General features: G+C 43.5%; 1 protein-coding gene and 1 long non-coding RNA gene across 2 annotated transcripts; one reads left to right on the top strand and one right to left on the bottom strand.

Annotated features, from left to right (window-relative positions):
* Window positions 1–18,855: 18,855 nt before the first annotated feature.
* On the bottom strand, window positions 18,856–26,987 carry LOC142475181 (uncharacterized). The gene is made up of 4 exons (XR_012790776.1): window positions 26,484–26,987; window positions 22,746–22,800; window positions 22,176–22,263; window positions 18,856–19,719 (listed from the first exon to the last, which is right to left on the bottom strand). It is a non-coding gene; the product is annotated as an uncharacterized LOC142475181 (long non-coding RNA).
* Window positions 26,988–40,734: 13,747 nt separating this feature from the next.
* On the top strand, window positions 40,735–43,162 carry LOC142475180 (uncharacterized; the record flags this gene model as incomplete). Its single annotated transcript, XM_075581153.1, has 2 exons — window positions 40,735–41,431; window positions 42,260–43,162. Coding segments are annotated over exons 1-2 (1,147 nt in total), but the record flags the coding sequence as incomplete, so codon positions are not given.
* Between the last annotated feature and the right edge of the window lie 17,986 nt (window positions 43,163–61,148).

Here is a 61,148-nt window from a genome sequence, read left to right as displayed (position 1 = left end):
TTATCTGGAATATGATGGTGCTGGTTAAGTACTTGGAGAGACTTATGGAGTCTTTTATACTCTGATTAAAGTCGAAATAAATGAAAGTCCTCGATTTCAGGTCATAAATGTGTCCCCGGTCAAGGGAAAGTGATAAACAATCAAGACACTCCCCTACAGACTTGTAAAGGTATTTAGAGACCCGTTTTGTGGTTGATCCCTTTCATACACTCAAGCATCTACGTGACATTTATCAACATGGCTTTCTTTCTATTGTACTCTTTTTCCATAGGAGAAATTCTCTACCCGCAGATTAGTGAAGTGCTCAGGGACGAGAATGCGGTAAACACTCCCTAATTGGAATGCATGTTAAATGTGGTGAGAGATAATATAATGTGTACAGTTGCATTTATGCTTGTACTGTACTTCTTTTACATCTGACATTCAGCTCTCGTGACATGTTTTACAGGAACATTTATCACGACTCCATATATTAACCAAACTGTGATGGTAATAACAACAGCCAAACCAGGATTTGATACTAAACATTGTGCCTTTAAAAACAAAAAACAGAAACAATGCACATTTATGCTTTCAAACAAATAGTTAAGAAATGAAAAAACACATGGATTTTTACTGGCTGCTCAACAGCTAAATCAGGTTTCAAATTAAACTAAGGAGTACTGAAGAAAGCTTATGTTACTAAATCCTTTGTTCCATTTTTTAGAAGTTACCGTCATTTCACCATACCTGGTGTTGGTCCTTTGTACTCTTCTAGGTGAGCTCCAAGTATTGGGACCTCTTGGGCTCCAGCTGTATCCCCTCTGAGCCAAAGAACCTTGAAGCAGAATGAAAATTCATATACCGAGATTTGGTCATAGGAATGACAGGCTGTCGTAATTTACTTCTGTTGTAAACATGTTGTTTTCATTGGAATTAGACAGTCAATACACATTTGAAGTGAGATAATATCATAGGTAAGTTGGCAAGAGAAAACTGTGCTGTGATGAGTAACAAAATAATACCTATAACAGAAAACCTGCTGCACTGCACCTTCCTATATCGATGTTCTCTCTTGGTCATCATACCATAAATATGTCAGTATATCTACTCGTTCCATACTCAAAAATAATTCAAAACGTGTGTGAAGTCTGCTTCTCAACAGGTTAACTACAGATTTGACAATCAATTAGGTAAGATTGTTTTTCTCTGTACCTGTTCCCAAATCTCTGTCACCCAGAGTACACCAAATTATTGTAAAATGAACTTGCACTGCAAATTGATAATGAAATACATTGCTAAGTGTTCTAAACAACTTACCAGAGGCACTTGGACTCAGAGATAATGTACGATTTGAAAGAGCAGGATATTCATTCTGCAAATCAAATAGTTCTATATTATGCAAAGCACAGACTTATTATTTCTTACCTTAACTACTAAACATTGCTAATAAACATTATTTGAATTTAAACCGGTCACCAAAAGAACAGGAAATTTGGCATACTTTCTAGGAGCACGTGCCGTCCGACTTAAGAATGTAAACTGGCGATGCAATAAGGATTAAGCAATATAACATTGTCTCTTCAACTTTGTTAGCCCTTCACAGTTTAAAGTACAAAATTGAGACCACTGCAACATTAAAAAAAAAAAAAAAAGCTGTGTGTGCTGAGCACGCGCATAGTAAGTGAAACTTCTTTGACTTTTGTCACAGAAATTGTATTTGTGTTGGTGATGTTTTAATTAAAAATCAAAATACAATTTCAGTTACAAAACGCAAATAAATTTGACTTAGAATGCGCGTGCTCGGCACACATCCCATGTATTAGCTATTTGCACTAAGTGTGAATTCCTTGTGTGTATGTGTGTCAGTGTGTGTGTCAGTCAGTCAGTCAGTCAGTCAGTGTGTGTGTGTGTGTATGTCAGTCAGTCAGTCAGTGTGTGTGTCAGTCAGTGTGTGTGTGTGTGTCAGTCAGTGTGTGTGTATGTGTGTCAGTCAGTGTGTATGTGTAAGTCAGTGTGTGTGTCAGTCAGTGTTTGGGTGGGTCAGAGTGTGCGGGGGGGTGTGGGTGAGTCAGTCAGTGTGCGGGGAGGGGTGGGTGAGTCAGTCAGTGTGCGGGGAGGGGTGGGTCAGTCAGTCAGTGTGTGGGGAGGTGTGGGTGAGTCAGTCAGTGTGCGGGGAGGGGTGGGTCAGTCAGTCAGTGTGCGGGGAGGTGTGGGTGGGTCAGTCAGTCAGTGTGCGGGGAGGTGTGGGTGGGTCAGTCAGTCAGTGTGCGGGGAGGTGTGGGTGGGTCAGTCAGTCAGTGTGCGGGGAGGTGTGGGTGGGTCAGTCAGTCAGTGTGCGGGGAGGTGTGGGTGGGTCAGTCAGTCAGTGTGCGGGGAGGTGTGGGTCAGTCAGTCAGTCAGTGTGCGGGGAGGTGTGGGTGGGTCAGTCAGTGTGTGGGGGGGTGGGTGGGTCAGTCAGTGTGTCAGTCAGTGTGTGGGGGGGGGTGGGTGGGTCAGTCAGTGTGTGGGGGGGGGTGGGTGGGTCAGTCAGTGTGTGGGGGGTTCAGTCAGTGTGTGGGGGGCGGGGGTGGGTGGGTCAGTCAGTGTGTGGGGGGGTGGGCGGGTCAGTCAGTGTGTGGGGGGGGTGGGTGGGTCAGTCAGTGTGTGGGGGGGTGGGTGAGTCAGTGTGTAGGGGGGTGGGTGGGTCAGTCAGTGTGTGTTCAGTCAGTGTGTGGGGGGGTGGGTGGGTCAGTCAGTGTGGGGGGGGGGGTGGGTGGGTCAGTCAGTGTGTGGGGGGGGGTGGGTGGGTCAGTCAGTGTGTGGGGGGGGTAGGTGGGTCAGTCAGTGTGTGGGGGGTGGGTGGGTCAGTCAGTGTGTGCGGGGAGGTGTGGGTGGGTCAGTCAGTCAGTGTGCGGGGAGGTGTGGGTGGGTCAGTCAGTCAGTGTGCGGGGAGGTGTGGGTGGGTCAGTCAGTCAGTGTGCGGGGAGGTGTGGGTGGGTCAGTCAGTCAGTGTGCGGGGAGGTGTGGGTGGGTCAGTCAGTCAGTGTGCGGGGAGGTGTGGGTGGGTCAGTCAGTCAGTGTGCGGGGAGGTGTGGGTGGGTCAGTCAGTCAGTGTGCGGGGAGGTGTGGGTGGGTCAGTCAGTCAGTGTGCGGGGAAGTGTGGGTGGGTGGGTCAGTCAGTCAGTGTGCGGGGAAGTGTGGGTGGGTGGGTCAGTCAGTCATTGTGCGTGGAGGTGTGTGTGGGTGGGTCAGTCAGACAGACAGTGTGCGGGGAGGTGTGGGTGGGTCAGTCAGTCAGTGTGCGGGGAGGTGTGGGTGGGTCAGTCAGTCAGTCAGTGTGCGGGGAGGTGTGGGTGGGTCAGTCAGTGTGTGGGGGGGTGGGTGGGTCAGTCAGTGTGTGGGGGGGTGGGTGGGTCAGTCAGTGTGTGGGGGGGGGTGGGTGGCTCAGTCAGTGTGTGGGGGGGGTGGGTGGGTCAGTCAGTGTGTGGGGGGTTCAGTCAGTGTGTGGGGGGGGTGGGTGGGTCAGTCAGTGTGTGGGGGGGTGGGTGGACACCACTACAAAGGAAAGGGGGGGAGAAGCTGGTACAAATTAACAGGGTCTGAAAGGGGGCCCGGGACCCGACTATATTGCATGTTTTCGCTTTCTCGGTAGTATCATTATTTGTCACTCCTTGCTGCCGCCCTCCTTCTCCTTCTGAACCGCAGTATTAAATGACATCAGAACGTCGTGTTATCATGGCAACGCGACACCGTCACGGTGACGTCAGCGGCGTCATTTTACGCTGTGGTTCAGATGGAGAAGGAGGCCGTAAGCAAAGAGGCGGCCACACATCTAAGTGCGGGAGAGAAAAGAGCTGCTAAGTGTCCCGGAAAAAAACATTTCACCGGGGCCCGAACTCACTCTTGGCAGCCCAGCATGTATCTACGATTAACCATATATACCGTACAATACCCAGGCAGGAACTTGGATAAAGGACACAGCACACTGAGTGAATCAAAAAAGTTTGTATTGTGGTCAAGAAATGATACCAATGTTTTGGTCAGCTATGGGGCCTTCATCAGCAGACGGAGACGTTGGTACCATAAATAAGTAAGATAAAAGTGACAGACCTCAGCAGAAAGTTGTGTGGAGAGAATATGAAAGGCTTCAGGGATAATCACTGTTGAGTCAAGGTCTGATGCATCTGAACTTCATAAAGAAACATAGAAACCTTAGAACCTTAGAACAACACTCCATTCCATTACTCATTGTACTATGACCTGCACGGTATTGTGATGTCATTTCACCCATTCAATATGTTCTCAGAGGATACCAGTAACTCAGACTAATCCACGGAGGAAACTTGGATTCACTTTACTATTTGGGATTACACATGGACTACCTGATTCCCACTCAGATTTTGTGATTGATACTACTGTAACCCCCTGTATCTGCTATCAGCACAGGACATGGCCCCTTTAAGAATTACATTCCACTGGACCATGTGACTGTGCTTAGCCAGTGGAGTGACAGTTGGAAAGGGAGCCGAGGGAGTGAGGCTACTACAGAGAGAGATTAGGGAGCCCGGCTGTGCATGAATTACACCAGGTTGGAGTGGGTGAGCTAACCCACAAAGGATTTAAACTGCAGTTATATTGCCATCAGTTTGATCTTTATGAAGCACCAGGCCTGCAACACACACACAGTTTATGAGCTGCAACGATTGTGCTAGCGCACCAGGATCTACAGGCCAGTACCCCATGATTGGGAGGCCAGACAGAAATAAAAGTTATTATTTGTTTGCACAGCGTTCGCACTGTTGGTATAGTTTGCTTAAATATGTGTATGGAGTGATTCTGAGATTAAGTCACCGTACTAATTCATATGAGATATGCAACACCACAAATTATAGCTATGAGAATATAAAAATTGTTATAATTCATTACCACTGTGTTGTATCTTGTCACTACAGTCTCACACAACATGTAGCTCACACTATAAGAATTAAACAATAACCCATAGGACTCAGGCTCCCACCTCAGTGATAGGCCATATAATCTGAGGTAAAATAAAGAGGGGTTATATGTATATAATATATATATATATTTTTTTTAATTCTCAATATATTTTAATACATAACACAAAAAAAAGCACACGCTTCATAGCGCGTAACTGTGTACAAAAATGGGTAAATTTATTAAGGAGAGTGTCCTTAGGAGATACACTTACAAAAGGTTAAAATAACATGTACATTGGAGAGAAACTGTATGGGGCGTCATCTACAGGAGCAGGGGGGGGGGGTGGGGGGCATAGTGATACTGTGCATCTGGTGTAGCTGCATCTGACTCCTGCCACGAGCCCTGCAGCGTTTCAAGTGCTCAAAAGAGCTTCCTTCTGTAATGCACCGTTGGAAATACAGGCAGAGCAGCTGAAAGGTAACGAGAACACAGTACCTCCTCCCACACGCCCGCCTGAGATGACGTCACCGCGTCTCTACGCGTTTCGTCACGTTGCGTGACTTCCTCAGGAGTTGATTGGTTGATGTGTCATAGCCAGTTTTATAGGGCAAAGTCCACGTAAACACGGCGAAAAAAGCTCAAAGAAGACTGGAATCAGCTCTGCTGATTCAACACACAATCGAAAACGGCTAATAGTATGATATTATTGTTAGAAAAATGATATAATCAATACTAAAATCGCATAAAATGCACTGTGTGCTATACAAAACTAACAAAAACAAACCAGTATAAATATTAAAGGTGGATACATTAGTGATAAATATAAAAATAAACACTAGCAATAAAAATCGGTGTATATATAATACCCGTAAATATAGCATAAACTAATCTAATCATTAGATCTTCAGTGGTGATAGAAAATAAATGCACTGTGGTATACAGCTACTTGAAGTAAAATTTATAATATTTGCAGTCCACCTACAATCAATGAGAAGCATTGATTTAATTATTTTGTCGAGGGAGTTTATGATTTTTCGATTAACTGGGTCAAAGTTACAAGATTATACAAAAATTGTGACAAGTTTTAGAAGTAGATAAAAAGGAATCTGTACGTTGCTTTGTATAGGGTTCCTGAAAGATTACGGGTAGATTTGGAACAGATATTAGCACGCATTAAAGAACTGCATCCGTTATAATAAAAAACAAAGAGAATATCCACCCAAGTTAAACTTCGTATCTCTGACCAACATTGTGTATATTTGTCAAGAGTTGGAAAACTTCAGAAGAATGTCAAATATTGAAAAGACCCAGAGCTAGATATTTATCCTGATCCCCTTCACCCATGATGTGATCAATGAAAAGTGTATGACCTAGATCTATATACAGATGAGGCGCGATACAAGTTCCCCGTGCATCACGTGGTGGACCGCGGCTCAAGTGCGGCCAAGCACGATCACAGCCCAGCGCAGAGGTAATTTCCCTAGAATTTTTAACGTTGCTGCCTATATCTATACTGTATATATTTGTTTATTCTCTAATTAAGTTTACGTCAAACCACTTATTTTGCTTAGGGAGTGTACAAAATACATATTGGGTGTTATTCATTCAATTGAGATGGAGCCGATAGAGGCACTATGGCACACAAACTCCCATGGATGTCAATGGCAATTTCCACTCGATGGTGCCATTACAGATGAATTAATAACCCCCATTGTCCCATCTGTAACCCCAGGGGATGCTATGTACAATAATGGTTGTGTTACCACTTATATAGTAATATTCTTTGCAAGTACCTAAGCAACTGAAGGTTCACATATCAACAAAATAACACTGCTGTACTAAAACCATGACGACACAGCACTGGTTGTTCCAAGAACAGTCTGACATTGATTGACCTGCTAAATCTGAAAGGAATTTCAAGATTAACTAAACCCTAGTATCTCTGCCTATGAAAAGAATATGAAAACCAGAAACAGGCACTCAAAACATTAATATTTGACATTTCAGTTACTGTACCAAAGTAATCTTTATCAAGCCTTAATGAATAAGCACAAGCAAAGCTCCCTTCATTACACCTTCTTCAATGTTATGGTTAGAGGTCCAAGAAAAATCAAGGTCTTGGCAATTAAAGATTGAATGCGTAATTGAGAAGACTCCCACCCCCTCATTAAGAGGTCCTTGATGAAAATAAAATTTTACTTAAAAGAAGTTAAAGCAGACATGTTTTAAAGTCTGATTACATTTGTTTAAACAAAGACCATTTCATTGCTACATTTTCATTATACCGCTCAACCCCCTTATAACGCTTTTCTTGGGGTCCAAAGAATCACATCGCGCTATAAGCAGATCGCGTTAGAAATAATGTATAATTGTATGCATTGTACAAGAAAGTATTTAAGATATCAATAATCGTGTTAAGTATTCATAAATAAGAAAAGTGGGAGCCACGCTTGCATCGCGGTATAAGCAGATTCGCGTTGTAACGGATCGCCTTATAATGGGGTTGAGCTGTATATATGTTTTGGTAAACTAGGATTGTGCATGTAAAGGCAGGCTACAGATTAAAAAAACAATACATTATGAGGCAAAGTAATACATTTTACACCTACGGAAGGGAATGCCAAACCAGTTTACATTCTTGCACCCAATACAAAATCCTTAGAATAATTCAAGGAGAACAAGTTATTGTAAAAAGTATGCCCTCTAACAGCCAGGTATATTTTATGCATCATTCAGTGTTGAATGAACGTGACTTGTTGCTAAATGCTGGCCTTATATATGGTGAGAACGTATAGTAGAGGACTTGCTATACAGGTGTAGTGTGTTAGGATCGTGCAGTAAACTTCAATTTCAGGAAATATAACTTTCTTGCTTTTTTTTGAGAACATGAATATTTTCACAAAATCTGGACATACAAAAACAATAACTATACAAGACGAAGTATTTTATATAGTAAACCACAAAGTTTAATGACAGTTCCACAATATTAACTCACAAAAACATTACATTGAACAAATACTGTATAAAAGTAACCATATACAGGTTTAGTGAACACAACCATACTGTTGAAAATATTTACATCTTTCAGCATAAATGTTGAGGTTTCCATAGTATTTGTATAACTGGGCAATCGGTGTTTTAAAATAATAATAAAAAATTTTTAAAAAAAGAAAAGAATCGCCACAATATTTAAAATAAGTATTACATTTGGATAAAACGGATCTAAATAGAAATGTTTTTACAATTAAGAAACAGTTGAACTAGACACACTAAGTGGCAGTTAAAATAAAAAAAAAACATGTACATTACAGGAATATCCCGTTATCAGTTACACAATTGCCTCGATTAAAAATGTATCCTAACATTAAAACCATGCTTTTCAACTCAACTGAATTTACTTGCTAATTGGAAGTAAAAAAAGGATAAAATGCGGCGAATTCAGATTTCCCCAAATCTGCATTTCAAATCCACTTAACACGTTAGTAATATAGCTGAGACTTCCTATCCACACAAAAGGTTTACAGGTTTATTCTCAGTCGGCACACGAAATACGCGTCAAGAATGGAAATGTTGGATTCCGTGATGTTACGGCGCATCTCATGACATGACCAACTGAGTTCTATGACAACATTTTCACGTGCGTATTATAGCTCCTGGGAGATAGGCGATGGAGAGCAATATCCACCTTCACCTACATAAGGGACAATGCAGAAACTGGAGACGTACAGCTGTGGACTCCCGTTGTAAAATGTGCAGATGCTTAATACAGGTGTAGCTAAACTAAATTTACCTATAAGCTAGGAAAGCCACAGGCTTGTGACCACAGCGTTCCCCGGCAGCAGGCATCGATAGTGCCTAGGGACAGATACAAGGAATGAACCCTCTCCCACAGGAAGCCGTGGCTTTTACCTTCCCTGGAGCCTAGGGATGTTTGTTTTTTTTCTGCCGTGGCTCCAGGAATGCTAGATTTGCCTACATTTGTAGGCAACCTAAAAGGACTTTAATGATTTACTCTTAGGATAAAATGCAACCAGCAAAGGGATTGCTTAAGCATGAATCAGTACAAAAATATACATATTTCAAAAATGATCTTGCAGTTCTCAGCAGCCGAGTCAATATCTTACTTGTAGCTCAATTTCCTGTAGATGCTAAAAAGAAGAGCAGTATTTTAGAAATCTTTAATATCCCATAACTCTTCACAAATACAAAGAGATGAAAAAGACAAATACAGGGGGTCTCTAATGCTGTTACTTCTTCACCCCCCCCCCCCCATATCTGGCATTCACTAATCTACCAGGATCTATGGAGCATGTGGTTAACTTAATTTATCATAACTAGAATGTACACAACTTTCACGTTAACCCTTAAGAGAAGTTTCAACAGTTTATACATTGGCAGGTTCTACGTATTCTATTTTAATGTCGCGACTGGAGATAAAAATGTTACACAAATGAGCAAAACTGGTCAATTTGGGACTTCCGCCACAAACAAATAATTAGTGACATTTCCAAATATTCGCCACGCTTTACAAATGTATTATTTACTACAAGCTCTGGTGAGATGCCATCTTCAGCAAAATGTACGTGAAATTAGTTACTGTAAATACAATCTGTGCGGCACAGAGACAGAAATACACCACATGCCTAACTGGAGTCAGAGTTGGTAGTAATACTGTAGTATTTGTGTATGAATGGGAGTCTTCTGGGCTGCATATTTCCATAAGGGAAACAGTAAAAATCCTGATGAACAATAGGCCTCAGCCCCTAGGAGAGTGCAAGAGAACCTGCCACGCCCTGGCTACTTTTCCCCCACTTCACAACTGCCACTTCAATGTGAGGAGCGTAGGGGGGATGGAAACTGAATGCAGAACACGGATCTCAGTCTCGCGATCCCTCTGAGCTCAAGCACAGTGCTAGGACATGTCAGTAGGGACCACCACAACCTGTTAGAGCCACCAAGAGAACCATATGATACCTCTAGCACCGATTGACTATATATATATATATATATATATATATATATATATTATATATATAATCAAAAAATAAATAGATGATACCGTTCTGTGGCTAACGAAATGCTTTTATTTGTGCGAGCTTTCGAGATACACTGATCTCTTCTTCCGGCGATGTTACAGTTTGTAGGACCGAAACGTTGGGTGTTTGTACCACTTACCTGCAATACATCTTGGAATTCAGGTTGCCTGGTGTGTGGTCTCGTTATTTCTGGAAAGCCTGCTACAAAGTCTGCCCCATATAGTTACTGGAGTAATAATTATGATTCAACATTTAATTATTATTCAATTGAATTTATATAGTCACAATATAGTAAATATTGCTTTTGTGTGCGGTATGATGAACACATTTAGTAAGGTTAATACCCTGGTTAAGTTCTGCCTTGCGTCTGTGTCAAAAGCTTAGGTTCCAAGTGCAGGCCCATGTACTAAAATATATAAGGGAATGCCGGCTCTCTAATTCTTTATATGAAAATGACAGCTGGGGCGACCAAGACGGATCGCGTGTACTCAGATTTGCAATTCTAAGGACGTTCTCTCCAAAGGATCCATTAAAACCAGATTTAAATGGAGTTACCATGGGGTTGGTATGTCTTTACAACTACAGGCTAGCAAGAATTAAATGTTTTGTACAGTATGTGTTGGTGTACAAACCAATGTACGTGGTTGTTATAATGATATTCTACACATTTTTACATGTAACCAGTTGCAGATACATTAATTTCACCCACAAATTACATTTAATATGTATATATCTGAGGGGTTATCTGGAATATGATGGTGCTGGTTAAGTACTTGGAGAGACTTATGGAGTCTTTTATACTCTGATTAAAGTCGAAATAAATGAAAGTCCTCGATTTCAGGTCATAAATGTGTCCCCGGTCAAGGGAAAGTGATAAACAATCAAGACACTCCCCTACAGACTTGTAAAGGTATTTAGAGACCCGTTTTGTGGTTGATCCCTTTCATACACTCAAGCATCTACGTGACATTTATCAACATGGCTTTCTTTCTATTGTACTCTTTTTCCATAGGAGAAATTCTCTACCCGCAGATTAGTGAAGTGCTCAGGGACGAGAATGCGGTAAACACTCCCTAATTGGAATGCATGTTAAATGTGGTGAGAGATAATATAATGTGTACAGTTGCATTTATGCTTGTACTGTACTTCTTTTACATCTGACATTCAGCTCTCGTGACATGTTTTACAGGAACATTTATCACGACTCCATATATTAACCAAACTGTGATGGTAATAACAACAGCCAAACCAGGATTTGATACTAAACATTGTGCCTTTAAAAACAAAAAACAGAAACAATGCACATTTATGCTTTCAAACAAATAGTTAAGAAATGAAAAAACACATGGATTTTTACTGGCTGCTCAACAGCTAAATCAGGTTTCAAATTAAACTAAGGAGTACTGAAGAAAGCTTATGTTACTAAATCCTTTGTTCCATTTTTTAGAAGTTACCGTCATTTCACCATACCTGGTGTTGGTCCTTTGTACTCTTCTAGGTGAGCTCCAAGTATTGGGACCTCTTGGGCTCCAGCTGTATCCCCTCTGAGCCAAAGAACCTTGAAGCAGAATGAAAATTCATATACCGAGATTTGGTCATAGGAATGACAGGCTGTCGTAATTTACTTCTGTTGTAAACATGTTGTTTTCATTGGAATTAGACAGTCAATACACATTTGAAGTGAGATAATATCATAGGTAAGTTGGCAAGAGAAAACTGTGCTGTGATGAGTAACAAAATAATACCTATAACAGAAAACCTGCTGCACTGCACCTTCCTATATCGATGTTCTCTCTTGGTCATCATACCATAAATATGTCAGTATATCTACTCGTTCCATACTCAAAAATAATTCAAAACGTGTGTGAAGTCTGCTTCTCAACAGGTTAACTACAGATTTGACAATCAATTAGGTAAGATTGTTTTTCTCTGTACCTGTTCCCAAATCTCTGTCACCCAGAGTACACCAAATTATTGTAAAATGAACTTGCACTGCAAATTGATAATGAAATACATTGCTAAGTGTTCTAAACAACTTACCAGAGGCACTTGGACTCAGAGATAATGTACGATTTGAAAGAGCAGGATATTCATTCTGCAAATCAAATAGTTCTATATTATGCAAAGCACAGACTTATTATTTCTTACCTTAACTACTAAACATTGCTAATAAACATTATTTGAATTTAAACCGGTCACCAAAAGAACAGGAAATTTGGCATACTTTCTAGGAGCACGTGCCGTCCGACTTAAGAATGTAAACTGGCGATGCAATAAGGATTAAGCAATATAACATTGTCTCTTCAACTTTGTTAGCCCTTCACAGTTTAAAGTACAAAATTGAGACCACTGCAACATTAAAAAAAAAAAAAAAAGCTGTGTGTGCTGAGCACGCGCATAGTAAGTGAAACTTCTTTGACTTTTGTCACAGAAATTGTATTTGTGTTGGTGATGTTTTAATTAAAAATCAAAATACAATTTCAGTTACAAAACGCAAATAAATTTGACTTAGAATGCGCGTGCTCGGCACACATCCCATGTATTAGCTATTTGCACTAAGTGTGAATTCCTTGTGTGTATGTGTGTCAGTGTGTGTGTCAGTCAGTCAGTCAGTCAGTCAGTGTGTGTGTGTGTATGTCAGTCAGTCAGTCAGTGTGTGTGTCAGTCAGTGTGTGTGTGTGTGTCAGTCAGTGTGTGTGTATGTGTGTCAGTCAGTGTGTATGTGTAAGTCAGTGTGTGTGTCAGTCAGTGTTTGGGTGGGTCAGAGTGTGCGGGGGGGTGTGGGTGAGTCAGTCAGTGTGCGGGGAGGGGTGGGTGAGTCAGTCAGTGTGCGGGGAGGGGTGGGTCAGTCAGTCAGTGTGTGGGGAGGTGTGGGTGAGTCAGTCAGTGTGCGGGGAGGGGTGGGTCAGTCAGTCAGTGTGCGGGGAGGTGTGGGTGGGTCAGTCAGTCAGTGTGCGGGGAGGTGTGGGTGGGTCAGTCAGTCAGTGTGCGGGGAGGTGTGGGTGGGTCAGTCAGTCAGTGTGCGGGGAGGTGTGGGTGGGTCAGTCAGTCAGTGTGCGGGGAGGTGTGGGTGGGTCAGTCAGTCAGTGTGCGGGGAGGTGTGGGTCAGTCAGTCAGTCAGTGTGCGGGGAGGTGTGGGTGGGTCAGTCAGTGTGTGGGGGGGTGGGTGGGTCAGTCAGTGTGTCAGTCAGTGTGTGGGGGGGGGTGGGTGGGTCAGTCAGTGTGTGGGGGGGGGTGGGTGGGTCAGTCAGTGTGTGGGGGGTTCAGTCAGTGTGTGGGGGGCGGGGGTGGGTGGGTCAGTCAGTGTGTGGGGGGGTGGGCGGGTCAGTCAGTGTGTGGGGGGGGTGGGTGGGTCAGTCAGTGTGTGGGGGGGTGGGTGAGTCAGTGTGTAGGGGGGTGAGTGGGTCAGTCAGTGTGTGTTCAGTCAGTGTGTGGGGGGGTGGGTGGGTCAGTCAGTGTGGGGGGGGGGGTGGGTGGGTCAGTCAGTGTGTGGGGGGGGGTGGGTGGGTCAGTCAGTGTGTGGGGGGGGTAGGTGGGTCAGTCAGTGTGTGGGGGGTGGGTGGGTCAGTCAGTGTGTGCGGGGAGGTGTGGGTGGGTCAGTCAGTCAGTGTGCGGGGAGGTGTGGGTGGGTCAGTCAGTCAGTGTGCGGGGAGGTGTGGGTGGGTCAGTCAGTCAGTGTGCGGGGAGGTGTGGGTGGGTCAGTCAGTCAGTGTGCGGGGAGGTGTGGGTGGGTCAGTCAGTCAGTGTGCGGGGAGGTGTGGGTGGGTCAGTCAGTCAGTGTGCGGGGAGGTGTGGGTGGGTCAGTCAGTCAGTGTGCGGGGAGGTGTGGGTGGGTCAGTCAGTCAGTGTGCGGGGAAGTGTGGGTGGGTGGGTCAGTCAGTCAGTGTGCGGGGAAGTGTGGGTGGGTGGGTCAGTCAGTCATTGTGCGTGGAGGTGTGTGTGGGTGGGTCAGTCAGACAGACAGTGTGCGGGGAGGTGTGGGTGGGTCAGTCAGTCAGTGTGCGGGGAGGTGTGGGTGGGTCAGTCAGTCAGTCAGTGTGCGGGGAGGTGTGGGTGGGTCAGTCAGTGTGTGGGGGGGTGGGTGGGTCAGTCAGTGTGTGGGGGGGTGGGTGGGTCAGTCAGTGTGTGGGGGGGGGTGGGTGGCTCAGTCAGTGTGTGGGGGGGGGTGGGTGGGTCAGTCAGTGTGTGGGGGGTTCAGTCAGTGTGTGGGGGGGGTGGGTGGGTCAGTCAGTGTGTGGGGGGGTGGGTGGACACCACTACAAAGGAAAGGGGGGGAGAAGCTGGTACAAATTAACAGGGTCTGAAAGGGGGCCCGGGACCCGACTATATTGCATGTTTTCGCTTTCTCGGTAGTATCATTATTTGTCACTCCTTGCTGCCGCCCTCCTTCTCCTTCTGAACCGCAGTATTAAATGACATCAGAACGTCGTGTTATCATGGCAACGCGACACCGTCACGGTGACGTCAGCGGCGTCATTTTACGCTGTGGTTCAGATGGAGAAGGAGGCCGTAAGCAAAGAGGCGGCCACACATCTAAGTGCGGGAGAGAAAAGAGCTGCTAAGTGTCCCGGAAAAAAACATTTCACCGGGGCCCGAACTCACTCTTGGCAGCCCAGCATGTATCTACGATTAACCATATATACCGTACAATACCCAGGCAGGAACTTGGATAAAGGACACAGCACACTGAGTGAATCAAAAAAGTTTGTATTGTGGTCAAGAAATGATACCAATGTTTTGGTCAGCTATGGGGCCTTCATCAGCAGACGGAGACGTTGGTACCATAAATAAGTAAGATAAAAGTGACAGACCTCAGCAGAAAGTTGTGTGGAGAGAATATGAAAGGCTTCAGGGATAATCACTGTTGAGTCAAGGTCTGATGCATCTGAACTTCATAAAGAAACATAGAAACCTTAGAACCTTAGAACAACACTCCATTCCATTACTCATTGTACTATGACCTGCACGGTATTGTGATGTCATTTCACCCATTCAATATGTTCTCAGAGGATACCAGTAACTCAGACTAATCCACGGAGGAAACTTGGATTCACTTTACTATTTGGGATTACACATGGACTACCTGATTCCCACTCAGATTTTGTGATTGATACTACTGTAACCCCCTGTATCTGCTATCAGCACAGGACATGGCCCCTTTAAGAATTACATTCCACTGGACCATGTGACTGTGCTTAGCCAGTGGAGTGACAGTTGGAAAGGGAGCCGAGGGAGTGAGGCTACTACAGAGAGAGATTAGGGAGCCCGGCTGTGCATGAATTACACCAGGTTGGAGTGGGTGAGCTAACCCACAAAGGATTTAAACTGCAGTTATATTGCCATCAGTTTGATCTTTATGAAGCACCAGGCCTGCAACACACACACAGTTTATGAGCTGCAACGATTGTGCTAGCGCACCAGGATCTACAGGCCAGTACCCCATGATTGGGAGGCCAGACAGAAATAAAAGTTATTATTTGTTTGCACAGCGTTCGCACTGTTGGTATAGTTTGCTTAAATATGTGTATGGAGTGATTCTGAGATTAAGTCACCGTACTAATTCATATGAGATATGCAACACCACAAATTATAGCTATGAGAATATAAAAATTGTTATAATTCATTACCACTGTGTTGTATCTTGTCACTACAGTCTCACACAACATGTAGCTCACACTATAAGAATTAAACAATAACCCATAGGACTCAGGCTCCCACCTCAGTGATAGGCCATATAATCTGAGGTAAAATAAAGAGGGGTTATATGTATATAATATATATATATATTTTTTTTAATTCTCAATATATTTTAATACATAACACAAAAAAAAGCACACGCTTCATAGCGCGTAACTGTGTACAAAAATGGGTAAATTTATTAAGGAGAGTGTCCTTAGGAGATACACTTACAAAAGGTTAAAATAACATGTACATTGGAGAGAAACTGTATGGGGCGTCATCTACAGGAGCAGGGGGGGGGTGGGGGGCATAGTGATACTGTGCATCTGGTGTAGCTGCATCTGACTCCTGCCACGAGCCCTGCAGCGTTTCAAGTGCTCAAAAGAGCTTCCTTCTGTAATGCACCGTTGGAAATACAGGCAGAGCAGCTGAAAGGTAACGAGAACACAGTACCTCCTCCCACACGCCCGCCTGAGATGACGTCACCGCGTCTCTACGCGTTTCGTCACGTTGCGTGACTTCCTCAGGAGTTGATTGGTTGATGTGTCATAGCCAGTTTTATAGGGCAAAGTCCACGTAAACACGGCGAAAAAAGCTCAAAGAAGACTGGAATCAGCTCTGCTGATTCAACACACAATCGAAAACGGCTAATAGTATGATATTATTGTTAGAAAAATGATATAATCAATACTAAAATCGCATAAAATGCACTGTGTGCTATACAAAACTAACAAAAACAAACCAGTATAAATATTAAAGGTGGATACATTAGTGATAAATATAAAAATAAACACTAGCAATAAAAATCGGTGTATATATAATACCCGTAAATATAGCATAAACTAATCTAATCATTAGATCTTCAGTGGTGATAGAAAATAAATGCACTGTGGTATACAGCTACTTGAAGTAAAATTTATAATATTTGCAGTCCACCTACAATCAATGAGAAGCATTGATTTAATTATTTTGTCGAGGGAGTTTATGATTTTTCGATTAACTGGGTCAAAGTTACAAGATTATACAAAAATTGTGACAAGTTTTAGAAGTAGATAAAAAGGAATCTGTACGTTGCTTTGTATAGGGTTCCTGAAAGATTACGGGTAGATTTGGAACAGATATTAGCACGCATTAAAGAACTGCATCCGTTATAATAAAAAACAAAGAGAATATCCACCCAAGTTAAACTTCGTATCTCTGACCAACATTGTGTATATTTGTCAAGAGTTGGAAAACTTCAGAAGAATGTCAAATATTGAAAAGACCCAGAGCTAGATATTTATCCTGATCCCCTTCACCCATGATGTGATCAATGAAAAGTGTATGACCTAGATCTATATACAGATGAGGCGCGATACAAGTTCCCCGTGCATCACGTGGTGGACCGCGGCTCAAGTGCGGCCAAGCACGATCACAGCCCAGCGCAGAGGTAATTTCCCTAGAATTTTTAACGTTGCTGCCTATATCTATACTGTATATATTTGTTTATTCTCTAATTAAGTTTACGTCAAACCACTTATTTTGCTTAGGGAGTGTACAAAATACATATTGGGTGTTATTCATTCAATTGAGATGGAGCCGATAGAGGCACTATGGCACACAAACTCCCATGGATGTCAATGGCAATTTCCACTCGATGGTGCCATTACAGATGAATTAATAACCCCCATTGTCCCATCTGTAACCCCAGGGGATGCTATGTACAATAATGGTTGTGTTACCACTTATATAGTAATATTCTTTGCAAGTACCTAAGCAACTGAAGGTTCACATATCAACAAAATAACACTGCTGTACTAAAACCATGACGACACAGCACTGGTTGTTCCAAGAACAGTCTGACATTGATTGACCTGCTAAATCTGAAAGGAATTTCAAGATTAACTAAACCCTAGTATCTCTGCCTATGAAAAGAATATGAAAACCAGAAACAGGCACTCAAAACATTAATATTTGACATTTCAGTTACTGTACCAAAGTAATCTTTATCAAGCCTTAATGAATAAGCACAAGCAAAGCTCCCTTCATTACACCTTCTTCAATGTTATGGTTAGAGGTCCAAGAAAAATCAAGGTCTTGGCAATTAAAGATTGAATGCGTAATTGAGAAGACTCCCACCCCCTCATTAAGAGGTCCTTGATGAAAATAAAATTTTACTTAAAAGAAGTTAAAGCAGACATGTTTTAAAGTCTGATTACATTTGTTTAAACAAAGACCATTTCATTGCTACATTTTCATTATACCGCTCAACCCCCTTATAACGCTTTTCTTGGGGTCCAAAGAATCACATCGCGCTATAAGCAGATCGCGTTAGAAATAATGTATAATTGTATGCATTGTACAAGAAAGTATTTAAGATATCAATAATCGTGTTAAGTATTCATAAATAAGAAAAGTGGGAGCCACGCTTGCATCGCGGTATAAGCAGATTCGCGTTGTAACGGATCGCCTTATAATGGGGTTGAGCTGTATATATGTTTTGGTAAACTAGGATTGTGCATGTAAAGGCAGGCTACAGATTAAAAAAACAATACATTATGAGGCAAAGTAATACATTTTACACCTACGGAAGGGAATGCCAAACCAGTTTACATTCTTGCACCCAATACAAAATCCTTAGAATAATTCAAGGAGAACAAGTTATTGTAAAAAGTATGCCCTCTAACAGCCAGGTATATTTTATGCATCATTCAGTGTTGAATGAACGTGACTTGTTGCTAAATGCTGGCCTTATATATGGTGAGAACGTATAGTAGAGGACTTGCTATACAGGTGTAGTGTGTTAGGATCGTGCAGTAAACTTCAATTTCAGGAAATATAACTTTCTTGCTTTTTTTTGAGAACATGAATATTTTCACAAAATCTGGACATACAAAAACAATAACTATACAAGACGAAGTATTTTATATAGTAAACCACAAAGTTTAATGACAGTTCCACAATATTAACTCACAAAAACATTACATTGAACAAATACTGTATAAAAGTAACCATATACAGGTTTAGTGAACACAACCATACTGTTGAAAATATTTACATCTTTCAGCATAAATGTTGAGGTTTCCATAGTATTTGTATAACTGGGCAATCGGTGTTTTAAAATAATAATAAAAAATTTTTAAAAAAGAAAAGAATCGCCACAATATTTAAAATAAGTATTACATTTGGATAAAACGGATCTAAATAGAAATGTTTTTACAATTAAGAAACAGTTGAACTAGACACACTAAGTGGCAGTTAAAATAAAAAAAAAACATGTACATTACAGGAATATCCCGTTATCAGTTACACAATTGCCTCGATTAAAAATGTATCCTAACATTAAAACCATGCTTTTCAACTCAACTGAATTTACTTGCTAATTGGAAGTAAAAAAAGGATAAAATGCGGCGAATTCAGATTTCCCCAAATCTGCATTTCAAATCCACTTAACACGTTAGTAATATAGCTGAGACTTCCTATCCACACAAAAGGTTTACAGGTTTATTCTCAGTCGGCACACGAAATACGCGTCAAGAATGGAAATGTTGGATTCCGTGATGTTACGGCGCATCTCATGACATGACCAACTGAGTTCTATGACAACATTTTCACGTGCGTATTATAGCTCCTGGGAGATAGGCGATGGAGAGCAATATCCACCTTCACCTACATAAGGGACAATGCAGAAACTGGAGACGTACAGCTGTGGACTCCCGTTGTAAAATGTGCAGATGCTTAATACAGGTGTAGCTAAACTAAATTTACCTATAAGCTAGGAAAGCCACAGGCTTGTGACCACAGCGTTCCCCGGCAGCAGGCATCGATAGTGCCTAGGGACAGATACAAGGAATGAACCCTCTCCCACAGGAAGCCGTGGCTTTTACCTTCCCTGGAGCCTAGGGATGTTTGTTTTTTTTCTGCCGTGGCTCCAGGAATGCTAGATTTGCCTACATTTGTAGGCAACCTAAAAGGACTTTAATGATTTACTCTTAGGATAAAATGCAACCAGCAAAGGGATTGCTTAAGCATGAATCAGTACAAAAATATACATATTTCAAAAATGATCTTGCAGTTCTCAGCAGCCGAGTCAATATCTTACTTGTAGCTCAATTTCCTGTAGATGCTAAAAAGAAGAGCAGTATTTTAGAAATCTTTAATATCCCATAACTCTTCACAAATACAAAGAGATGAAAAAGACAAATACAGGGGGTCTCTAATGCTGTTACTTCTTCACCCCCCCCCCCCCCATATCTGGCATTCACTAATCTACCAGGATCTATGGAGCATGTGGTTAACTTAATTTATCATAACTAGAATGTACACAACTTTCACGTTAACCCTTAAGAGAAGTTTCAACAGTTTATACATTGGCAGGTTCTACGTATTCTATTTTAATGTCGCGACTGGAGATAAAAATGTTACACAAATGAGCAAAACTGGTCAATTTGGGACTTCCGCCACAAACAAATAATTAGTGACATTTCCAAATATTCGCCACGCTTTACAAATGTATTATTTACTACAAGCTCTGGTGAGATGCCATCTTCAGCAAAATGTACGTGAAATTAGTTACTGTAAATACAATCTGTGCGGCACAGAGACAGAAATACACCACATGCCTAACTGGAGTCAGAGTTGGTAGTAATACTGTAGTATTTGTGTATGAATGGGAGTCTTCTGGGCTGCATATTTCCATAAGGGAAACAGTAAAAATCCTGATGAACAATAGGCCTCAGCCCCTAGGAGAGTGCAAGAGAACCTGCCACGCCCTGGCTACTTTTCCCCCACTTCACAACTGCCACTTCAATGTGAGGAGCGTAGGGGGGATGGAAACTGAATGCAGAACACGGATCTCAGTCTCGCGATCCCTCTGAGCTCAAGCACAGTGCTAGGACATGTCAGTAGGGACCACCACAACCTGTTAGAGCCACCAAGAGAACCATATGATACCTCTAGCACCGATTGACTATATATATATATATATATATATATATATTATATATATATATATATATATATGAACAGATGGCATTCTCGTGTATAAAAGTGATTGTAGGTGCTTGTCCCATAATAAGCAGATAGACAAAAGTATCCTCACCGGGCAGACTTTGTAGCAGGCTTTCCAGAAAGAACGAGACCGCACATCAGGCAACCTGAATTCCAAGATGTATTGCAGGTAAGTGGCACAAACACCCGACGTTTCGGTCCAGTTTGTAGGACCGAAACGTTGGGTGTTTGTACCACTTACCTGCAATACATCTTGGAATTCAGGTTGCCTGGTGTGTGGTCTCGTTATTTCTGGAAAGCCTGCTACAAAGTCTGCCCCATATAGTTACTGGAGTAATAATTATGATTCAACATTTAATTATTATTCAATTGAATTTATATAGTCACAATATAGTAAATATTGCTTTTGTGTGCGGTATGATGAACACATTTAGTAAGGTTAATACCCTGGTTAAGTTCTGCCTTGCGTCTGTGTCAAAAGCTTAGGTTCCAAGTGCAGGCCCATGTACTAAAATATATAAGGGAATGCCGGCTCTCTAATTCTTTATATGAAAATGACAGCTGGGGCGACCAAGACGGATCGCGTGTACTCAGATTTGCAATTCTAAGGACGTTCTCTCCAAAGGATCCATTAAAACCAGATTTAAATGGAGTTACCATGGGGTTGGTATGTCTTTACAACTACAGGCTAGCAAGAATTAAATGTTTTGTACAGTATGTGTTGGTGTACAAACCAATGTACGTGGTTGTTATAATGATATTCTACACATTTTTACATGTAACCAGTTGCAGATACATTAATTTCACCCACAAATTACATTTAATATGTATATATCTGAGGGGTTATCTGGAATATGATGGTGCTGGTTAAGTACTTGGAGAGACTTATGGAGTCTTTTATACTCTGATTAAAGTCGAAATAAATGAAAGTCCTCGATTTCAGGTCATAAATGTGTCCCCGGTCAAGGGAAAGTGATAAACAATCAAGACACTCCCCTACAGACTTGTAAAGGTATTTAGAGACCCGTTTTGTGGTTGATCCCTTTCATACACTCAAGCATCTACGTGACATTTATCAACATGGCTTTCTTTCTATTGTACTCTTTTTCCATAGGAGAAATTCTCTACCCGCAGATTAGTGAAGTGCTCAGGGACGAGAATGCGGTAAACACTCCCTAATTGGAATGCATGTTAAATGTGGTGAGAGATAATATAATGTGTACAGTTGCATTTATGCTTGTACTGTACTTCTTTTACATCTGACATTCAGCTCTCGTGACATGTTTTACAGGAACATTTATCACGACTCCATATATTAACCAAACTGTGATGGTAATAACAACAGCCAAACCAGGATTTGATACTAAACATTGTGCCTTTAAAAACAAAAAACAGAAACAATGCACATTTATGCTTTCAAACAAATAGTTAAGAAATGAAAAAACACATGGATTTTTACTGGCTGCTCAACAGCTAAATCAGGTTTCAAATTAAACTAAGGAGTACTGAAGAAAGCTTATGTTACTAAATCCTTTGTTCCATTTTTTAGAAGTTACCGTCATTTCACCATACCTGGTGTTGGTCCTTTGTACTCTTCTAGGTGAGCTCCAAGTATTGGGACCTCTTGGGCTCCAGCTGTATCCCCTCTGAGCCAAAGAACCTTGAAGCAGAATGAAAATTCATATACCGAGATTTGGTCATAGGAATGACAGGCTGTCGTAATTTACTTCTGTTGTAAACATGTTGTTTTCATTGGAATTAGACAGTCAATACACATTTGAAGTGAGATAATATCATAGGTAAGTTGGCAAGAGAAAACTGTGCTGTGATGAGTAACAAAATAATACCTATAACAGAAAACCTGCTGCACTGCACCTTCCTATATCGATGTTCTCTCTTGGTCATCATACCATAAATATGTCAGTATATCTACTCGTTCCATACTCAAAAATAATTCAAAACGTGTGTGAAGTCTGCTTCTCAACAGGTTAACTACAGATTTGACAATCAATTAGGTAAGATTGTTTTTCTCTGTACCTGTTCCCAAATCTCTGTCACCCAGAGTACACCAAATTATTGTAAAATGAACTTGCACTGCAAATTGATAATGAAATACATTGCTAAGTGTTCTAAACAACTTACCAGAGGCACTTGGACTCAGAGATAATGTACGATTTGAAAGAGCAGGATATTCATTCTGCAAATCAAATAGTTCTATATTATGCAAAGCACAGACTTATTATTTCTTACCTTAACTACTAAACATTGCTAATAAACATTATTTGAATTTAAACCGGTCACCAAAAGAACAGGAAATTTGGCATACTTTCTAGGAGCACGTGCCGTCCGACTTAAGAATGTAAACTGGCGATGCAATAAGGATTAAGCAATATAACATTGTCTCTTCAACTTTGTTAGCCCTTCACAGTTTAAAGTACAAAATTGAGACCACTGCAACATTAAAAAAAAAAAAAAAAGCTGTGTGTGCTGAGCACGCGCATAGTAAGTGAAACTTCTTTGACTTTTGTCACAGAAATTGTATTTGTGTTGGTGATGTTTTAATTAAAAATCAAAATACAATTTCAGTTACAAAACGCAAATAAATTTGACTTAGAATGCGCGTGCTCGGCACACATCCCATGTATTAGCTATTTGCACTAAGTGTGAATTCCTTGTGTGTATGTGTGTCAGTGTGTGTGTCAGTCAGTCAGTCAGTCAGTCAGTCAGTGTGTGTGTGTGTATGTCAGTCAGTCAGTCAGTGTGTGTGTCAGTCAGTGTGTGTGTGTGTGTCAGTCAGTGTGTGTGTATGTGTGTCAGTCAGTGTGTATGTGTAAGTCAGTGTGTGTGTCAGTCAGTGTTTGGGTGGGTCAGAGTGTGCGGGGGGGTGTGGGTGAGTCAGTCAGTGTGCGGGGAGGGGTGGGTGAGTCAGTCAGTGTGCGGGGAGGGGTGGGTCAGTCAGTCAGTGTGTGGGGAGGTGTGGGTGAGTCAGTCAGTGTGCGGGGAGGGGTGGGTCAGTCAGTCAGTGTGCGGGGAGGTGTGGGTGGGTCAGTCAGTCAGTGTGCGGGGAGGTGTGGGTGGGTCAGTCAGTCAGTGTGCGGGGAGGTGTGGGTGGGTCAGTCAGTCAGTGTGCGGGGAGGTGTGGGTGGGTCAGTCAGTCAGTGTGCGGGGAGGTGTGGGTGGGTCAGTCAGTCAGTGTGCGGGGAGGTGTGGGTGGGTCAGTCAGTCAGTGTGCGGGGAGGTGTGGGTGGGTCAGTCAGTCAGTGTGCGGGGAGGTGTGGGTGGGTCAGTCAGTCAGTGTGCGGGGAAGTGTGGGTGGGTGGGTCAGTCAGTCAGTGTGCGGGGAAGTGTGGGTGGGTGGGTCAGTCAGTCATTGTGCGTGGAGGTGTGTGTGGGTGTGTCAGTCAGACAGACAGTGTGCGGGGAGGTGTGGGTGGGTCAGTCAGTGAGTGTGCGGGGAGGTGTGGGTGGGTCAGTCAGTCAGTCAGTGTGCGGGGAGGTGTGGGTCAGTCAGTCAGTCAGTGTGCGGGGAGGTGTGGGTGGGTCAGTCAGTGTGTGGGGGGGTGGGTGGGTCAGTCAGTGTGTCAGTCAGTGTGTGGGGGGGGTGGGTGGGTCAGTCAGTGTGTGGGGGGGGGGGGGTGGGTGGGTCAGTCAGTGTGTGGGGGGTTCAGTCAGTGTGTGGGGGGCGGGGGTGGGTGGGTCAGTCAGTGTGTGGGGGGGTGGGTGGGTCAGTCAGTGTGTGGGGGGGGTGGGTGGGTCAGTCAGTGTGTGGGGGGGTGGGTGAGTCAGTGTGTAGGGGGGTGGGTGGGTCAGTCAGTGTGTGTTCAGTCAGTGTGTGGGGGGGTGGGTGGGTCAGTCAGTGTGGGGGGGGGTGGGTGGGTCAGTCAGTGTGTGGGGGGGGGTGGGTGGGTCAGTCAGTGTGTGGGGGGGGTAGGTGGGTCAGTCAGTGTGTGGGGGGTGGGTGGGTCAGTCAGTGTGTGCGGGGAGGTGTGGGTGGGTCAGTCAGTCAGTGTGTGGGGAGGTGTGGGTGGGTCAGTCAGTCAGTGTGCGGGGAGGTGTGGGTGGGTCAGTCAGTCAGTGTGCGGGGAGGTGTGGGTGGGTCAGTCAGTCAGTGTGCGGGGAGGTGTGGGTGGGTCAGTCAGTCAGTGTGCGGGGAGGTGTGGGTGGGTCAGTCAGTCAGTGTGCGGGGAGGTGTGGGTGGGTCAGTCAGTCAGTGTGCGGGGAGGTGTGGGTGGGTCAGTCAGTCAGTGTGCGGGGAAGTGTGGGTGGGTGGGTCAGTCAGTCAGTGTGCGGGGAAGTGTGGGTGGGTGGGTCAGTCAGTCATTGTGCGTGGAGGTGTGTGTGGGTGGGTCAGTCAGACAGACAGTGTGCGGGGAGGTGTGGGTGGGTCAGTCAGTCAGTGTGCGGGGAGGTGTGGGTGGGTCAGTCAGTCAGTCAGTGTGCGGGGAGGTGTGGGTGGGTCAGTCAGTGTGTGGGGGGGTGGGTGGGTCAGTCAGTGTGTGGGGGGGTGGGTGGGTCAGTCAGTGTGTGGGGGGGGGTGGGTGGCTCAGTCAGTGTGTGGGGGGGGGTGGGTGGGTCAGTCAGTGTGTGGGGGGTTCAGTCAGTGTGTGGGGGGGGTGGGTGGGTCAGTCAGTGTGTGGGGGGGTGGGTGGGTCAGTCAGTGTGTGGGGGGGTGGGTGAGTCAGTGTGTAGGGGGGGTGGGTGGGTCAGTCAGTGTGTGGGGGGGTGGGTGGGTCAGTCAGTGTGTGGGGGGGGTGGGTGGGTCAGTCAGTGTGGGGGGGGGGGTTGGTGGGTCAGTCAGTGTGTGGGGGGGGGGGGGTGGGTGGGTCAGTCAGTGTGTGTGGGGGGGGTGGGTCAGTCAGTGTGTGGGGGGGTGGGTGGGTCAGTCAGTGTGTGGGGGGGGGGTGGGTGGGTCAGTCAGTGTGTGGGGGGGGTGGGTGCGTCAGTCAGTGTGTGGGGGGGGGGGGTCAGTCAGTGTGTGGGGGGGGTGGGTGGGTCAGTCAGTGTGTGGGGGTGGGTCAGTCAGTGTGTGGGGGGGTGGGTGGGTCAGTCAGTGTGTGGGGGGGGGGTGGGTCAGTCAGTGTGTGGGGGGGGGGGTGGGTGGGTCAGTCAGTGTGTGGGTCAGTCACTGTGGGGGGGGTGTGGGTGGGTCAGTCAGTGTGTGGGGGGGGGGGGTGGGTCAGTCAGTGTGTGTCGGGGGGGGTGGGTTCAGTCAGTGTGTGTGTGGGGGGGGGGGTCAGTCAGTGTGTGTGGGGGGGGGGGGGGTCAGTCAGTGTGTGTGGGGGGGGGGCGGGTGGGTCAGTCAGTGTGTGGGGGGGGTGGGTGGGTCAGTCAGTGTGTGGGGGGGTGGGTGGGTCAGTCAGTGTGTGGGGGGGGGTCAGTCAGTGTGTGGGGGGGTGGGTGGGTCAGTCAGTGTGTGGGGGGGGGTGGGGGGGTCAGTCAGTGACGGGGGGGGTGGGTGGGTCAGTCAGTGTGTGGGGGGGGTGTGGGGGTCAGTCAGTGTGTGGGGGGGGTGGGGGGGGTCAGTCAGTGTGTGTGGGGGGGGTCAGTCAGTGGGTGGGGTCAGTCAGTGTGTGGGGGAGGGGGTCAGTGAGTGTGTGGGGGTGTGTGTCAGTGTGTGTGTCAGTCAGTGTGTATGTGTGTGTGTGTATGTGAGTCAGTGTGTGTGTATGTGAGTCAGTATGTGTGTATGTGTCAGTGTGTATGTGTCAGTGTGTATGTATGTGTGTGTGTGTGTGTGTGTGTGTCCTGCCCCCCTTTCTCCTGACTCTCCCCAGCACACTTGTCCTCCCCCCAGCACACTTGTCCTCCCCCCAGCACCCTTATCCTTTCCCTGCACCCAGACCCTTTCAGCATTCCCCCCCCCCCCCCCCCCGTTCCTACCAGATCGCGGCACAGAGGAGATGGAGGCAGTGTCGGCGGGGGGAGAGGGAGAAGCGCGTCATCGTCAGCTGGAGCCAACTCGGAGGCTTCTGATGGTGCTGTGGGGGACGTGGGGGACGCAGCGCACTCATCACCCCCCTCCTCCCCCCCCCGTTTCCGGAGCAGTTCTATGCCTCGGCCGGGGCATGCACCGGGAGGAGAGGCCGCAGGAGATCAGTGCCTGCATAGAGCCCCGGGGAGCAGTGTGGGCTTCAGTGTCCCTGTGAGGAGAGTCATGGCGTCTCGAGCGTCGCCATGACTACCGGGCATGCGCAGCATATCAATGGGCGGGGAACGGGCGGGGAATCAGCGGCGCCGTCACAACTGCGCATGCGCGGCATGGCAGCGGCCGTTAGGAGCGCCGCATTTGTCACGATGTGTGGGGGGGGTGGGGCTGGGGGGGGGAGGGGGCTTAGGGGGGGGAGCGATTAGGAGCGGCGCCGGCGGCGATCTGATTTGTGGAGCGGGTGTGATGTCAGTGTTGGGGTCGGGCTGAGCCAGAACACAGCCCGGCCTCAACTGCCAGCACTGACGTCACATCCGTTTCATTTCTGTCTCCACAATTCTTTTTTGCCCCATCACGAATGAGGTGCCACTAAGGAAGTTTCACTTCAAAAAAAGTTTGCACTCACTATAATCAGTTTTTCTCAACAATCTTCTCAGGACAACTCAAATGTTAGGAATAACAAATTAATTACCAAGCATGTGTGCAATTATATTAAATATGAATGTGTGATGGATATAACCAGCCAATAGCCTAGCTAAGGTGCCCAAGTGAGAAGATTGAGAGAAAGTGTCGCAGACACACACAATTACAAGTTGCTATAAAACTACTTCAGAGCAATTTGCAGTCAGCTCTGAAGTGGGATCCAGCAGAACTTTCTAATGCACTAATTTGCACAGAACGATAGCCTACAAAGTGAAAAAAGATCCCAGCTCTGCAAGCTGAGGCAAAGAGACTAGTAACAGGCACTGGCATTCACGGACCGTTCTACTCCAAAAAGCTCAAATGGCTAAAATTCAACTAAAGCGTATTTTTGGAACAAAGGATCAGAGTTACAGTTTTGATTTGATTCAATAAGGTGGGTGGGGAGGGAGAGAACCCATACACTGCACTATATCCAGGAGGAAGATTAGAAAACAGACTTTGGCTTAGTCAGTATGCACTCTGTTCTAGAACCATAACAGTAAAATACATTTGCAAGACCAAAAAGGCAGATTGACTTACTGGATAATGACTAGAGTTGCCATTGTACGAGGCTTCGAAAACACTCTCAGTCATGCCAGTCCTTTCCCACTGGGGACACCGGTTTGCTATATAATAAGATTGTGGCTGCAATGCACCCGACATATGGCTTTCTGGTATACTTCTGTGCCTTTTAAGCTTTGAAAAAGACAGATCATCACTTGCTGCCCTTTTACGTCTGCTTGACACTGGTGAATTGATCAGAGCATTTACAGTTTCTGATACTTGCGTTTCTTGGCTAATTGCGTTTAGGATTCTTCGCCTGGGCAAAAACATCGGATGTGGATCCCCTAAAACTAGTTTCCTGTACACGGTTTTAAGTTCTGAACTGGTTTTAGCAGGACTTTTCACTATAGGAAATGTGGAAAAAGAATGCCTTCTTCTTATGGTGCCTTGAATCTCTTTGGGCCACATAATCAGCCCTACATGGTTAGAAGTCTGTGCTGGTGACTTTATCTCACAATTCTCCAGCTTCCTTTGATTCAGCAACGCCGCAGACAACAGTTTTGATGGCGATTCACCAACTTGATAGCTTTCTCTTGGACCCAATAATGAAGAACATGGAAGTACACATGTGGTAAACCATGCGTCACTTTTACGCAAACATTCTGGCCTTGATGCGATGCCGCTCTCATTACAGATTTCGTTAGTAAAAGTCTGGTCTGTGGGAAGGGTATGTGACAAAAAAGAAGCTTGCAGTAGATTCGGCTTTGCAACTTGAAGACTTTGTTCTGTGTAAGGATCTCTGGAGCACAAGCTCCTCTGCCCACGTTCAGCAATACCGGAATTGTTCAAATCGCTTGTATCTTCAGGTCTCCAAGGCATGTGGGAATTTGCCTCATAATTAACAGTGCAACACGCTTTCTCTTTCTTAGAAATTGGGCCCAGCAGCGACTTTGAAAGCCTGGATGTGGGAATCTCTCTTTTTACTCTGGTAAGATCTGTCTTGTGCTTGTTAGCGTACCAAACATTGCGTCTGTAGTATTGAAGTACATTAACGGCTGCCCATTTTTTGCTTTGGATTTCCATCAGTCTGCTGAAAAATTGTATCATATTCGGATAAAAGTCAGCAAGAGTGACATCCCCGAATTCAGAGAAATTAGAGTCGTTACAGTCCACAGATTCTGGCTTATCTGTTTCACTGTCCTCCCCTTCCGTAAAACAAAGTGTCTGCTTACATGCTCCTGCTGTACTATCCGACGCCAACTGTCTATTGTGTCTACCAATAAATCTTTTCAGTTGTGTGGCAATGGAGACTTTTAGAGGAGAAGCAAAAGAACGGGAAGCATTGGTACTTTTATGTTCAAGATATCCAAGAGAAATATCTTCTCTGTTACCTGGAAAATGAAAATTTATAACGTTATCAATTACATTTTAAAGATCTAAAAAAAGTCAATAATTGTTCAGCTTTAACACTGTGTATTTATTCTGCAGTTGTTTTTGTAACTGGATTGGACAAGTCCCATGACCTGCATTATTTTCAGCTCTGTGACCTCCTAGTTCCAGACATACCTTCGGTGAAGTTACCGCTGTGGAAGCAGGAGATTTAAATGGCCATGATTCCAGCTTCCTATTGGCCTGCGATTTGAACGGACATTTAATTTCCCTGGAGGCTTTATACCAGTAATTTGCACCAGCATATAGTAAGATTCAGCTCCGGGGAACTCCCCAAAACTAATAAAAACCAGCCGGGTTTGCCGCGAGATCTTTGATAGATGTACAATGTTCTGTTACGTATGCTGTAGAATAGGGGCTAGTGAATATATTCTGTCATGATGTAACAATGTGACAAAACATTGACATAATGCTAACTCAGATCACACAAGCTTTCCATCTGCAATGACACACCCTCTGTGAAGTGAAGTAATGCACCATTATAACAGTGACGTCACTTCCATTCACATAAATGAAAGTTAATGCACCATTGATTGTACAGTACAGCACATTGCTTCTCACCATAAAAGAGACCGCAGTTCCTAAACAACCAACTGGACAAGACAGATATCAGATTTTTCAGTGAATGGTTTCCAAATCAACCAATTTTGTCTACAAGGTCCTTGAGCAATCTACCAAACATTACTATACAGATGCAGCCTTGGTCGTATCAGGTAGAATAAACCCACTGAAAGCAGCCATGGTTTTTACGGTTCGTTCCCCGAGCCGCAGCGTTTTGCTTTTCTTCACACAGCTCTGGCGATAGTAATACTGGCTACATCTGTATAAAATACAAAGGCAGAGAATGGCGGGGGAGGGGGGCATTTTTTATTACCGTGTTTATTTTTCATTGGCGAAACTTTTACAGAAAAATATTTTTCTCCTGTGCGTTCAACCTACAAAAAAAAGAAAAGAAAAAGATAATAGATCACGTCCTAACTAAGGCCTCGTCCAGGCTCTTCGCTTGCGTGCTGAGGCGCAGGGAAAGCGTTGTCTTTCCCTGGCCTTGCGGTTGCTTGCCCTGCGCTCCGTCAGGGGGCGGGCCAGTTCCGTCACGGAGCTGGTCCGCCCTCATTGGGCGAACCGCTCACGTGACCGGCAAGCGCTTGATTTTTTTGGATTTTTAAAATTGGGTAAGACCTACGGTTCCGCGCGCTTGCGTAAGCGTAAGCGAGCCCCTACTGAAGCCGCTCTAATTGCGACTGTAGGGGCTCAGTGCTGAACGGGAGCGCGCGTCAGCATGCTTCAGCAAGCAAGTGCTTACCATGGACGAGGCCTAAAGGTGTAATTAGCAGTGACATCTACAAGTCATACTCTACATTTTACTTGCCAATTTCCTATCAAATGGCAGAAAAGCCAATTGGCTACAGATCATAGAATTTACTTAGTAAAAAGTCATTTATTTATAAAGAGATAATATTTAGCAGCGCAGTACAACGGGCTGTGAAAGACCATAACAATAAAATGACATTAACAGACAATAAGCAAGGAGGGCCTTGCTCAAAGGATACAGTCCAAAACGTGAGGGCGTGCAAGTTACAGTGGGGAAGAAAAAAGGAAGGGTGTGTGCCGAGCATGCGCGTTCTAAGTGAAACTTCTTTGTGTTTTGTCACTGACATTGTATTTTGATTGTTATGATTTTGATTGAATTAAAGACTTGAGTATAATTTTTTTTCCTGCAGAAATTTCCATAATACCAGTTGGAAAAGATGATACAATTGACTTATGATAACTAAAGTAAGATATACAGGTAAACCCCGTTATAGCGCGACCCGTTATAACGCGGTTTTCACGTGGCTCCCATTTAAAAATAAATAAATATATAAATCAAAATTTTTTTTTACATGTTTTTTTGCACACTGCACGCTTCACACTGCACACACTGCACACACACTCTCACTGCACACACACACACTCTCACTGCACACACACACTCACTGCACACACACTCTCACTGCACCACTGCACACACTCACAGGACACTACATACTCACAGGACACTGCACACACTGACTGCACACTGCACACACACTGCACACACTCACAGGACACTGCACACACTCACAGGACACTGCACACTGCACACACTCACAGGACACTGCACACACTCACAGGACACTGCACACACTCACAGGACACTGCACACACTCACAGGATACTGCACACTGCACACACATTCACAGGACACTGCACACACACTCACAGGACACTGCACAGCACACACACTCACAGGACACTGCACAGCACACACACTGACAGGACACTGCACAGTACACACACTCACAGGACACTGCACAGCACACACACTCACAGGACACACACACTCTCTCCCTCTCCCCCCCCCCCCACACACAGGATAGAATGTCTGTGGTGTAGAGCAGGAGAAGCTATCAGGAACACAGACACACAGACACACAGCTCTCTTTCTAGACAGGGCAGGCTCCCCTGGCGTCCCTGAAAAGTTTGCGAGTGAGAGCAGGAGAAGCTGCTGTGCGGGTGATCAGTGGACATGTGAGTAAAATTGCCATGGAGAGAAGGCTGCAGCCCTGAGCCTCGCACTCTCCAAGCACTGCCTGCAGCTCTCTGACTGCTGGGGAGGAGGGAGGAGTAGCACAGTGCAGCACAGTGCGATGATGCGATCCCAGCTCTCCCCCCTCTGTAGACACGGAACCCCGGGCGCGGCGGCCATTTTTAAATTTGTTTAATTAATTAATTAATTTAATTAGCGCGACCCCGTTTGTAGCGCGGTCGGATCGGGTGGTCCCCGAGGACCGCGCTATAACGGGGTTTACCTGTATACATAATTTGGATTTTAAAGTATCTAAATGCCGATACTTTCAAAAGTCTTTCATTCAATCAAAATCATAAAAATCAAAATACAAATCAGTGACAAAACAAAGAAGTTTCACTTCGAACGCGCGTGATCGGCACACACTTTTTTTTTAAAACTCACTTCTATATTTTGCTTTCATTCAGGATTACCCATGTTGTCCTTAGTTACAGTATGTGATACATTTGTATTTTATTTATTATTCATCCTCATGCTTGTGTTGCTGGTTCTTTTCATTCATAAATTTTCAACACACATACTAAGTTTTTTTTTTCAATTATCCTTAGACCAGAAGTGTTTGTTTATTTAGACAGTTGCATACATTGTATTGTATTGTATTGTATTGTATGTCTTTATTTATATAGCGCCATTAGTGTACATAGCGCTTCACAGTAGTAATACATGTGGTAATCAAATAAATAACAGATAATATAAATAACAGATCATGGGAATAAGTGCTTTAGACATAAAAGTAACATTTCGGAAGAGGAGTCCCTGCCCTGAGGAGCTTGCATTCTAATTGGTAGGTAGGGAGAACGTACACAGACAGTAGGAGGGAGTTCTGGTAAGTGCGTCTGCAGGGGGCCAATCTTTATGTATCCTGTGTTCAGAATATCCACAGTGCTATTCATATGCTTCTTTAAGTAAGTGTGTCTTAAGGTGGGTCTTAAAGGTGGATAGAGAGGGTGCTAGTCGGGTACTGAGGGGAAGGGCATTCCAGAGGTGTGGGGCAGTCAGTGAAAAAGGTTTAAGGCGGGAGAGGGCTTTAGATACAAAGGGGGTAGAAAGTAGACATCCTTGAGCAGAACGCAAGAGTCGGGATGGTGCATAGCGAGAAATTAGGGCTGAGATGTAAGGAGGAGCAGAAAAGTGTAAAGCTTTAAAAGTGAGGAGAAGAATGGAGTGTGAGATGCGGGATTTGATCGGAAGCCAGGAGAGGGATTTCATGAGGGGAGATGCTGAGACAGATCTAGGAAAGAGTAGAGTGATTCTGGCAGCAGCATTTAGGATAGATTGTAGGGGAGACAGGTGAGAGGCAGGAAGGCCAGACAGCAGGAGGTTACAGTAATCAAGACGGGAGAGAATGAGGGCCTGAGTCAGAGTTTTAGCAGTCGAACAACAGAGGAAAGGGCGTATCTTAGTTATATTGCGGAGGAAAAAGCGACAAGTTTTAGAAATGTTTTGAATGTGAGGGGCGAATGTGAGAGAGGAGTCGAGTGTGACCCCTAGGCAGCGTGCTTGGGCTACTGGGTGAATGATTGTAGTTCCAACAGTAATGTGGAAGGAGGTAGTAGGGCCAGGTTTGGGAGGAAGTATGAGGAGCTCTGTTTTAGCCATGTTGAGTTTAAGGCGTCGGAGGGCCATCCAGGATGATATAGCAGAGAGACATTCAGAAACTTTGGTTTGTACAGCAGGTGTAAGGTCAGGTGTTGAAAAGTATATTTGTGTGTCGTCGGCAAAGAGGTGATAATTAAACCCAAAAGATGTTATTAGGTCACCTATAGAGAGTGTGTACAGAGAAAAGAGAAGAGGTCCCAGGACAGAGCCCTGGGGTACCCCCAAAGAGAGATCAAAAGAGGAGGAGGAGGTGTTAGCAGAAGAGACACTAAAAGTACGATGGGAGAGGTAGGATGAGATCCATGATAGAGCTTTGTTCCGAATACCTAGAGTATGGAGAATGTGGAGGAGAAGAGGGTGGTCCACGGTGTCAAATGCTGCAGAGAGGTCGAGTAATATGAGCAGAGTGTAATGACCTCTGTCTTTGGCAGCATGGAGGTCGTCAGTTATTTTGGTGAGGGCTGTTTCGGTGGAGTGAGCAGTGCGGAAGCCAGATTGTAGAGGGTCTAGGAGAGAATAGGTGTTGAGAAAATGGAGCAAGCGAGAGAATACAAGACGTTCAAGTAGTTTAGAGGCAAAAGGCAGGAGGGAGACAGGTCGATAGTTAGAAAGACAGGTAGGGTCAAGCTTGCTGTTTTTGAGTAATGGTATGACTGTTGCATGTTTGAAGGAGGATGGAAAGGTTCCAGAGCAGAGGGAGGAGTTAAAAATGTGTGTAAGCGTAGGGATTATAGTAGGAGCTAGAGGTTTTAGGAGATGGGAGGGAATGGGGTCAAGAGGGCAAGTGGTAGAGGGAGAAGAGGAGATCAACAGCGACACATCCTCCTCTGAGACAGTGGAAAAAGACTCAAGGAAGGCAGGAGGAGAGTTAGGAAGAGGTGTAGGATGGGGGGAAGAAACAGAGGGGATGTTCTGCCGTATGGATTCCACCTTTTCCTTAAAATAGTCAGCAAAGTCCTGAGCGGAGATGGAAGAAGGAGAGGCAGCTGAGGGTGGTTTGAGTAGAGTATCAAAGACAGAGAACAGTCGGCGTGGGTTAGACTTGTGCATGTTGATTAGTGCAGAAAAGTAGGCTTGTTTAGCTTGCGAGAGGGCAGAGTTGAAACAGGATAGCATAAATTTGTAGTGAAGGAAGTCTGCGAGAGTGTGAGACTTCCTCCAGAGGCGTTCAGAGGAACGAGTGGAGGAATGCAGCATGCGCGTGTGGGAATTTAGCCAGGGTCTAGGGTTAGAAGGGCGAGGGCGGCAGAGAGAAAGCGGGGCATGTAGATCAAGAGACGAGGACAAGACAGAGTTGTACTTTCTTTCATACATACAATGAATTTAACAGATGGGTGTGTAATATCAATTGTTACTTCTTTATAAGCTCATGTTCTGCTCATTTAGAGGGCTATTGAATCACCTTTGATGAAGCGAGAATTTACCTCACAAAATGTGCCAGGTGTGCCATAAATAGTGGGAACACCATAGCAACGTTTCCCAACATCCAGCACATGTGCAAGCAGCTCTGGCTGTTTCTGCACATGCGTGAAAATGGGAAACCTCTTCTATGCATGCGTGAGGGTGGACGGCCGTTTACACGCATGCACAAGCGGCTCTGGTCGTTTCTGCGAATGCGGTGCTGGCCTCTGTTAGTTGTTTCTGCGCATGCACGATAATGGAAAAGTTCTTCAGCACATGCGCGAATGCCATCAGGCGTTTGTACGCATGTGGATGCAACTTTTGCCGCTTCTGCGCATGCACTCTGACTGCTCCTGCACAAGCGGTTCTGATGTCACCTGCGCATGCGGCGACCACTTCTGTGTATGCGCGGTGCAGCACCAGCAAATTACGTCACTTCCGTTACACATTTTCGCCTCCGTGAAGGAGATTTTGTCCTATGAGAATTTACTAGGTGCCATTAAAGTTTCACTTCAAAAGATGGGTGTGGTTGTAAAGACTACTATGAATCTAGCACAGGGGTGGGAAACTCCAGTCCTCAAGGGCCACCAACAGGTCTGGTATTAATGATATTCCTGCGTCAGCACAGGTGGCTCAGTCAAAAACTGCCACCTGCGCTGAAGCAGGGATATCCTTAATACCGGACCTGTTGGTGGCCCATGAGGATTGGAGTTGCCCACCCCTGAGCTAATGTGTGTTGCAGTAGAGGCAGGAATAAGCAGAGTAACATAACAGGAGGATGTTGAAAACCATTCTTCGAAGGAAGGCGTTTTTCAGACACCTTATGTGAAGGGTAAGGCAAATTTGATGTTCCAGGGTAGGTAGAAAATGTTTGGACCCGGCAGAGGTTTTGGATGCAAGTTGAGGAATAGGAGACTAAAAAGTGAGATATCATGGAAAATGTGTGTGTGGAAGAGTTGTTTGGAGAGAACTTGCAATGTGTACAGAGCAGTGGTTCTAAAATGTAAGATTCAAAAATATATACTTACGGCCAATGTTTTAGGAATTGCTCTTTCATTGAAGTGAACAATAATATCTACATCTGCAACATATTTTTTCCCAAGCTTCAGATCTGAAAAATGCACTAAAGGAGCATGATCCTGTTAAAAAAAAAAAAATATATATATATATATATATATATATATATATATATATATATATATATATATATCACTATATATAGTATAGAATAGATCATGAAGCATATTTATATAATTTTTAAAAAAAAAGGGAAGAAGGGGAGGATTCAGCACCCACCTTCCGATTTCATTTTGGACAGACCATACTGTGCAGTGATATTTTGTGGATACCTCCCACGGGAAAATAGACCTTTAACTTGATCCAAAAAGTATGGGGTGTCACATAAATGGAATGATTTACTTAAATCTGCAGTTCAGGCTGCCGTTTTTTTTTAATGTATTTATTTTTTCATTTAATATGTGCATCAATAAAATCTGCACACTGACAAGTGATTAGCTAAGCTGCAGATCGATTGTTTCTCCTGTAATTAATCGCTGAAGATTTGGTTTTGGGGGTTCTTTACATCACCATTAGGGCAGCAGAAGATTCCCCAAGATGCAAAGTTCTGTGGGAAAGATCATGTGACCAGGCAGCCACTAGATACAATTGGTGTACTGCTAGAGAGGGCAAAAGGGGTATGCCAGAGCGTTTCAGAAGAGGAAGTGTGTGTGACTTTGTAAATGGTTGCTATAGAAACAAAAATGCTTGTTACATTATAATACATTAAAAATGTCTTTAAAAAATTGTTAAAAAAAAAAAAAGGGCTACAAGTATTTTCTCATTGTACAGAACTGATTTATTAAAACAAACATACACGTAGGATATTGCTTGAACTGCAGCTTTAAACCCGTCCCCTGAGCTAAAATCTCACTTCTTTGTATTAACTAATTGCAACAACAAAATTGAAACAGAAAAAAAGCCCGTCTCTCAAAAACGAATTTTAAATAAATGGTTACATTGCGCAAACGTGGGAAATTCTGGTGGTCAGTTTGCCTCCAAACTGAAGATGGACTTCCTGTTTTTGTAAGCAACACATTCCACATCGGACAAAATAGCCACCATCCCTGGTTCAAATCCAAGCCTAAGGCTGGGTCCATAGAAGGGGAAGCAGGGCTGGACCGCGCTGACGCTGAGGCTCGCCTGCTGAAATCTGCGCGATTTCATGCCCATGCAGGCGAGCCAGCGGGCGCGATCGGAGGCGGGGGGAGACTGAGGGAGGCGGGGCATTGACGTCGCTGGGCCAATCGCCCGCGACGCACCAATGTCAACGTCACGGCGCCGTGACATTGACGCTGCTCCGCGCTGATTGGTTGTTTTCAGCCGACAGCGCTCTGAAAAACAGCTTGGCTGTCGGCTGAAAAATCCAGCGCCTCAGCATGCCTGCGGACGCTCGCGTGAGCCCCCTCTCAAGGCATCCTCATTGAGGATGCAGGGGCTCAGCGCGGAGCGTATATATAAGAAAATAGATCAGGCAATTAAGTCACCAGCAAAACAATGTAATAAGTTAATAATGAATTTCACTGTATCCAATGAGGGAGCAGCAACAACTGAACCCTTTTAGGGTAATCGCTGAGAGAGTTGTGCATCTTCATCTGCACATGAAAAAGAGATGCAGGGGTTTGTAAATCTCTGTACACTCAATTATCTCTGAAAAATTCTAGTTGTTGGTTTATTAAAAAATGTATGACAGTCATTGAATCATTTAAAACTATGAAGGAACATTAATACATAGTGACGGAAGAGTAACAGGGTAAGTTCTTTTTGTTTTTGTTTCCTGTCAATATAAATACTAATAGGGATTGGTTCATTGAACTGCTGCAATTACCTCCACACTCATTTCACTCCATGTTAGAGTGTTTTTGTCATTGAAGACAGACAGATGTAGTCAGATTGAATGATTAGAAGGACGCTCCCTCCCCATCAGAGGTACACACAAAAGCACCCTAAATAATGTAGTTAATGGCTGAACAATAAAGCAAAACATTCTCATGCAAACAATTTATTAAGCCTTAGGCAGAGGCCAGGCAGGGAGCGGGCGCTCATGCGCGGTGACGTCACTCTCCCTGCTCGGTTGGGAGATTTGTGGCTGGCTAGATGCGCACACTGGGGGCGCGGCCATGACGTCACAGAGCTGGTTCGCCCTCATTGGGCAAACAGCTCACGTGATGTGCGAGGAACAAATTCAATTTTGCTTGCTTTGGCAAGCAGGTAGGCGCCGCTCATGCACTTGCTCACACTGGCCACACATTGTCGCAATGTGTTTCATCGCGGCCAGCGTGAGCGCCCGCTCAGCGCCACCCTGACCGAGGCCTTCGTGTTGCATTCATTATCAGGAGCAAATAAATAACAGGCAGTCCTTGGTTATCCAACAGAATCCGTTCTGGAAGTAGCGTTGGATAATGAAAACGTTGTAAAGTGAGTCCCATGTTAATCAGTGGTGGTGAGCGTTGGATAACGCATTCCGGCGTAGAAAAATGGCCCATAGGGTTGCATTGTAAAGCATTGGATATGCCATTCATTGTAATGTGAAACGTTGGACAGCGAGGACTACCTGTACTTGTGATGGATGGGGTAGCTGTCATCACAAAACTGGGATGAAGCCCAGCTAGCTACCCCATAATCCATGTAACTTGGCCACCTATGTAAGGCTTATTTTGGCCAAATGTACTTTAATATCTGGGGGAGAACAGGGAAAGTATAATGCACTATGTATGTAAATCAAAGCACTTTATTCCCTGTAAATGCAAGCCCCCAGTTTAGTGAATCAACATTGTTCTGTGATGTGATTTGGGAGTCAGCCCTGTAAAGTGTAAATTGGATTAGGTGACTGTATGTGCTCATTTCTAAGATGACAGACTTGTAATGTGATTTGCATGTGTACATTTCTATAGAGGGGACTCTGTGATTTAATCAGCTGAGGTTCCTTCAGAGAAATGTGTATTGTGACAAAGGCTGGGAACGTGGAGGTGTTAAAGACATTTGGCGAGTGGGAAAGAGTGGTCAATCAGGTCTGCTCTGATTGGCCAGCAACCCGTCCCATGTAAAGGATAGCAACAGAGGGCTATATAAGAGGCACTGCTGATCAGAGAATCTATCTGGGAGACATTCTGTGAAGGAGTTTGGATCTTGACTGTGACCAGCTGGAGATACGTTAGAGGGGCTGCTGTGTGATCAGCACTCTGATATCCTGGACGAGAAGCGGACAGGGCAAGCCTTTTTGAAGCAGGCCCCTGCACCTAGCGAGGCTAGTCTACTCCCCAGGTGGTATTGTATCTTGCTTTGTGCATCTTTGTTTTGTCTGCTGGCGTGCCAGAATAAACCTCATTTTACTCAACAACCTTGTCCTATTTGGTGCTAGTGATCCCGGTGTAAAAGTTCTGGTCTCCTGTGACAGTACTTACATTAGAAGATTTCAGTTCGGAATTGCTGGTAGTATCTGGATGGCTTCCACTGTCATCTTCACCTTTAACAGAAAGAAAATATATTCTTGCAAACCAATTCATTTAGTATTTTTTTTTTTTAGGGACAGAGTAATATTTTATCCTTCTTACCGGAGATAACGTAGCTGTCACAGCACACATTAATATTATCTTCAATCGCATGCACCTGACAAGGAGTAAAACGAAAGTATCACACCTTTATTCTAAAAACAGTGAAATAATTACAGAATATGGATGTCTGGTAAATAATGTCACCCATTAAAACAAATTTCAGGTATCAGCATTGCATCTTCGTTCGACTTTTTGATAACTCCTATGAACAGCCAGCTGATAAATGCTGGTTAAACCATACTCAAGTTAAAATGATGGAATTGTGAGGCGAGAGAATTTGAGGCCACGCTGGTGAACTGGGAATCTATATTCAGCTACTGTATAAACATGCTTCATAGATAAAATCAATAATCTACTCTACACTCTGTTTTGCCAACACAAAAGGCAAATCACACCTGGCAAGGGGGTCACCCCCTTTATCATTGGAACATGTGAATAACAATCAATAAACCCCACGTATTAAAAAAAAAAAATCTAAATGTAATATCCTCATTACCCGTTATAGAGCTGGCCTAGCCCGCATGGGTGGCTACAGCTATTGACCGGGGGGTGCGCCCCCCCCCCCCCCAGCTAGGCTGTTGGTCGCGTGCACGATCAGGGAAGGCAGTTGGGGCGGTTAGTTTTTAAATAGAGCCAAGGAACAAGCAACTGTCACTTGTTCCTTGGCGTTCAACAGTTTCACACACTCTCCTCTCTTCTCCTGCGTTTAGTAGGTTAAAATTGGTTTGATTTGGGCCCCCCTCCCGGGGTGAGGGATTTTCCCTTCCCTCCTCGTGATGAGGGACCCTCCGCCTCCCCCCGTGTGTTTTTGCCGGTTTTGCCAGTGCCCGGGGGGGGGGGGGGGGGGATTGCAAGTAAGGCTGTTGTTTTTTGTCCTGCGTGGGACCTCCCTTCCTTCCTCGTGGTGAGGGACCCTCCGCCCCCCCCCCCCCCATGTGTTTTTGCCGGTTTTGCCGGTGCTCGGGGGGAGGTTGGGGATTGCGAGTAGGGATAGGTTTTTGTCCTGCCTTTCGTTATCGCGCTGTTTTATTGGTAGCAGCGGCGGGGGGAGGAGGGAGAAGGATGAGGAGAGTGACTCCTACCTGGGGCTGATGCGTGTAGGAAGGCGCATCGGCGTGGAGGAGGTTTTTGCTTGGCGCCGTTTGCGAGCCCTGTTCCTGTCCTCCTATTGTGGCCGCTTGTGTGGCTGGGGGGGGGAAGAGAGGCTCGCCCAGCCCACGCTTAGCCGTGCGGTTGGGCTAATGGCAAGGGAGGTCTTTGCATACACGAGTGTCATGTGGTTCCGCCTCCTGACGATGATCAGGGGGTGGTTTTTTTGGGGGGGGGCTGGGGGCAAGGCTGTTATTACGTCTGGGGGAGGGGGCTGTTCGTGGTTTGGCTGGAATGGTGGGCTTTTGCCCCCCCTCCTCCCTCCTCCTTGGGGAGATATTGGCCCTTTTCCTTCCCCCCCTTTTTTCTTCCACTCTTTTAAACAGGGGCTGTCCATTTAAAAAAATAATAATAATTAAATAAATAATTAAAAATATATATTAAAAAAAAAAAAAGGTTTAAAAAAACAAAACGCCTTTTGAGGTTGGTCTTGGTTGTGGTTAATGGAAGCCAATTCTAAGGTTTTTCGTGTCGTGGGTGACACCATACTTAAAAAAAAAAAAAAGCTTTAGAGCGGTTCTAAGTCTATTCAAGTGAACTGGTTTTCGTGGAAAGATCGGCCAGGCAAGAGTTCAAGAGTAGTTTGCTGGCAGGATTTAGGTGGTGGAATTAAACCAGTGTTTGACGAGCCATTGGATAAATTCAGCGCTAGTAGCGATGTCCTTTCAGGTCAGCACAATGCAGCTTTTGGCGGAGGCGCACAACCATGAGGAAGGATGGTTTCAGAAGCAGATGTGTGCACTAGTGCTGAAAGCTGGAAGTGATCAAGGAAGTTTGGGCAGTCGTGGAAACGCGAGAGGACAGGGTGGTTCCCATGCTACCTGCGCTGAGGCGTGGCCATCATCAAGTGATGAAGGGGGTCCTAGTTACGGAGCACGGGAAGCGTTGGTGGTGCAGAAGGGTATGTCATGGCGGAGTTTTTGGAAATCACAGCCTATTTGGTTGAAGGCTGGGTGACTTTTGGGAGGAGCCTGGGAGATGGGTTCCCACATGAACAGGTGTGGGACATTGGGTCCCTGGAAAAACAGGGGTGGGACATGGGTCTCCACAAAAACAGGTGTGCGACATGGGTCCCCACAAAAAACAAGTGTTGGACATGGGTCCCCACAAAAACAGGTGTGGGACATGGGCCCCTGGAAAAAACAGGGGTGGGACATGGGTCTCCACAAAAACAGGTGTGGGACATGGGTCCCCACAAAAACAAGTGTTGGACATGGGTCCCCACAAAAACCGGTGTGGGACATGGGTCCCTGGAAAAAGCAAGGGTGGGACATGGGTCCCTGGAAAAAACAAGGGTGGGACATGGGTCCCTGAGAAAAAAAAAATAAATAAAAAAAAAAAACAAGGGTGGGACATGGGTCCCTGGAAAAACAGGGGTGGGACATGGGTCCCAACCTTATATAAAAAAAAAAAAAAAAAAAGCATGGATGGAGGCGAGCAGTAGGTGGCTAAGTATTCCATTTCTCCCCTAAAAAAAAAAAAAAGGGGGGGATTTTGGGAGAGGGCCGACATGCTCGCCATAGCCGGTTACTGGTGAAAGGAAAGCTAGAAAAGGATAGTTGGTAATAAAAAAAAAAAAAAAAAAATAGAGGTTGGGGGGTTTGGTCCCAGCCTAGAAGAGAACGTAGGTAAAGGATTGGTCCTTTTAAAAAATAAATAAAAATAAGCGTTTATTCAGGAATAAAGGTTAGCTTAATTGGGGGTTTAATATTTGCTTCCTCATTTACAGGTAAATCTGGAACGGCCGGGACGCGGTCGACCTCGCTTCGTGGCGCTGGTACGTCGTCCACGGCTCGCAAGCGGTCCGGGCCTCGGGTTGAGCTTGCTGTCAGAGGCTTAGAGGACAAGGGTCTTGGGGCAGGTCCCGACAGGCGGTTCAAAACACCGCCGGGGACTGGGGCATCGAAGGGTAAGCGAAAAAGAGTTGCTTGTTTGGGAAATAAGGGCGTTACCTTGCCGGGCATTGTTAGCTCCCCTGGGCCACAGGTGTTGGAGTTGGGGTTAGCGGGCGATGCCGAGGCAAGAATGATTAGTGCGGTGGTTAAGGGCGTTCAGTTAGCTTTATTGCCGATGACAACGTTATTATCCACTAAGCAAGCAGTGGAGGCATGCAAGTCAAGTGAGCGGCAGGGGGGGTCAGATTCAGTGCTTGATGGGGGGAGCAACCGTGGAACAGTGGGTGGAGAGTTGGCTCAGGTGTCTTTGGGTGGGGAGAGTACAGCAGGTTGTACCCTTAGCACAGTGCCGAAAGTTATTCAAGATGCGTTGGCATCGGCCACAGCATTGCCGGTGCAGGTGGCGGGACAAGGAGCTGATTTAACGACAGTTGTTAGTTTGTTAGGTGAGCATCCGGTGGTGAATTCAGGTGCTGGGCAGGGGACAGGGCTCGGAAGGCCATTGGCAGGTTCAAAAAGGCTGCCGAATGCGGCCTATGGGGACTCATGTACGACCATATCACGTTCCTTAGGCGTGCATTTGTCAAAGGAAGTAAAGGAAAAGATTTGGGCGGGTGATTACGTTGAGATTTTGTCATTGCTTCCGGGTTACAATGAAGCGGTAGCTAAATCCGGAAAAAAAAAGGGGGAGGCTAAAAAGGAGGATGTGGAAAAGCGTCTTTTTCCTCGCAAGTTCAGTAATTGGTCGCAGGCATTTGGGATTTTGGCGGGCGTTGCGGGGGAAAAGGATCCGCATTTATGCTCGGCGCTTTTTAAGTATCAGGATACGATTAGAAAAGCGTTTCAGAAAAACGGGGGGTCGTCCTTTCGTGGGTCAAATAGCCTCAAAGGGGTCTGGCGGGAGCATTTTCAGGTGCGCACATCAGGGAGAGGGCGTGCAGGTGGGAAGCAGTCGGGGGTATGTTGGCGTTACAACGAGTCAAGATGCAATTTTGAGAATTGTATGTAGATTCCAACATACTTGCGCTGGGTGCGGGGGTCAGCATCCCAAATCAAAGTGCTTTAAGAAAGATAGTAAGGGTTTCAAGGGAGCAGGACAGCAGGCTGTTCAGGAAGGCGGGAACGCCAGTTTCAGCAGAGGCAATGGCGCCTTGGCTGGAAAAATACCCCAATAGACGGGCAGCTAGCTTATTACGAGAGGGGTTTAAGGAAGGATTCAGGATCCCCTTTGAGTATCAGGAGGGATCGGGGGGCGAGAGGAATTTGAAGTCGGTACAGGGCACACGTTTTCTATCTTCCCCGCTTCAGCCCATGAAATATTGAGCTTCAAATGTGTTGTTAACGTGGTGTAAAAAAGTTGCTCACAGCTGTTCTAGGAACACATTGTGAAATCGCGTATATCTTTGCTTCTACACATAGGAATGTATTGTGCTTTGCTTTACACACTATTCTACAGTCAAGAGGAGAGAATTTATCAAGTTTAATAAGCAAAAACACTGTATAAGTCGAATTTCAGCATTTTTGTGTGACCGGGAAAACCACAGTCACAAGCCGAGATGCAGTTCCATAGAAACTTGCCATTTTACCGCTGAACCTAAAAATGGGTAGAAAGTACTTTTTCTCCCTTCCTGTTAATGCCACAGACTTCGCCTTTACAGGGCACACGTTTTCTATCTTCCCCGCTTCAGCCCATGAAATATTGAGCTTCAAATGTGTTGTTAACGTGGTGTAAAAAAGTTGCTCACAGCTGTTTTGGGAACACATTGTGAAATCGCGTATATCTTTGCTTCTACACATAGGAATGTATTGTGCTTTGCTTTACACACTATTCTACAGTCAAGAGGAGAGAATTCATCAAGTTTAATAAGCAAAAACACTGTATAAGTCGAATTTCAGCATTTTTGTGTGACCGGGAAAACCACAGTCACAAGCCGAGATGCAGTTCCATAGAAACTTGCCATTTTACCGCTGAACCTAAAAATGGGTAGAAAGTACTTTTTCTCCCTTCCTGTTAATGCCACAGACTTCGCCTTTACAGGGCACACGTTTTCTATCTTCCCCGCTTCAGCCCATGAAATATTGAGCTTCAAATGTGTTGTTAACATTGTGTAAAAAAGTTGCTCACAGCTGTTCTAGGAACACATTGTGAAATCGCGTATATCTTTGCTTCAACACATAGGAATGTATTGTGCTTTGCTTTACACACTATTCTACAGTCAAGAGGAGAGAATTCATCAAGTTTAATAAGCAAAAACACTGTATAAGTCGAATTTCAGCATTTTTGTGTGACCGGGAAAACCACAGTCACAAGACGAGATGCAGTTCCATAGAAACTTGCCATTTTACCGCTGAACCTAAAAATGGGTAGAAAGTACTTTTTCTCCCTTCCTGTTAATGCCACAGACTTCGCCTTTACAGGGCACACGTTTTCTATCTTCCCCGCTTCAGCCAATGAAATATTGAGCTTCAAATGTGTTGTTAACTTTGTGTAAAAAAGTTGCTCACAGCTGTTCTAGGAACACATTGTGAAATCGCGTATATCTTTTCTTCTACACATAGGAATGTATTATGCTTTGCTTTACACACTCTTCTACAGTCAAGAGGAGAGAATTCATCAAGTTTAATAAGCAAAAACACTGTATAAGTCGAATTTCAGCATTTTTGTGTGACCGGGAAAACCACAGTCACAAGCCGAGATGCAGTTCCATAGAAACTTGCCATTTTACCGCTGAACCTAAAAATGGGTAGAAAGTACTTTTTCTCCCTTCCTGTTAATGCCACAGACTTCGCCTTTACAGGGCACACGTTTTCTATCTTCCCCGCTTCAGCCCATGAAATATTGAGCTTCAAATGTGTTGTTAACGTGGTGTAAAAAAGTTGCTCACAGCTGTTCTAGGAACACATTGTGAAATCGCGTATATCTTTGCTTCTACACATAGCAATGTATTGTGCTTTGCTTTACACACTATTCTACAGTCAAGAGGAGAGAATTCATCAAGTTTAATAAGCAAAAACACTGTATAAGTCGAATTTCAGCATTTTTGTGTGACCGGGAAAACCACAGTCACAAGCCGAGATGCAGTTCCATAGAAACTTGCCATTTTACCGCTGAACCTAAAAATGGGTAGAAAGTACTTTTTCTCCCTTCCTGTTAATGCCACAGACTTCGCCTTTACAGGGCACACGTTTTCTATCTTCCCCGCTTCAGCCCATGAAATATTGAGCTTCAAATGTGTTGTTAACATTGTGTAAAAAAGTTGCTCACAGCTGTTCTAGGAACACATTGTGAAATCGCGTATATCTTTGCTTCTACACATAGCAATGTATTGTGCTTTGCTTTACACACTATTCTACAGTCAAGAGGAGAGAATTCATCAAGTTTAATAAGCAAAAACACTGTATAAGTCGAATTTCAGCATTTTTGTGTGACCGGGAAAACCACAGTCACAAGCCGAGATGCAGTTCCATAGAAACTTGCCATTTTACCGCTGAACCTAAAAATGGGTAGAAAGTACTTTTTCTCCCTTCCTGTTAATGTCACAGACTTCGCCTTTACAGGGCACACGTTTTCTATCTTCCCCGCTTCAGACCATGAAATATTGAGCTTCAAATGTGTTGTTAACGTGGTGTAAAAAAGTTGCTCACAGCTGTTCTAGGAACACATTGTGAAATCGCATATATCTTTGCTTCTACAAATAGCAGTGTATTGTGCTTTGCTTTACACACTATTCTACAGTCAAGAGATGAGAATTCATCAAGTTTAATAAGCAAAAACACTGTATAAGTCGAATTTCAGCATTTTTGTGTGACCGGGAAAACCACAGTCACAAGCCGAGATGCAGTTCCATAGAAACTTGCCATTTTACCGCTGAACCTAAAAATAGGTAGAAAGTACTTTTTCTCCCTTCTTGTTAATGCCACAGACTTCGCCTTTACAGGGCACACGTTTTCTATCTTCCCCGCTTCAGCCCATGAAATATTGAGCTTCAAATGTGTTGTTAACGTGGTGTAAAAAAGTTGCTCACAGCTGTTCTAGGAACACATTGTGAAATCGCGTATATCTTTGCTTCTACACATAGCAATGTATTGTGCTTTGCTTTACACACTATTCTACAGTCAAGAGATGAGAATTCATCAAGTTTAATAAGCAAAAACACTGTATAAGTCGAATTTCAGCATTTTTGTGTGACCGGGAAAACCACAGTCACAAGACGAGATGCAGTTCCATAGAAACTTGCCATTTTACCGCTGAACCTAAAAATGGGTAGAAAGTACTTTTTCTCCCTTCCTGTTAATGCCACAGACTTCGCCTTTACAGGGCACACGTTTTCTATCTTCCCCGCTTCAGCCCATGAAATATTGAGCTTCAAATGTGTTGTTAACGTGGTGTAAAAAAGTTGCTCACAGCTGTTCTAGGAACACATTGTGAAATCGCGTATATCTTTGCTTCTACACATAGGAATGTATTGTGCTTTGCTTTACACACTATTCTACAGTCAAGAGATGAGAATTCATCAAGTTTAATAAGCAAAAACACTGTATAAGTCGAATTTCAGCATTTTTGTGTGACCGGGAAAACCACAGTCACAAGACGAGATGCAGTTCCATAGAAACTTGCCATTTTACCGCTGAACCTAAAAATGGGTAGAAAGTACTTTTTCTCCCTTCCTGTTAATGCCACAGACTTCGCCTTTACAGGGCACACGTTTTCTATCTTCCCCGCTTCAGCCCATGAAATATTGAGCTTCAAATGTGTTGTTAACTTTGTGTAAAAAAGTTGCTCACAGCTATTCTAGGAACACATTGTGAAATCGCGTATATCTTTTCTTCTACACATAGGAATGTATTGTGCTTTGCTTTACACACTATTCTACAGTCAAGAGGAGAGAATTCATCAAGTTTAATAAGCAAAAACACTGTATAAGTCGAATTTCAGCATTTTTGTGTGACCGGGAAAACCACAGTCACAAGCCGAGATGCAGTTCCATAGAAACTTGCCATTTTACCGCTGAACCTAAAAATGGGTAGAAAGTACTTTTTCTCCCTTCCTGTTAATGCCACAGACTTCGCCTTTACAGGGCACACGTTTTCTATCTTCCCCGCTTCAGCCCATGAAATATTGAGCTTCAAATGTGTTGTTAACGTGGTGTAAAAAAGTTGCTCACAGCTGTTCTAGGAACACATTGTGAAATCGCGTATATCTTTTCTTCTACACATAGGAATGTATTGTGCTTTGCTTTACACACTATTCTACAGTCAAGAGGAGAGAATTCATCAAGTTTAATAAGCAAAAACACTGTATAAGTCGAATTTCAGCATTTTTGTGTGACCGGGAAAACCACAGTCACAAGCCGAGATGCAGTTCCATAGAAACTTGCCATTTTACCGCTGAACCTAAAAATAGGTAGAAAGTACTTTTTCTCCCTTCTTGTTAATGCCACAGACTTCGCCTTTACAGGGCACACGTTTTCTATCTTCCCCGCTTCAGCCCATGAAATATTGAGCTTCAAATGTGTTGTTAACGTGGTGTAAAAAAGTTGCTCACAGCTGTTCTAGGAACACATTGTGAAATCGCGTATATCTTTGCTTCTACACATAGCAATGTATTGTGCTTTGCTTTACACACTATTCTACAGTCAAGAGATGAGAATTCATCAAGTTTAATAAGCAAAAACACTGTATAAGTCGAATTTCAGCATTTTTGTGTGACCGGGAAAACCACAGTCACAAGACGAGATGCAGTTCCATAGAAACTTGCCATTTTACCGCTGAACCTAAAAATGGGTAGAAAGTACTTTTTCTCCCTTCCTGTTAATGCCACAGACTTCGCCTTTACAGGGCACACGTTTTCTATCTTGCCCGCTTCAGCCCATGAAATATTGAGCTTCAAATGTGTTGTTAACATTGTGTAAAAAAGTTGCTCACAGCTGTTCTAGGAACACATTGTGAAATCGCGTATATCTTTGCTTCTACACATAGGAATGTATTGTGCTTTGCTTTACACACTATTCTACAGTCAAGAGGAGAGAATTCATCAAGTTTAATAAGCAAAAACACTGTATAAGTCGAATTTCAGCATTTTTGTGTGACCGGGAAAACCACAGTCACAAGACGAGATGCAGTTCCATAGAAACTTGCCATTTTACCGCTGAACCTAAAAATGGGTAGAAAGTACTTTTTCTCCCTTCCTGTTAATGCCACAGACTTCGCCTTTACAGGGCACACGTTTTCTATCTTCCCCGCTTCAGCCCATGAAATATTGAGCTTCAAATGTGTTGTTAACGTGGTGTAAAAAAGTTGCTCACAGCTGTTCTAGGAACACATTGTGAAATCGCGTATATCTTTGCTTCTACACATAGGAATGTATTGTGCTTTGCTTTACACACTATTCTACAGTCAAGAGATGAGAATTCATCAAGTTTAATAAGCAAAAACACTGTATAAGTCGAATTTCAGCATTTTTGTGTGACCGGGAAAACCACAGTCACAAGACGAGATGCAGTTCCATAGAAACTTGCCATTTTACCGCTGAACCTAAAAATGGGTAGAAAGTACTTTTTCTCCCTTCCTGTTAATGCCACAGACTTCGCCTTTACAGGGCACACGTTTTCTATCTTCCCCGCTTCAGCCCATGAAATATTGAGCTTCAAATGTGTTGTTAACTTTGTGTAAAAAAGTTGCTCACAGCTATTCTAGGAACACATTGTGAAATCGCGTATATCTTTTCTTCTACACATAGGAATGTATTGTGCTTTGCTTTACACACTATTCTACAGTCAAGAGGAGAGAATTCATCAAGTTTAATAAGCAAAAACACTGTATAAGTCGAATTTCAGCATTTTTGTGTGACCGGGAAAACCACAGTCACAAGCCGAGATGCAGTTCCATAGAAACTTGCCATTTTACCGCTGAACCTAAAAATGGGTAGAAAGTACTTTTTCTCCCTTCCTGTTAATGCCACAGACTTCGCCTTTACAGGGCACACGTTTTCTATCTTCCCCGCTTCAGCCCATGAAATATTGAGCTTCAAATGTGTTGTTAACGTTGTGTAAAAAAGTTGCTCACAGCTGTTTTGGGAACACATTGTGAAATCGCGTATATCTTTGCTTCTACACATAGGAATGTATTGTGCTTTGCTTTACACACTATTCTACAGTCAAGAGGAGAGAATTCATCAAGTTTAATAAGCAAAAACACTGTATAAGTCGAATTTCAGCATTTTTGTGTGACCGGGAAAACCACAGTCACAAGCCGAGATGCAGTTCCATAGAAACTTGCCATTTTACCGCTGAACCTAAAAATGGGTAGAAAGTACTTTTTCTCCCTTCCTGTTAATGCCACAGACTTCGCCTTTACAGGGCACACGTTTTCTATCTTCCCCGCTTCAGCCCATGAAATATTGAGCTTCAAATGTGTTGTTAACATTGTGTAAAAAAGTTGCTCACAGCTGTTCTAGGAACACATTGTGAAATCGCGTATATCTTTGCTTCAACACATAGGAATGTATTGTGCTTTGCTTTACACACTATTCTACAGTCAAGAGGAGAGAATTCATCAAGTTTAATAAGCAAAAACACTGTATAAGTCGAATTTCAGCATTTTTGTGTGACCGGGAAAACCACAGTCACAAGACGAGATGCAGTTCCATAGAAACTTGCCATTTTACCGCTGAACCTAAAAATGGGTAGAAAGTACTTTTTCTCCCTTCCTGTTAATGCCACAGACTTCGCCTTTACAGGGCACACGTTTTCTATCTTCCCCGCTTCAGCCCATGAAATATTGAGCTTCAAATGTGTTGTTAACTTTGTGTAAAAAAAGTTGCTCACAGCTGTTCTAGGAACACATTGTGAAATCGCGTATATCTTTTCTTCTACACATAGGAATGTATTGTGCTTTGCTTTACACACTATTCTACAGTCAAGAGGAGAGAATTCATCAAGTTTAATAAGCAAAAACACTGTATAAGTCGAATTTCAGCATTTTTGTGTGACCGGGAAAACCACAGTCACAAGCCGAGATGCAGTTCCATAGAAACTTGCCATTTTACCGCTGAACCTAAAAATGGGTAGAAAGTACTTTTTCTCCCTTCCTGTTAATGCCACAGACTTCGCCTTTACAGGGCACACGTTTTCTATCTTCCCCGCTTCAGCCCATGAAATATTGAGCTTCAAATGTGTTGTTAACGTGGTGTAAAAAAGTTGCTCACAGCTGTTCTAGGAACACATTGTGAAATCGCGTATATCTTTGCTTCTACACATAGCAATGTATTGTGCTTTGCTTTACACACTATTCTACAGTCAAGAGGAGAGAATTCATCAAGTTTAATAAGCAAAAACACTGTATAAGTCGAATTTCAGCATTTTTGTGTGACCGGGAAAACCACAGTCACAAGCCGAGATGCAGTTCCATAGAAACTTGCCATTTTACCGCTGAACCTAAAAATGGGTAGAAAGTACTTTTTCTCCCTTCCTGTTAATGCCACAGACTTCGCCTTTACAGGGCACACGTTTTCTATCTTCCCCGCTTCAGCCCATGAAATATTGAGCTTCAAATGTGTTGTTAACATTGTGTAAAAAAGTTGCTCACAGCTGTTCTAGGAACACATTGTGAAATCGCGTATATCTTTGCTTCTACACATAGCAATGTATTGTGCTTTGCTTTACACACTATTCTACAGTCAAGAGGAGAGAATTCATCAAGTTTAATAAGCAAAAACACTGTATAAGTCGAATTTCAGCATTTTTGTGTGACCGGGAAAACCACAGTCACAAGCCGAGATGCAGTTCCATAGAAACTTGCCATTTTACCGCTGAACCTAAAAATGGGTAGAAAGTACTTTTTCTCCCTTCCTGTTAATGTCACAGACTTCGCCTTTACAGGGCACACGTTTTCTATCTTCCCCGCTTCAGCCCATGAAATATTGAGCTTCAAATGTGTTGTTAACGTGGTGTAAAAAAGTTGCTCACAGCTGTTCTAGGAACACATTGTGAAATCGCATATATCTTTGCTTCTACAAATAGCAGTGTATTGTGCTTTGCTTTACACACTATTCTACAGTCAAGAGATGAGAATTCATCAAGTTTAATAAGCAAAAACACTGTATAAGTCGAATTTCAGCATTTTTGTGTGACCGGGAAAACCACAGTCACAAGCCGAGATGCAGTTCCATAGAAACTTGCCATTTTACCGCTGAACCTAAAAATGGGTAGAAAGTACTTTTTCTCCCTTCTTGTTAATGCCACAGACTTCGCCTTTACAGGGCACACGTTTTCTATCTTCCCCGCTTCAGCCCATGAAATATTGAGCTTCAAATGTGTTGTTAACGTGGTGTAAAAAAGTTGCTCACAGCTGTTCTAGGAACACATTGTGAAATCGCGTATATCTTTGCTTCTACACATAGCAATGTATTGTGCTTTGCTTTACACACTATTCTACAGTCAAGAGATGAGAATTCATCAAGTTTAATAAGCAAAAACACTGTATAAGTCGAATTTCAGCATTTTTGTGTGACCGGGAAAACCACAGTCACAAGACGAGATGCAGTTCCATAGAAACTTGCCATTTTACCGCTGAACCTAAAAATGGGTAGAAAGTACTTTTTCTCCCTTCCTGTTAATGCCACAGACTTCGCCTTTACAGGGCACACGTTTTCTATCTTGCCCGCTTCAGCCCATGAAATATTGAGCTTCAAATGTGTTGTTAACATTGTGTAAAAAAGTTGCTCACAGCTGTTCTAGGAACACATTGTGAAATCGCGTATATCTTTGCTTCTACACATAGGAATGTATTGTGCTTTGCTTTACACACTATTCTACAGTCAAGAGGAGAGAATTCATCAAGTTTAATAAGCAAAAACACTGTATAAGTCGAATTTCAGCATTTTTGTGTGACCGGGAAAACCACAGTCACAAGCCGAGATGCAGTTCCATAGAAACTTGCCATTTTACCGCTGAACCTAAAAATGGGTAGAAAGTACTTTTTCTCCCTTCCTGTTAATGCCACAGACTTCGCCTTTACAGGGCACACGTTTTCTATCTTCCCCGCTTCAGCCCATGAAATATTGAGCTTCAAATGTGTTGTTAACGTGGTGTAAAAAAGTTGCTCACAGCTGTTCTAGGAACACATTGTGAAATCGCGTATATCTTTGCTTCTACACATAGGAATGTATTGTGCTTTGCTTTACACACTATTCTACAGTCAAGAGATGAGAATTCATCAAGTTTAATAAGCAAAAACACTGTATAAGTCGAATTTCAGCATTTTTGTGTGACCGGGAAAACCACAGTCACAAGACGAGATGCAGTTCCATAGAAACTTGCCATTTTACCGCTGAACCTAAAAATGGGTAGAAAGTACTTTTTCTCCCTTCCTGTTAATGCCACAGACTTCGCCTTTACAGGGCACACGTTTTCTATCTTCCCCGCTTCAGCCCATGAAATATTGAGCTTCAAATGTGTTGTTAACGTGGTGTAAAAAAGTTGCTCACAGCTGTTCTAGGAACACATTGTGAAATCGCGTATATCTTTGCTTCTACACATAGCAATGTATTGTGCTTTGCTTTACACACTATTCTACAGTCAAGAGGAGAGAATTCATCAAGTTTAATAAGCAAAAACACTGTATAAGTCGAATTTCAGCATTTTTGTGTGACCGGGAAAACCACAGTCACAAGCCGAGATGCAGTTCCATAGAAACTTGCCATTTTACCGCTGAACCTAAAAATGGGTAGAAAGTACTTTTTCTCCCTTCCTGTTAATGCCACAGACTTCGCCTTTACAGGGCACACGTTTTCTATCTTCCCCGCTTCAGCCCATGAAATATTGAGCTTCAAATGTGTTGTTAACATTGTGTAAAAAAGTTGCTCACAGCTGTTCTAGGAACACATTGTGAAATCGCGTATATCTTTGCTTCTACACATAGCAATGTATTGTGCTTTGCTTTACACACTATTCTACAGTCAAGAGGAGAGAATTCATCAAGTTTAATAAGCAAAAACACTGTATAAGTCGAATTTCAGCATTTTTGTGTGACCGGGAAAACCACAGTCACAAGCCGAGATGCAGTTCCATAGAAACTTGCCATTTTATAGCTGAACCTAAAAATGGGTAGAAAGTACTTTTTCTCCCTTCTTGTTAATGCCACAGACTTCGCCTTTACAGGGCACACGTTTTCTATCTTCCCCGCTTCAGCCCATGAAATATTGAGCTTCAAATGTGTTGTTAACGTGGTGTAAAAAAGTTGCTCACAGCTGTTCTAGGAACACATTGTGAAATCGCGTATATCTTTGCTTCTACACATAGCAATGTATTGTGCTTTGCTTTACACACTATTCTACAGTCAAGAGATGAGAATTCATCAAGTTTAATAAGCAAAAACACTGTATAAGTCGAATTTCAGCATTTTTGTGTGACCGGGAAAACCACAGTCACAAGACGAGATGCAGTTCCATAGAAACTTGCCATTTTACCGCTGAACCTAAAAATGGGTAGAAAGTACTTTTTCTCCCTTCCTGTTAATGCCACAGACTTCGCCTTTACAGGGCACACGTTTTCTATCTTGCCCGCTTCAGCCCATGAAATATTGAGCTTCAAATGTGTTGTTAACATTGTGTAAAAAAGTTGCTCACAGCTGTTCTAGGAACACATTGTGAAATCGCGTATATCTTTGCTTCTACACATAGGAATGTATTGTGCTTTGCTTTACACACTATTCTACAGTCAAGAGGAGAGAATTCATCAAGTTTAATAAGCAAAAACACTGTATAAGTCGAATTTCAGCATTTTTGTGTGACCGGGAAAACCACAGTCACAAGCCGAGATGCAGTTCCATAGAAACTTGCCATTTTACCGCTGAACCTAAAAATGGGTAGAAAGTACTTTTTCTCCCTTCCTGTTAATGCCACAGACTTCGCCTTTACAGGGCACACGTTTTCTATCTTCCCCGCTTCAGCCCATGAAATATTGAGCTTCAAATGTGTTGTTAACTTTGTGTAAAAAAGTTGCTCACAGCTATTCTAGGAACACATTGTGAAATCGCGTATATCTTTTCTTCTACACATAGGAATGTATTGTGCTTTGCTTTACACACTATTCTACAGTCAAGAGGAGAGAATTCATCAAGTTTAATAAGCAAAAACACTGTATAAGTCGAATTTCAGCATTTTTGTGTGACCGGGAAAACCACAGTCACAAGACGAGATGCAGTTCCATAGAAACTTGCCATTTTACCGCTGAACCTAAAAATGGGTAGAAAGTACTTTTTCTCCCTTCCTGTTAATGCCACAGACTTCGCCTTTACAGGGCACACGTTTTCTATCTTCCCCGCTTCAGCCCATGAAATATTGAGCTTCAAATGTGTTGTTAACGTGGTGTAAAAAAGTTGCTCACAGCTGTTCTAGGAACACATTGTGAAATCGCGTATATCTTTGCTTCTACACATAGCAATGTATTGTGCTTTGCTTTACACACTATTCTACAGTCAAGAGGAGAGAATTCATCAAGTTTAATAAGCAAAAACACTGTATAAGTCGAATTTCAGCATTTTTGTGTGACCGGGAAAACCACAGTCACAAGCCGAGATGCAGTTCCATAGAAACTTGCCATTTTACCGCTGAACCTAAAAATGGGTAGAAAGTACTTTTTCTCCCTTCCTGTTAATGCCACAGACTTCGCCTTTACAGGGCACACGTTTTCTATCTTCCCCGCTTCAGCCCATGAAATATTGAGCTTCAAATGTGTTGTTAACATTGTGTAAAAAAGTTGCTCACAGCTGTTCTAGGAACACATTGTGAAATCGCGTATATCTTTGCTTCTACACATAGCAATGTATTGTGCTTTGCTTTACACACTATTCTACAGTCAAGAGATGAGAATTCATCAAGTTTAATAAGCAAAAACACTGTATAAGTCGAATTTCAGCATTTTTGTGTGACCGGGAAAACCACAGTCACAAGACGAGATGCAGTTCCATAGAAACTTGCCATTTTACCGCTGAACCTAAAAATGGGTAGAAAGTACTTTTTCTCCCTTCCTGTTAATGCCACAGACTTCGCCTTTACAGGGCACACGTTTTCTATCTTGCCCGCTTCAGCCCATGAAATATTGAGCTTCAAATGTGTTGTTAACATTGTGTAAAAAAGTTGCTCACAGCTGTTCTAGGAACACATTGTGAAATCGCGTATATCTTTGCTTCTACACATAGGAATGTATTGTGCTTTGCTTTACACACTATTCTACAGTCAAGAGGAGAGAATTCATCAAGTTTAATAAGCAAAAACACTGTATAAGTCGAATTTCAGCATTTTTGTGTGACCGGGAAAACCACAGTCACAAGCCGAGATGCAGTTCCATAGAAACTTGCCATTTTACCGCTGAACCTAAAAATGGGTAGAAAGTACTTTTTCTCCCTTCCTGTTAATGCCACAGACTTCGCCTTTACAGGGCACACGTTTTCTATCTTCCCCGCTTCAGCCCATGAAATATTGAGCTTCAAATGTGTTGTTAACGTGGTGTAAAAAAGTTGCTCACAGCTGTTCTAGGAACACATTGTGAAATCGCGTATATCTTTGCTTCTACACATAGCAATGTATTGTGCTTTGCTTTACACACTATTCTACAGTCAAGAGGAGAGAATTCATCAAGTTTAATAAGCAAAAACACTGTATAAGTCGAATTTCAGCATTTTTGTGTGACCGGGAAAACCACAGTCACAAGCCGAGATGCAGTTCCATAGAAACTTGCCATTTTACCGCTGAACCTAAAAATGGGTAGAAAGTACTTTTTCTCCCTTCCTGTTAATGCCACAGACTTCGCCTTTACAGGGCACACGTTTTCTATCTTCCCCGCTTCAGCCCATGAAATATTGAGCTTCAAATGTGTTGTTAACATTGTGTAAAAAAGTTGCTCACAGCTGTTCTAGGAACACATTGTGAAATCGCGTATATCTTTGCTTCTACACATAGCAATGTATTGTGCTTTGCTTTACACACTATTCTACAGTCAAGAGGAGAGAATTCATCAAGTTTAATAAGCAAAAACACTGTATAAGTCGAATTTCAGCATTTTTGTGTGACCGGGAAAACCACAGTCACAAGCCGAGATGCAGTTCCATAGAAACTTGCCATTTTATAGCTGAACCTAAAAATGGGTAGAAAGTACTTTTTCTCCCTTCTTGTTAATGCCACAGACTTCGCCTTTACAGGGCACACGTTTTCTATCTTCCCCGCTTCAGCCCATGAAATATTGAGCTTCAAATGTGTTGTTAACGTGGTGTAAAAAAGTTGCTCACAGCTGTTCTAGGAACACATTGTGAAATCGCGTATATCTTTGCTTCTACACATAGCAATGTATTGTGCTTTGCTTTACACACTATTCTACAGTCAAGAGATGAGAATTCATCAAGTTTAATAAGCAAAAACACTGTATAAGTCGAATTTCAGCATTTTTGTGTGACCGGGAAAACCACAGTCACAAGACGAGATGCAGTTCCATAGAAACTTGCCATTTTACCGCTGAACCTAAAAATGGGTAGAAAGTACTTTTTCTCCCTTCCTGTTAATGCCACAGACTTCGCCTTTACAGGGCACACGTTTTCTATCTTGCCCGCTTCAGCCCATGAAATATTGAGCTTCAAATGTGTTGTTAACATTGTGTAAAAAAGTTGCTCACAGCTGTTCTAGGAACACATTGTGAAATCGCGTATATCTTTGCTTCTACACATAGGAATGTATTGTGCTTTGCTTTACACACTATTCTACAGTCAAGAGGAGAGAATTCATCAAGTTTAATAAGCAAAAACACTGTATAAGTCGAATTTCAGCATTTTTGTGTGACCGGGAAAACCACAGTCACAAGCCGAGATGCAGTTCCATAGAAACTTGCCATTTTACCGCTGAACCTAAAAATGGGTAGAAAGTACTTTTTCTCCCTTCCTGTTAATGCCACAGACTTCGCCTTTACAGGGCACACGTTTTCTATCTTCCCCGCTTCAGCCCATGAAATATTGAGCTTCAAATGTGTTGTTAACTTTGTGTAAAAAAGTTGCTCACAGCTATTCTAGGAACACATTGTGAAATCGCGTATATCTTTTCTTCTACACATAGGAATGTATTGTGCTTTGCTTTACACACTATTCTACAGTCAAGAGGAGAGAATTCATCAAGTTTAATAAGCAAAAACACTGTATAAGTCGAATTTCAGCATTTTTGTGTGACCGGGAAAACCACAGTCACAAGCCGAGATGCAGTTCCATAGAAACTTGCCATTTTACCGCTGAACCTAAAAATGGGTAGAAAGTACTTTTTCTCCCTTCCTGTTAATGCCACAGACTTCGCCTTTACAGGGCACACGTTTTCTATCTTCCCCGCTTCAGCCCATGAAATATTGAGCTTCAAATGTGTTGTTAACGTGGTGTAAAAAAGTTGCTCACAGCTGTTCTAGGAACACATTGTGAAATCGCGTATATCTTTGCTTCTACACATAGCAATGTATTGTGCTTTGCTTTACACACTATTCTACAGTCAAGAGGAGAGAATTCATCAAGTTTAATAAGCAAAAACACTGTATAAGTCGAATTTCAGCATTTTTGTGTGACCGGGAAAACCACAGTCACAAGCCGAGATGCAGTTCCATAGAAACTTGCCATTTTACCGCTGAACCTAAAAATGGGTAGAAAGTACTTTTTCTCCCTTCCTGTTAATGCCACAGACTTCGCCTTTACAGGGCACACGTTTTCTATCTTCCCCGCTTCAGCCCATGAAATATTGAGCTTCAAATGTGTTGTTAACATTGTGTAAAAAAGTTGCTCACAGCTGTTCTAGGAACACATTGTGAAATCGCGTATATCTTTGCTTCTACACATAGCAATGTATTGTGCTTTGCTTTACACACTATTCTACAGTCAAGAGATGAGAATTCATCAAGTTTAATAAGCAAAAACACTGTATAAGTCGAATTTCAGCATTTTTGTGTGACCGGGAAAACCACAGTCACAAGCCGAGATGCAGTTCCATAGAAACTTGCCATTTTATAGCTGAACCTAAAAATGGGTAGAAAGTACTTTTTCTCCCTTCTTGTTAATGCCACAGACTTCGCCTTTACAGGGCACACGTTTTCTATCTTCCCCGCTTCAGCCCATGAAATATTGAGCTTCAAATGTGTTGTTAACGTGGTGTAAAAAAGTTGCTCACAGCTGTTCTAGGAACACATTGTGAAATCGCGTATATCTTTGCTTCTACACATAGCAATGTATTGTGCTTTGCTTTACACACTATTCTACAGTCAAGAGATGAGAATTCATCAAGTTTAATAAGCAAAAACACTGTATAAGTCGAATTTCAGCATTTTTGTGTGACCGGGAAAACTACAGTCACAAGACGAGATGCAGTTCCATAGAAACTTGCCATTTTACCGCTGAACCTAAAAATGGGTAGAAAGTACTTTTTCTCCCTTCCTGTTAATGCCACAGACTTCGCCTTTACAGGGCACACGTTTTCTATCTTGCCCGCTTCAGCCCATGAAATATTGAGCTTCAAATGTGTTGTTAACATTGTGTAAAAAAGTTGCTCACAGCTGTTCTAGGAACACATTGTGAAATCGCGTATATCTTTGCTTCTACACATAGGAATGTATTGTGCTTTGCTTTACACACTATTCTACAGTCAAGAGGAGAGAATTCATCAAGTTTAATAAGCAAAAACACTGTATAAGTCGAATTTCAGCATTTTTGTGTGACCGGGAAAACCACAGTCACAAGCCGAGATGCAGTTCCATAGAAACTTGCCATTTTACCGCTGAACCTAAAAATGGGTAGAAAGTACTTTTTCTCCCTTCCTGTTAATGCCACAGACTTCGCCTTTACAGGGCACACGTTTTCTATCTTCCCCGCTTCAGCCCATGAAATATTGAGCTTCAAATGTGTTGTTAACTTTGTGTAAAAAAGTTGCTCACAGCTATTCTAGGAACACATTGTGAAATCGCGTATATCTTTTCTTCTACACATAGGAATGTATTGTGCTTTGCTTTACACACTATTCTACAGTCAAGAGGAGAGAATTCATCAAGTTTAATAAGCAAAAACACTGTATAAGTCGAATTTCAGCATTTTTGTGTGACCGGGAAAACCACAGTCACAAGCCGAGATGCAGTTCCATAGAAACTTGCCATTTTACCGCTGAACCTAAAAATGGGTAGAAAGTACTTTTTCTCCCTTCCTGTTAATGCCACAGACTTCGCCTTTACAGGGCACACGTTTTCTATCTTCCCCGCTTCAGCCCATGAAATATTGAGCTTCAAATGTGTTGTTAACGTGGTGTAAAAAAGTTGCTCACAGCTGTTCTAGGAACACATTGTGAAATCGCGTATATCTTTGCTTCTACACATAGCAATGTATTGTGCTTTGCTTTACACACTATTCTACAGTCAAGAGGAGAGAATTCATCAAGTTTAATAAGCAAAAACACTGTATAAGTCGAATTTCAGCATTTTTGTGTGACCGGGAAAACCACAGTCACAAGCCGAGATGCAGTTCCATAGAAACTTGCCATTTTACCGCTGAACCTAAAAATGGGTAGAAAGTACTTTTTCTCCCTTCCTGTTAATGCCACAGACTTCGCCTTTACAGGGCACACGTTTTCTATCTTCCCCGCTTCAGCCCATGAAATATTGAGCTTCAAATGTGTTGTTAACATTGTGTAAAAAAGTTGCTCACAGCTGTTCTAGGAACACATTGTGAAATCGCGTATATCTTTGCTTCTACACATAGCAATGTATTGTGCTTTGCTTTACACACTATTCTACAGTCAAGAGGAGAGAATTCATCAAGTTTAATAAGCAAAAACACTGTATAAGTCGAATTTCAGCATTTTTGTGTGACCGGGAAAACCACAGTCACAAGCCGAGATGCAGTTCCATAGAAACTTGCCATTTTATAGCTGAACCTAAAAATGGGTAGAAAGTACTTTTTCTCCCTTCTTGTTAATGCCACAGACTTCGCCTTTACAGGGCACACGTTTTCTATCTTCCCCGCTTCAGCCCATGAAATATTGAGCTTCAAATGTGTTGTTAACGTGGTGTAAAAAAGTTGCTCACAGCTGTTCTAGGAACACATTGTGAAATCGCGTATATCTTTGCTTCTACACATAGCAATGTATTGTGCTTTGCTTTACACACTATTCTACAGTCAAGAGATGAGAATTCATCAAGTTTAATAAGCAAAAACACTGTATAAGTCGAATTTCAGCATTTTTGTGTGACCGGGAAAACCACAGTCACAAGACGAGATGCAGTTCCATAGAAACTTGCCATTTTACCGCTGAACCTAAAAATGGGTAGAAAGTACTTTTTCTCCCTTCCTGTTAATGCCACAGACTTCGCCTTTACAGGGCACACGTTTTCTATCTTGCCCGCTTCAGCCCATGAAATATTGAGCTTCAAATGTGTTGTTAACATTGTGTAAAAAAGTTGCTCACAGCTGTTCTAGGAACACATTGTGAAATCGCGTATATCTTTGCTTCTACACATAGGAATGTATTGTGCTTTGCTTTACACACTATTCTACAGTCAAGAGGAGAGAATTCATCAAGTTTAATAAGCAAAAACACTGTATAAGTCGAATTTCAGCATTTTTGTGTGACCGGGAAAACCACAGTCACAAGCCGAGATGCAGTTCCATAGAAACTTGCCATTTTACCGCTGAACCTAAAAATGGGTAGAAAGTACTTTTTCT

This window comes from Ascaphus truei, unplaced genomic scaffold (assembly GCF_040206685.1).
Source record: "Ascaphus truei isolate aAscTru1 unplaced genomic scaffold, aAscTru1.hap1 HAP1_SCAFFOLD_1084, whole genome shotgun sequence".
In the NCBI taxonomy this organism is placed as follows: domain Eukaryota; kingdom Metazoa; phylum Chordata; class Amphibia; order Anura; family Ascaphidae; genus Ascaphus; species Ascaphus truei.
Note: the sequence above shows the minus strand (reverse complement) of the source record. Positions and strands in the feature narration are given on the sequence as shown.